Below are 68437 nucleotides of genomic sequence, written 5' to 3' on the forward strand. Positions count from 1 at the left end.
GGTTTGGCAAGTCTAAAGCATACCTCCCAACTTACTGAGAAAGAGGGACACCTATCAACAAAAGGTATGTAGGTAAAGGACACACATGGAGAATTAAAGTGGAAGTCCAGGCTAGATCTAAGGCTAAAACTGCTCCCATCCACCTTCTAATATGTATACTATCTACCCTGTATGGAAGCTGCCAATACTTGCCTATTCTCAGGGCTCTCTAGTCTGGTCTCGTGATCGGCTCCCAGTGACAGGCTTCAGGAGAGAGGAAGACAACCAATAATGAATGCTCCATAGTAAGCCTATGGGTGACATCTCTGCCCAGGCATTCCATCTATTGTTGGCACTCCCTTCTCTCCTCTGAAGATCATGTGACCAGACCAGAGTGCTCTGAGAATAGGTAGGTACAGTTGTGTTCAAAATAATATCAGTCAGACAACACTAACCTGATCAATCACTGTTTTTGGTAGAAATTATATTTCTACATGACAAATAATTTACTAGCAGGTGTAGTAGAGTAATAGAAATCCAACAGACCCGACAGTCATGACATGCATGCTGCTGATTCTGTGTAATTGAATCACTAATTGAAAGGGGCATGTTCAAAATAATAGCAGTGTGGAGTTCTATTAGTGAGGTCATTCATTCTTTGAAAAACAGGTGGCGATTATTGCCCTTATTTAAGGAAGGAAGGCAGCAAATGTTGTACATGCTGGTTACAGTGCACTTCTCTCTGAAATTCTGAGGAAAATGGGTCGTTCCAGACATTGTTCAGAAGAACAGCGTACCTTGATTAAAAAGTTGATTGGAGAGGGGAAAACATATAAAGAAGTGCAGAAAATGATAGGCTGCTCAGCTAAAATGATCGCAAATGCTTTAAAATGGCAATCAAAACCTGAAAGGCGTGGAAGAAAGCAAAAAACTACCATTCGAATGGATAGAAGAATAGCCAAAATGGCAAGGACTCAGCCAACAATCAGCTCCAGGAAGACCAAAGAAGGTCTAAAGTTACCTGTGAGTACTGTTACAATTAGAAGACGCCTATGTGAAGCCAAGCTATCTGCAAGAAGCCCCCGCAAAGTCCCACTGTTGAAAAAAAGACGTGCTGAAGAGGTTACAATTTGCCAAAGAGCACATTGACTGGCCTAAAGAGAAATGGCGCAACATTTTGTGGACTGATGAAAGTAAGATTGTTCTTTTTGGGTCTAGTGGCCGGAGACAGTTTGTCAGACGACCCCCAAACACTGAATTCAGGCCACAGTACACTGTGAAGACAGTGAAGCATGGTTACGCAAGCATCATGATATGGGGATGTTTCTCATACTACGGTGTTGGGCCTATTTATCGCATACCAGGAATCATGGATCAGTTTGAATACATCAGAATACTGGAAGAGGTCATGCTGCCTTATGCTGAAGAGGAAATGCCCTTGAAATGGGTGTTCCAACAAGACAACGACCCCAAACACCCCAGTAAACGTGCAACATCTTGGTTCCAGACCACCGAGATTGACGTTATGGAGTGGGCAGCCCAATCCCGGATCTTAATCCAATAGAAAACTTGTGGGGTGACATCAAAAATGCAGTTTCTGAGGCAAAACCAAGAAATAGAGAAGAACTGTGGAATGTAGTCCAATCATCCCGGGCTGGAATACCTGTTCACAGGTGCCAGAAGTTGGTTGACTCCATGCAACACAGATGTACAGCAGTTCTCAGAAACAGTGCTTATACAACTAAATATTAATTAAGTGATTCAAAGGAGAGCAAAATCTTCAAACATTTTTCAGTTTATATAGTGAATGTTTGAATTTGTAAAGAAGAATACAAACACTGCTATTTTTTTGAACCGTCTAATATTCACTTTTCTTAAATTTATTTAGAGGAACAACACAAATATGATATATTTTTCTTCATGTTTTGATTTGGAATAGAATGTGTAGTGTTCCCAATGCATTTGTGTGTATGGAAATAAAAGCTATTAGAAGGATTTTGAGCTTTATTCACTTTTTTCAACACACTGCTATTATTTTGAACACAACTGTATATGAATCTTCCTTCTACAGGGTAGTTAGTATAGGCGATAGAAGGGGGAAGGGAGACGTTATAAGCTCAGTTAGTTCTGGCCTGGACTTCCACTTTAATACCCAAAAATGATTTGCTAAAACTTTAAGTGCTTTTTATTATCACTATTATGCCTCTTGCACTCTGGACCTTTTTACAGCTGCTTCTAGGGGAGTCTGGCATTTTTATTCTGTCTCTAAACTCCCCTGCATGTTGGCCTATGTGTCCATGCACACATATGGTTTTAGAGGAGTTTAGAGGCAGGAATAAAACTGTGTCTAGGAGCAGCAAAGTTTTGGTAGAAAAAAAAAAGTTTGATGCTTCTAAATGTGTGTTAATGCTAGGCGCATTTAGTGCTCGAGTGTAAATTAATTTCATTGGCCAGAAAAAATAATTTATTCTGGTCATTGAAATAAGATAATGCTCAAATGCTTGACATATAAAAAAAAACACCTAAACATGCATTACATGCTTTCACAAGCATCAGGTGTTTTTTCTGCAAAAACGCTGCTGCCGGGACAAAAGGCTTCTAGGTGAGTTAGGAAAACATCCAGTGTGCATGAGACCTTATTCCTTTATACTGGCGTTTCAAATTTACAAATGCAGCCATTTAAAAACTGGATGAAAGGTTTAGCACCATCAATACTTTTTGATAGATATATAATTCATTTTCTTTTTAAATCAGATGAAAGTTTATTGCGCATGCCAGAGTAAAAGACACATTGACAAAAAAAAAAACATACCAGAGTGTCCATACAGAACTAATGTTCCCTCACATACAATCTCAGGTATTTCAGCATACACAATAAATACAGCAAATGATATCAGTGTTAACTCCCACTCTGTTTTCCAGTCAGTGATAATTATATCCTTTAATGTATTTGTTAGGTACCATTCAGCCCATAGTTTCCTGCCCAGGTCCTGAACACCACAATGCAGAAAACTATGGCTCAGAGTAACAATCTATCCATCACCAGATCAACCGATGCTAACCCTGATGTAGCGAGCCATCCAACCCACACTTTTTCATACTTGGCAGAGCATCCACAATCTTGATAAATCAGATGCTCAAACCTCAGAGTAGTTCCCATATGTTCAATCCAGGCCTGGGGGGTAGGGGGTGACATGGACTTTAAGTGAAGTAAAATTAATTTGTGGGCCTTAATGAGGGCTCTGGATACTGTGCCTCTAGTATATTCATCTGGGACCACCTCATCAAGTATGCCTAGGAGACATTGTTTAGGATCCAACACAATTACTGAGTGAAATGCCCCATTAATGGTAGTAACTGGGTGTCCCAATATCTATGCAGCTTGGAGCACCACGATAACATGTATATAAGGTCTCCATGGTTTCTACATTTACTGCAAATAGGATGTGGTCATAGACCAACATTATGAATTTTAGGTGGAGTATGGTTCACCCTTAGTAAAATATACAAGTGGGAGAGCCTGTACGGCACTTTCATGGAGCAAAGCTGAACCAACCCCAGTGCTGTTCCCCATTGATCTCCCATCAAGGTGCCCACATCTGCCTTCCACTTCTCCAGAGCCATACAAGGATAGTTTTCCAGATGTTCGACAAGCAGCATAGTGTAACATCTGGCGATAAAGAAATAGTACATTTTTATACAATTATATACCAATTTTTTTTAGAATGAGTACCGATACTTTTCATCAAGTACTTGCCAATACCATTTACCTATTTTTTTTGTGCAGTGCGGTGCAATTTGAGTCCATACAAAATGAATGGCTCAGATCGCACTTTAAAGAATGGCATGTGGTTTGAACAGGAATGCTGCGTGATTTCTGCCTGAATCACGTAAGGTTTCCCATACAACTCCTGTGTGAGCTCAGGCTGAAGTCGCTATGACAATCCTGGGTTCATATAGGAGCAGCGTGGGAAACTGCATGTGATTTGGATGGGAATCACACGACATTCCTGTTCAAATCACATGCGATTCTTTGCAGTGCAATTTGGGCCATTAATTTTGTATGGTTCAAATTGAGCTGCAAATCGCACCGCAACAACACGAAAATCGCATGTGATTCAGACAGGAATCGCATGGCATTCCTGTTCAAACATAAAGCAAGTCAGAGTCTTCCTTTGTATCATGGGTTACTATAGAAGGTTTATCCCACATTTTGCAACTCTAGCAGCCCCACGGACTGACCTTACAAAAGGGAAAGTCTCAGTAATGGTAAAATTGTCCCCAGAAGCAGAGGAGTCTTTCCAAGTCCTGGCCTTTTGTGCACAGCCAGTACAGTACTCCCCTGATTTTTCCAAGGATTTTGTGGTTCAGATGAATGCATCTGATGTTGGTGTTGAAGCAGTGTTGTCACAGGTACACAATGGGGAAGAACACCCTGTAGTGTTCCTGAGAAGAAAAATTAATGAAGATGAAAAGAAATATGCAATATTTAAAAAGGAATGTTTAGCCATAAAGTGGGCCTTGGATGCTCTGAGATATTATTTGTTAGGGTAGCAGTTTGGCCTGTTAACTGATCATGCTCCCCTGAAATGGATGGCTAAAAAGAAGGAAACAAATAGGTGAACCGGTAGTTTTTGGCTCTACAAGATTATTCCTTCACCGTAAAACACAGGACTGGGGCTAAGATGGGAAATGTAGATGCCCTACAAATCGCACTGCACCCATAGAGAAACCGCATGTGATTCGGACAGGAATTGCACAGCATTCCTGTTCATATCCCATGTGATTCTTTGCAGTGCAATTTGAGCCCATTTATTTTATATGGGCTCAAATCGCACAGCACAGCACAAAAAAGTATTGGTTTTAGGTATCGGAGCACTTGCATGAGTACAAGTGCTTAAAGTGGTAGTAAACTTGTTTTTTTTAACTGTTACCTACAGGTAAGCTTAGTACCTATAGGTAAATAAATATCTCCTAAACATGCACCGTTTAGGAGATATTCTCTCTTTTTTAGAGGTGGCGCATGTGCTCTGAAGGAACAGCATACCCGTTCTGTGCCATGGCCCGGGACATTCGTGTGCATTATGACATTACCTTGCAAAGGACCTTTTTTTTCCCTGCAGTGTACTGCCTCTTTCATATCGGCACCAATACCAGTATTGGCATATACTGTACATCAGACCAAAATGAAGAACAAATGAGGAGAAAAGAGGGACTTTGTTCCAAAAGGGGGACAGTCCCTCCAAATCAGGAAAAGTTAGGAGCATTGTACCAAGATTGTACAATCAGATTGCATAGTGTATGGCCAGCGTTAGGCTCTCACTTGTGCCACAGGTATTAAAGAATATTTTCCCCTTCCCGTTGTTATTGCAGTTTTGCCATACTCAAAATCCAGCGGAGCGTGCTGTACGCTCTGCCTAAATATTCTTCTCTGGGTGCCCAAAACTGAACCTGGCCGGGAAAAAAAATGACTTTAATCATAAAATATAGCAAATATATTCTCAGAAACATCAAATGTACACAGGCATATCATGGTTGACAATGGTCTGGACTAGTGTGTGAGTCCCACAAGCAAGAGGACGCTTGAAAAACAGACGCGTTTCGAGGGGCAATCCCCTTTTCCTCAAAGCCTATTCATAATGCTGCGCAATCACCCCTTATATAACATCATTTGACTTTGGTCCCAGTTCCTATGAATGGGCTCCTCCCATTAGCCAGTGGGTGGACCTGATATCTGGGAGGTGTGCTCTACAACACTAGATATAATACCCAACAACAGTTGAAGCATGAAAAGTGTGACAACACATATGTAAAAAGAAACCTTTTTGGAACTTTTAAACATATATAGTTCCAAATAGGGTTTCCTTGGGGCCAAAGTCAAATGATGTTATATAAGGGGTGATTGTGCAGCATTATGAATAGGCTCTGAGGAAGAGGGGATTGCCCCTCGAAACACATCAGCCATTTTTCAAGCGTCCTCTTGCTTGTGGGACTTGCGCACTAGTCCAGACCATAGACCATTGTCGGTCATGATATGCCTGTGTACATTTGATGTTTGTGAGTATATATCTGCTATATTTTATGATTAAAGTTTTTATTGAGGTAATGCGCAAGGCTTGTGCTCCCCTTTTCTTTCTTTTTTTATAGTGTCATACTGGGCTACCCCAGCCCATAGGGGGGTGCACAGCACCGCCTTATTATTATTATATTATTATTATTATTATACAGGATTTATAGCACCAACGGTTTGCTCAGCGCTTTACAATATAACAGGAGACAATACAGAACAATAAGGGTTAGGAGGGCCTGATCCTGGGAGCTTACACTCTAAGCCTTATTGGATTGAATGCTAAGGTTTATGAAGACCCTTCCACGTATGACATATCTGACCCTTTGAGCGCAAGAGGTTTTTCTCTTCTTTCAGGAAAAAACAATGATCCACAGCCCCAGATATCTATGACCAAGCAGGTGTGGGACATCTGTAGCTATTGCATTGCTGAAGAGTCATATTCTATCTAAGATCAGATCCTCATCAAGGCACAACATAGTCCATTTTTATAAAATAGCCATCAGAGTTAAAAAGGTCAAGTGTACCAATCACTCATCCACAATGTGGGACCCTTGTAAGCAGCTCTCACATGGGGCTAGAAATGCATCATCTGCTATATAGAGAAATGACAGGCCAGTGTGGAATGCCATCAATTGGCAGTTGTTTGCAGACAGCTGTTTTCCCCTCTCAGTCACACCCTGACATCCTGCCCTCCCTACTCACTTTGTGCTCAGACACACTGCCAGCCCCTCTCTCCAGACACACTGCTACCCACCATCCCCCTCCACTATGCACAGCGCAGCCCCTGATTGGCCAGCTCGAGGAAGCTGAAATATAAACAAACAGAGAAGACAGGCGGCTCCAGACATACAGACTAGTCCCTATCTACACAGCAGAGCCTGGAGCAGAAGCTGATCGGCTCCTCCAGCCCCAGGACTGGACGGCCAGTGACAGGCAGGCAGTAGAGCGCAGCCACACAGCGGGAGGTACATGCAGTTCAGCACCAGCGGCATAGTGGACAGCTCCCAGCACAGAGGACTACGTGCAACTGCTGGGGGAGAGCTGTGCCCAGCCTGTCACCTACACGGGCACCCTGCTACACAGGCATAGGACCTCTCCCAGGGTGTGGACATCTCTCAATACATGCAGACAGTGCTGGAACATGGTGGCAGGGTAGGCTAGTTCCATTGCACAGCTTAGCATAGCTGGCACCTGTGTACCCAGAGGACACGTTGTACAGGGTGGAGACAGGTGATGGGTGGTCGTCTGAGCAGACAGAGCAGTCTGGAAGATGAGCAGGAGGAGGTGGTGGACCTGAGAGCGGAGCCCACCAGCTCTCGAAGTGCTGATTTTGCGCTTTCATCGCTGATCCTGAACTCGGAGAGGATCCCTGGGGTGTTACGGAAGAACAAACCGCCTCCATATGTAAGAAGGGCGTCATGGATACGGGACATTCAGGCGGTGCTCCGGGACCACAAGCAGGAGCGGGCGCTGCATATCCTCAAAATGCTCCGCAAGGTAAGGGGCCCCAGGCACGCTGTCGTCTACCATATCCAAACTAGTCTTGGTTGGTCTTAGGGTCACCACACATGTTACAATCCTTCCTAACGATCTTCATACGATCAACTTTAGATTTACCAAAACTATGTAATTCGAGAACCTTACAAATTTATCCAATGAGGCTAAGTTCACACTGTAGCAGGTTCGCAAACACAGGTAAATCGCATACATTCCCCAACCCACAGGCAAAACAAGCTGATCTTTTGCAGACACACAGGAGCACCATTAATTCTTAATGGCACCCCCCCCCCCCATGAATTGGAAAATGCAGAACGTTTTCAGGCTTAGGTATGTGAAACCGCATGGTGCCACAACAAATGAATAGGCTGGTGTGGCCACTCAAAGCAGCAGCAGAACCTGCTACACTCTCAGTTACATCAGGTCTACGTCTCTAAGTCTAAAGCCTAGTACACACGATCAGAAAATTGTAAGAACAATACCGCTTTTGAAACGATCGTACGATAATCTGATCGTTAGTACACACCTTTCATCCAAAATTTTTTGAAGGGACAAGCACGAAAAGTTTTCTTGTATGATACCAGATCGTCTGATTTTCATTTAATCAGTACAGTTTTCATCCAAAAATACAATACAAATACATTACATCACTTCCGAATCTACTTTCTGTCGTACAAGAATTTACGTATCTTTAGTAACCTCTTCACTTTCGATATGAGACTAGCAGGCAAAAAATACGGACGATCATTCATCTGATATTCTCATCGTGTGTACGAGGCATAGATCTCTTAGTGTCTTAGTCTCTATTAGTCTCTAGGCTATGCCTATAGTCTCTATTACATCAGGCCAGCCCTTGCACTACATAGTTGTTGGTAGATCTAAAGGAGATTGTGCAATCAGATTTTAACGTGTGTGGAGAGCCTTACATTTATCCAAACTTTGTAATATGAAGATAAACTTAAAATCCATTGAGTTTGAATCCTATCAGGCAGGCCCGAATACTGCATAGTTGATGGTAGATCTAAACTAAATGAGAGTGTACAATCAGATTGTAAAGCGTATGGTCAGCCTTACACCTCCTGCCCCTCAGTACAACAAAATTTAAAGTCTCTAGACTCCTCCACACACAACTGATATAGGCGATGTACTCATTGGCTGCTTTAAATAAGATTTTTTTGTTATTATTTGTAAATCATTGTGAAGTACTGGTTTCTGATTGTATTGCCTATTCCAATTGCAGATGAGGCAGTCAAGAGACTTTCCTTTCAGCACTCTGCTTTCTCCTTGAATCATGACATCTACACTGCCTGAAGGTTTTGCTGTAGGACAAGACAGGCTCAGTCATTCTGGAGTTCTGGTTTCTGACTTCATGGCCTATTTTAGTTGTAGTGGAACAGCCCAGAGACTTTTCTTTTTACACACTGTGGGAAGTGGTACCCACATTTCTTTACTGTGGACCATACCTTTAAAAATGTACCCAATAATAAGCAGAAATATTGATCTTCCCTCTAAATTTAAGCTGGCCGTACAATGATTGAAATTCAGCCACTTCGGTAGGGACGAGTTGATCAGTGTGTGGCCATCCCTGATTGACAGAAGTCAATTGACGTCTGTCAAAGGAATTTTGATCAGTGTATTCTGACCGTGGTGGGTCTCACTATCAGAGTTCAGTGCCATAGCAGGGGGGATTCCACCATGCACCTCACTTACTTGTGTGGATGGAGGAATCTGTTAGTTTTTTCATTCAGTCTGAATGAAAGAAAAAAAATAACAGTGTATGACCAGCTTTAGTCTTCACAAGACTACAGCATACAAAATGAAGAACACAACATTCTTAATGATATACTGTTTCAAATTTCATTATAGGAACCATCTTTCCATAACATACACTCTAATGAAAAACCTCTAAAACCCCAAAAAAATGCAGCCCTAAAAAACAGCACTATCCACAAGACCACATACGTAATAGATCTCCTAAGGGCTAACAATATTCTTAGTATAAAAATCTCTCAGTATATATATATATGTGTGTGTTAAAAACACCATATAGCAGTACACCATTGGCCAGTGTGGTTACATGTACCAACCGCTGATTGAAGACCAGTGTCAATGATTGTTTGTCCAGATGAATTGAGTGAGTATCAGTTAAGGTAAAAAAAAATGTCCATTGGAGTTTTCAAAACAGTTTTTGTTTTTTTGTGGGTATTAATCTACTGTAGACTCTGGCTATATCTAGCAGACCTTAATTTAGTTTAGTTCCAAAATTCTTCTGATCAGCATTCTATCTTCACTACATGACCTTGGTTCTGAGTGTGATGACCTCCGCTTTTAATGTCTTTGTAGGACCTGGGCCTGGAGGGCACATTCCTCAATGACATCCTATATAGACATGTCACCTTCCTCAACCTGGTGGACCCCATCTCCCATGAACTGCTGCTTAGCCTGGCCAGGGAACTGCAATGCCCCAGGAAGGTAAGAATGCATTTTAGTGGGTCTGTACACAACAGACATCAGCTGTGTGTCTATTGGAAATCATGCATATATTCTGAACGACAACCTGTTCTATCAGGAGATTCATTTGATTGTTGCATAATTAGGTTTAAAATAGTTATGGTATATTCTCATAAATATTATACATATATTCAGTACAAAACTGTTATTTCTTATAGTGGTGAGAGATAAAAAAAAAGAATAGGTTTATATTTCTATTTCATTTAGCCCATTCAATGTGTTTATCAGCTTTTTCTGTGCTTAGAGGGAAAACCTTCCAGAAACACCAAGACTGGTACTGAATATCAATGATAAGAACATGGAAGAGTTGATGAGGGTGGAGACTGGTAGGGGAGTGACTGAGGAGGAAACGAGCACCGATAGGAGGGGTGATGGGAATCAAACACTGATAGGGACACAGTAAGAAGAAAAGACATACAAATGATGTGAACAACAGGGTTTTACGGACATGTTGAATGCAGCAAATAAATACATTGCTGCTTATAAGATAAAAATAACCAACATATTAAAGAATGCATTAATGCAAGCCATAGGAAGAGGATGCAGTCTACTGTAAGATCTTGTCTTTACAGACAACAAGCTTGCGAAGTAAAATAGCTGTTTTCTTTCTTCCCAATTAACCATCTGTGCTGTCCTTCAAGAACTCTAAACCTAGGGAAATATAGAGATATGTCTGTCTGTCTGTCTATCTATCTATCTATCTCATTAACAATCCCTAGCTCATGGTACAGTTTAATAAATACATTTAAGAACCAATTTTCTGACCCAAAACTGACTTTTGATTAAAAAAAAATTACAATTAGAATTGCTAAATATTAGGGAAATTCTATGCAAAGTTTAAAAAGGGAGACTAAATTGATTGTATCAGTTATTGCAGGTAACTATAGCTATGTGTTTATTACTTGGGGTTAAGCATTCTTCCAGATTTAGAAAGTGCTCTGAAGTCTTTTTTTATGGCAATGCCAAGATCAATGCCCTTTTTTTCAGACATCCAAAGTGATGTCTGTGCTCCTTTTCAGCTCTATTAGGAGGGGTGTTTTCACAAGCTAAAGGCACATTGCATAATACAGGGGATGTGGATTTTTTAAAAGTAAGTGTGTAAAGTATTAAGTAGTCAGAAACAGATTTAGAAAAAAATCAGTGGGTAGATGTTTTGTCACCCTAAACCACTTTCCACCCTTGTGTTCTACATGGCTTTCAGAAAACTTACCTACCCCATCGCAGGGCAGAGCATAGTTATAGGTCTTGTAGTTCCTCTCTTTCCAAACAAGTTTACACTATAATGTGTATTAAAAATAAGTCTCTGAAGTGAATGCCTATCATGGTACAGAGAGGCATGAGATGGTCTTAGGTCAAGACTGTTTTAGGTTACTCAAGAGTAATGTAGACCAAAGGGGATCTCTTTCACAGCAAAACTTTAATGATTTGGTTAGAAGATTGTAGCTGCAAATGTTCCTTTATACTTGTATAATAAGAGGAAAAATACAGTTCACGTTGGTTCAAAGCACATGCATACTTGTACAATACATGCTGTAAAGTATATCCATGATCTGTGGATAAATTAGATTTGGATATTCAGCAGTGGATGCAGTTCTGAGGAACCTACTTATTTTAATATCAGTATAACTCTGCATGCTTGAAAAAAAACAAAACAACTGTTCATGATTGGGCTTAAGCAATAATCTGAACATGTACCGTATTTATAAGCAAAACTTTCAAAATGTTTTTTTTTTTAAGTTTTGGACATACAAACACACACACACAGAGCAATGAACTGGACCTACATCACTTGAAGCCTTATGTAATACCACCAGCAAAACCCAGATGGTAACACTTGCAAATGTAGCCAAGAATGCCTTAGTGACATGCCAAACAAGTCTTACTACCAAAATTGAAGAAGTCACTCTTGCAAAATGATCTCAACCAGTATGTCAGAAACAGACACCTGGATCAACTAGATTGAAAACTTCCATTCCCCCATTAGCACCACCATGCTGCAACTACAAAAGTCTGTCTCAGCCTTTCAAGTGTGCTCAAAGGTCCAAGAGAACTTTCTTAGGCGATCCAATATCAGTAGTGGACCTCACTAACAGATATGAGAGCAGAGGCATTCCGTAAGTGTTTACTGGTGTCACTTTTTGGTCAGGCTTCCTTTTCAAAGTTCTTTGCGGTTGAAAGAGCCCACCGCATCTCACCCAAGTCCTCTTCACCTGGCACACCTCTGCACACCTTTATCAGGAAGCTTCAAAACTATCTTAACCAAGATGCAGTCCTCCAACTTGCAACACGACTAGGAGTATGTAGTATGAAAATATCAAAATTTTGTTCTATGCAGACGTCTCTCTTGGAGTGGGTGCCAAAGTAATGTAAACAATTTATCTCCATATAGCATAAACTCAAGGATTTCAATATCCCTTATATAATGGTCTACCCTGCTACACACTCTGAATTAACCCTATGTACACTGCTATTACACCTCACAGCAGTAAGCATAGACTTAAGTCAGAGTCTTTAGTGTTAGTATGTGTTCACAGTCTTGTAGCATCTCATGTGATCTATATATATAAGCATTTTCGATTTGAGTACAAGCATATGTCCATTTATATGGGCTACTCTGCTAAGCTTTGATAAAAGAAAAAGAGCAAAGTGCACTTTTTACTTACACTGGAGGTGGCATGCGTTGGATTAAAATTTTCACTAGACCTACATTTTTACAGGTGTCATAAGTGAGTCTGCTTTGTGTGCTAGTGTTGTACAGCTGCCCTGATCCTCCACATTAACACCTTGAGCCTTTGTTTTCTCAGGTATGTCTGACTAGGTTAACACCCCTCAAGCAAACTGTTCTATTACAATTAGGAGTTTATTGACTAATGCTAATGCTATCCTCTATCCAGCACCAACTGTAGCTTCAGGTGCTTACAGATCATAAATGGCCCCCCCCTCCATTTTTTTTTTGTTTTACCCCTTGCTACACCCCATCAGCTATACTCCAAGTGTACCCGCTAATTCAAATTCTTACTTTCAGGACACAACATGAAGTTTTTTTGTTTTTTTGGCGGTTTTTTATGAACCTGTTGCGCCAAATGGTTTTAAGACTTGAAACATTTGCTGCCTGTAAGTTTACCCTACTGTTGCTTCCATTCGGTTTAAATTACTGTTTCTTCAACACTGACTCCACCTTGTTCCACTAAGCTGTACCTACTCTACAAGCACAAAGTACTCTCCCCCTTTCTTTTCTTCATTACTCACCAAGAGCAGGGCCCTTGACCCCCTCGTGTTTTGTTTTGTTACTGTATTGTCTCATGTTCTGTCCCCCACTATAATGTACAGCGCTGAGCAAGCCTTTTGGCGCTTTATAAATACTGTATAATTTAAATATGTTTTGTACTGTAAGTCATTTATTGCCATTTTTTTCGCCTCTCACGACTACTTGTTTGTCTTACCCATACATATTAATGTTGTCCTCTGTCACATATTAAACAACCGAAGGTCTTGAACTGGAATGTGCATGGTCTAAACAATCATTTTACATTATATATAGTCCTGCATTACATCAGTAACAACACCCAGACATACTGATCCTTCAGACACAACTTTCTGGTACTAAAGTGCTTTCCCTGCACAAGGGATTGGTTAGCTGGACTTACCATGCCACTTATTATTATTATTATTATACAGTATTTATAAAGCGCTAATAGTTCGCTCAGCGCTGTACATTACAAAGGGGGACAGAACATGTGACAGAACAATACCATTACACTGCAAAACATGAGGGGATTGAGGGCCCTGCTCTTTCGAGCACTTACTCAAAGTACTCATTAGAAGTCTCAATCCTGATTAAAAAAAATGTACATTTTGCACTCCACAATTAGAAACTGGATCAAACCTGTATATAAGCATTCCTGTATGCCACAATCTATGAGGACTGACTATACTAGCATTCTGTATTCCCCTCCCAACTCAGCAGACATACCCCATAAGGCAGACAACTTATTGCTCGCCCATGCACATGCCTACACTGTTTGGATTAAAGATTTCAAAAATGTCATCAACCCCTATCTAGACAGAATAACATCTAGCCTAAATTAATTGCAAAATCCCAGCACTATCTTCTTCATGCAGGAGATAAGCCTGGTTGATGAGTAGCACCAATGCTCTTGCTCCTTTTTTTTCTTATTCTTTTTCATGTATAGATTTAGCATTTTCTTTTAGCAGCCTATTCCCACTGGTAGTATTAGCCACCTTCCTACCTAGGTAGTGTCAAGCCATTGCCAATTTGCTGTTATGCTGGATTATGTTCCCATTAGATATGGATCTATACCTTCAAAGGTCTCACTTAATGCATAATCAGTTAGTCCATATTTCTTAAAAAAAAGAATTACACACCAAAATTATACAAGCTCAAGCCAAGTTGGTTGATAACCCCTGCAATTCCACCAGTTGCTTCTTAGCCTCTGTTCACACTTGTGTGATGCACCTTGCTGAGAGTGTGAGAAATCATGCAACAAAATGCATGATAACAAGCCCTAAGTGTTTTTTTGCAGTATGATTTAAAAAAAAGTGTAATGGACTTCTTTGGTGTCATTTAGATGCGTTAGGCAGCCCATGCAATTGGATGGGCTGCCTTGCCGCAATGCACCGTAATGCATGTAAAAACGGGAAACAACGCATTTGCACTGGTGCACCGTACAGATGTGAACCCAGCTTAAATATACTGCAAATAAACCAGGAAGTAGCCTGTTCTGAATTAGCAACATTTTTCTACAGGGTAATATACTGTATCTTTGAACAAGGAGATGGGAGCAACCTTTATCTGTAATCTAAACCCCCCATACACTAATCTCTCTATACAGAAGGATTATGGTACTTTGGTTACTACTTCCCTAGCAATAAATCAGGCCAAAATGGTTACACTTGCCTACATACAAGATTCACTACTTCAACACAACTTTATGCTGAAATCTATTTAGCAGACTTGGCCATGCCAAAACTGAGTTAGAAACAAAGAGGTCTACTTGATGTCCCATTGTTAGTTGATATTATCGTCTACTGTGCTTTTCTTCCCTAAAAAAATGCCCTACCTCTACACAGAATCCCAATCAAATGTTATAAAAAATACATTGATTTTATGACACCTGACCTACTGCAGGTACAGTGCCTTGAAAAATTATTCATACTCCTTGAAATTTTCCACATTTTGTCATGTTACATCCAAAAACGTAAATGTATTTTATTGATTTTTATGTGATAGACCAACAAAAAGTGGCACATAATTGTGAAGTGGAAAGAAAAATGATAAATGGTTTTCAAAATTTTTTACAAATAAATATCTGAGAAGTGTGGAGTGCATTCGTATTCAGCCCCTTTTACTCTGATACCCCTAACTAAAATCTAGTAGAACCAATTCCCTTCAGAAGTCACCTAATTAGTAAATAGAGTCCACCTGTGTGTGCAATTTAATCTCAGTATAAATACAGCTGTTCTGTGAACCCCTTAGAGGTTTTTAAGAGAACATCAGTGAACAAACAGCATCATGAAGGCCAAGGAACACAACAGACAGGTCAGGGATAAAGTTGTGGAGACCAAGACATGGCTGTCCACCTAAACTGACAGTCCGGCAAGCAGAGCATTAATCAGAGAAACAGCCAAAAGGCCCATGGTAACTCTGGAGGAGCTGCAGAGATCCACAGCTCAGGTGGAAGAATCTGTCCACAAGACAATTATTAGCCGTGCACTCCGCAAATCTAGCCTTTATGGAAGAGTGGCAAGAAGAAAGCCGTTGTTGAAAAAAAGTCATAAGAAGTCCCGTTTTCAGTTTGCGAGAAGTCATGTGGGGAACACAGCAAACATGTGGAAGAAGGTGCTGTGGTAAGATGAGACCAAAATTTAACTTTTTGGCCTAAAAGCAAACCGCTATGTGTGGCGGAAAACTATCACTGCACATCACCCTGAACACACCATCCCCACTGTGAAACATGGTGGTGGCAGCATTATGTTGTGGACATGCTTTTCTTCAGCAGGGACAGGGAAGCTGGTCAGAGTTGATGGGAAGATGGATAAAGTCAAATACAGGGTAATCTTAGGAGAAAACCTGCAAAAGACTTGACACTGGGGTGGATGTTCACTTTCCAGCAGGACAACAACCCTAAAAATACAGTCAGAGCTACAATCGAATGGATTACAGCAAAGCATATTCATGTGTTAGAATGGTCCAGTCAAAATCCAGACCTAAATCCAATTGAGAATCTGTAGCAAGACTTGAAAACTGCTGTTCACAAACGCTCTCCATCCAATCTGACAGAGCTTGACCTATTTTGAAAAGAAGAATGGGCAAACATTTCACTCTCTAGATGTGCAAAGCTAGTAGAGACATACCCAAAAAGACTTGCAGCTGTAATTGCAGTGAAAGGTGGTTCTACAAAGTATTGACTCGGGGGGGCTGAATACAAATGCATGCCACATTTTTCAGATAGTTATTTGTAAAAAAATGTAAAAACCATTTATCATTTTCCTTCCATTTCACAGTTATATGCCACTTTGTGTTAGTCTATCACAAAAAATCCCAATAAAATATATTTACATTTTTGGTTGTAACATGACAAAATGTGGAAAATTTCAAGGGGTACGAATACATGAAGGCTTCCCCATTCTGTGCAACAGTCCTATTATTGTGACATCCACGCCAGGCAATGATGAGCAAAAATGTGACTTCTACAGACCAACCTCCCTCCTGACCACTGATGCCAAAATGACTTGTATGTATACAATCAAAACTTCTATCAAACATTTATTCCAAATGGAAATTATCACTGATGTCTGCATATTAATAAAAAAATTATTGTCACATGACAACAATGGTCAAGACATGATTGTCTCTTGTGACACAGCCAAGGCCTTTGATTCCGTGGTATGGTCTTTTCTTAGGGCTATGATTGGTAGAGCTGGCTTTGACCAGGTTTGTATGTATTGGGTGAGCTTGCTTTACTACAATCCTAGAGCCATAGTTTGCACAAATGGCTGAATTTCAATGTGGAACTTAGCAGGAATGCCTGGTAATTCCATTGCTGTGCACCATCACCACAGTACCAATAGCAATTAAAATACAGCAACATCCCCAAATAGCGGGCCTCAACGTTGCATAACTCAAAAAAGTAGGGCTGTGCAGGTAACTTCTTTACAGATAGCTATTGATGTTATTGCTGAATTGTGTCTTTACTCTAGATTATCTATTAACTGGACTTGTAATCTTCTCCATTTACCCACCACATTTCCCCAAGAATGCCCCCTATCTGTTCTTAACAGTTTAAAGTTTTAGGTTTCTAGCTATGAAAAATTGATAGTCACCACAAGTCTTTTATTCACACCAACATTGACTCACTTTTTTAGTTGATAAAAAACAAATTTCTGTCCTGGACATAACTAATACTTTCAGCAACTGTTTCAATCAACTTATTTAAAATGTTTCTGTTGTCCAAAATTGTTTATGTACTTCTACGATCCCCTGTGTACATACTACTATCAGTATTCTGAAATGTCACTCTCTGGCTTTAGAGTTTATTTGGAACTATAAAAGAGCAGGATGTCCACAAAGAATGCGTATATTCCCTACTTTATTGGGAGGCCTAGCACACCCCTGCCTACATAAATATTATAGCCCAACTCTTCCAGATGTTCAATTGGTTTGTTGAAGTTGATACCCATTAGGCACAAGTACTTGGACTTAATCTATATTCTTGGATCATGGCTCTATAACCTTTTAAAGGCCAAAGCGGTACCCATTCTCATCAGCTGTATGTAACAAGGCTACAAATTAGTGAGAATTGGCAAAACAATTCTATAAAACAGACTAGGATTGCTAAACTCTGTTACAGTAAAGCACAGTTCTCCTCGAGTCATTGAAACTTACTGATATGACTGTATGGCAATCTGCTGGACTGTGATTTCTTGGTCAACTCCTAGAAAATGAGGATTCTCAAATCATCACTTACCATAGCTGACATTCAAACTTTGTAAAGGACAGATTTAGGAAACAGCTAACAAGTGACCTCTATAATTGGTTGATTATTTCCAAGGCAAAATTTAAATGTAATATATTAACCCCAATACTTTGCAAACAAAATAAACATATGCAAATTGCCCTGGTATCATCTGCTCACCTCCAATAAATGTGCCTTAAAGTGTTACTAAACCTAGGACCCTGCATTCACTATACCCGATCTCCCACAGTACACACAACATGGAAATGCAATTAGTTTAGTAAATATAAACTGCTAAATACCTTTTCTCATCAGCAGTTAGATCAGTCCTATGACTTCTGTTAGTGTCCAGCTGAGCACTGGTTAAGGCTTGTAGGAGGAGTTTTCATTCTCCTCTGATGGGAGCAATGGAAGAAGGGGAGGATCAGAGAATCAAGGATCAAACAGCCTTTTTACACATTGCAGAGGATTAACTCCTTAGGTTCCACAGTGAGTAAAACAAGCATGCTTTACTGCATATACAGACTGATTTTACTGTTGTGGGTTTTGTACCAAATAATATACACAGTATGTATATATATATAGTGTATTGCATAGATATGAAATTCTACTGTAGAGTGATTTGACTATAAAAAGATACAATGAAAACAGTGAACTAAATACAAAATAAAACAGTCTACCTAGTCATTTAAATGCTAATTTTAGCCACATTATAGCCAAGGAAGGAACAGATTTAAATATGAAACCTGAGTGTGGAGGTCAAATAATTTTGATGGGTGTCATTTCTTAAAGTGGAGTTTCGTATCATGTTGTAGTGTGGTGCACTTTGGGAAATGTTTATTTTTTAAGAAAAATCTGGATTGCCTTGATTGAATGCACCAGATTGTGGAATATAGACACTGGATCTGGACTGTTTTGATCTGTATTTTAGTTGAGCGCCAACTAGTATTTGATAAAGTTTAAATGTACAGCCATCATTTAAGGCCCGGTGGGAGGAGTTCTCTGACCTCAACAATGAGAATTGAGAGGGACATCTGGCAGCCCTCACAAAGTTTCTCTATATACCAGAGAAAGACAAATATAAAAGTTTATATACACCGTGCCTCCCTTGCCTCATACAGAATTACAAATTTGTCAAGAACATTGAACTCCTGCTGCCCCAATGACTCTAGCCCACAGGTTACTTTACACATCTGTTATGGTTTTGCCCAGTCAATAGCCAGCTGGTGTCACTCACTTTGTCCCTGATCCAGTGGCAGGTCTTCTCTCTAGTACATAGCTATTAGCTTCCTCCAGCACCACAGCCAGTCAAATTGACGTGCTGCCTTAATGGGATGGATGACATGTTACTTGGCGTTCAAGAAACATGTCACTATACCTGAAACCAAGCACCCCTGTGCCTGCAGTATCTACCTGTTCCCCTATTTACAGTAATTGTGACCCCTGTGCCTCAAGTGACCCCTGCACTATTGTGCCTCCAGTGCCCCCTGCACTACTGTGCCTCCAGTATCCCCAGCACATCTGTGCCTTCAGTGCTACTACATCCCTTGTGCACTCCCGTGACCTCCCCCTGTATCTCCAGGAACTCTTGTGCCTCCAGCAGCCTCTGAATCTCTGGCAACTTCTATGTCTCAAGTGACCCAACATCTACAGTGACCCCTGTGTTCCTGTGTCTCCAGTGACTCCTGTTTCATGGGTGACCCCAACACCTACAGTGAATTCAGTGCTTCTGTGTGACCTTGTAATGCCTTAGATTCCTGTGTCAACCCATGACCCTAGAGCATCCGGTCTCACACAAGTGACCCCAGAGCATCCAATGTAATCATGTGACTCTATTGTATCATGAGCACCTGTGTGACACTGCACCCAGCCTCAGGTATGCTTCTGTATTTCCTGATCTCTCCCCCCCTGTAGATCTGGGCCCTGGTCTATGACAGCTATGGGAAATGACTCCTACATTTATACATAGCACGATGGGCTGCCCCATCCCACTCCCCCCACAAGTTTGTATTCTAGCTCTCATTCACTCTCCGATGCTCTCATCTCTACTCAATGAATTGCTACCCATGGCTGGAAAAACAGTTGATGTTTGGAAATTTTCTTGCTGTGCTACAGTGGATCAGCCTTGAAAATGCTACTCTACCTTTCAGAAAGTTAGTATATGCACATAGATGATATCCAGTTAAATTTGAGAAAATCTGGAATGCTTGGCTAGAACACAATCCCTTACCTTCTTTACAGTAGGACCCTTCTTGCATTCTTCCAAATTCTGTGGTTACAATCACCTCCTCATCCTCCCATAAACATTCGATCTCTGCATTTTCCTGGATTCTACCATATGACCCCTGAATACTCCACAATCTCAGAATAATAAGCAGCAGACACTTTTTCGGTATGTTAGCACTGTTTTATTGTTTTCTTTTTTGTCTTGGCAGAATAATACATTATATTGGCATAATATCCTTCTAACTGCATTGCTTATGGTGATATCCAGTAAAATTTGTTTTGACGTAAAAAAACTTCATACGTATGGTAATCAAAGGCTTTATATGATTCTTGCATAAGCCCAATTGTGACTAATACTCTAAAGATGTTGCAACTTGGGAAAAAAAGCAGGAGTAGCACATTGTCACCAATAACTTATCCAACCTCTGCATTCATATTTACATGATCAAGGTTGAAATGAAGTACTCTTGGCAATTTCACCTTCTGAATCAAATCAAAATATTTCTGAAAATGTGAAATTGGGTTTTTGCCCTTTTCACCCACTATGGCTGCAAATCATATATAGCAAAATCAAAGAACACTAGTTTTGCATCGCAGTACTGTGCAGACACTGACATCGCTTAAGCCTGGCATTAGGGCAGCTTTGCAAATCCAGGTCTCTAATTCAATTTTCCTCTGCAGTTAATAAAGCTGGCCATAGATGGATTGAAATTCAAAATTCAGCCAGTTCAGAAGGGACCGACGGAATTTCAATCAGTCTATGGCCGTGAGGAATATTGGAAATCCTTTGTCTATCAGCAGGGTGGAGTCATTCACATTTTTTGATAGTTTTCTCCATGCGTATCTAAATAAAAATAAATAATAATATGGGCAGTGAGCTATAATTTGCTACTGTAGTCGCATGTCAGCATTACCTTTGCACAAAAGCTGACCAGATTCATACAGAATAGTCTGGAACATTTATTGAAAGGAATAGATGTGCACTTACACACAAATTTCTAAACATTTGGCTGTGAAATCTGCATTATGTACTGTATAATGTTTAGGTTATATCCCCAATTTTCACAGCGAGAAAAAAAAGTGTCAGAGTGTCAAAAACAATATTTAACTAAAATACCTGGAAATGTAAGCAAGTCATTCGACTGTAACTGCAAACCTACATCAATGAGTGACTTCTGATGCTGAATGAATAGTTGTACATTACACTGCAAAATGACTGTGTAAGAGGTCGCATGAGTGACCGACAGATATGGTCCAGTGGATGCGGTTTCAGTCACTGACATAGTGAGAAATCAAACTGCATCACTTCCTTCTCGAGGGTTAGTTGTATGTTAATTTATACTGTATAAATGTTTGTCAAAATAACATCTGATACAACAGAAATGAGCCCATCATAAAAATTGTATATCCATATTTTAAAGGTCTAAAGCCAAAATGTTTTTGGGGGTTTTTTGGAGAGTAAACAAGGATTTTATTTTCTTGCTGTCTTTATTCCTGCTTTTGTTCCCCTTGGGGAGGTTCACAATCTCTATTTGTCTGTCACTGGAACAGGAAATAGGTATCTGCAGAACAGAAAGTGAAGGGAAATCTTCACAATGGAACACAGACAACAAAATAAAAAAGCCATGCAAATATTTCAAACCTTTTCAACCCTACCAAAAGCTTAAAGCGATTCTAAAGGTTTATTTTAAAAAAAAATGTTTAAATAAGCTACTGTGTGCAGTAGTTTTGCACAGAGCAGCCTGGATCCTTCTCTTCCCAGGTCCCCTACAGGCTCTCCTGGCTCCTCCTGTCTGTTGGGTGCCCCCACAGCATGCAGCTTGCGATGGGGCATCCGCTGCTCAGTGTGCCCATTCACACACAGAGCCATGACTTGGCCCTGCCCCCTCTCTCTCCTCATTGGCTGACTGGCTGTGATTGACAGGAGCAGGAGCCAATGGCTCCTGCTTGCTGTCTCAGCCAATGAGAAGGCAGAGACCTGAAACAACTGAGGCTGTCATTCACATTACTGGATTGTGCTGAGGCTCAGGTAAGTATTGAGGGGGCTGGGGGGGGCTGATGCACACAGAAAATTTTGAAGGTAAAAAACCTCCAGCCTCTACAACCACTTTGAAGTGTTACTAACCCCAGGACCCTGCATTCAGTATATCTGGTCTCCCACAGTACACACAACATAGAAATGCAATTATTTTAGTAAATATAAACTGCTAAATACCTTTTCTCATCAGCCGTTAGAGCAGTCTTGTGACTTTTATCAGTGTCCAGCTGAGCACTGGTTAAAGCTTGTAGGAGGAGTTTTCATTCTCCTCTCACTGTCCTGTGAGACTGCCTTATCCATGACCCTCTGTCTGGACAGTGTTGATTGGCCCTGTGCTGATCACATGCACTCTCCCAAGAAAAAAAAACTCTCTAGCGATATACACCAAACCAGGGGCGGACTGACCATTTGGAAACTGCCCGAGGGCCCAGGGTCAGTAGGGGGCCCCATGAGATGCCCCTGGTACCTTTTTCATAGGCGTTTTTGAGTTTGGGCAAGGACACAGGGGCCCCATGATCCCCTATTGCCCAGGGGCCCCATGAGTTGTCAGTCCACTCCTGCACCAAACTGAGCATGTGCAGCTTGCCCCCAAGGCTCTGTTCTATCAGGAGATGAGTTGGGAAGAGTGGACGAAGGGGAGGATCAGAGAAGACAGGATTAGGCATCCTTTTTACACAATGCAGAGGATTAAGTTCCACAGTAGGTATAACAAGCATGCTTTACTGCATATAGAGATTGATTTTACTGCTGTGGGTTTAGTAACACTTTAGGCATCATTCACACAGCCAACTACTTGCATGCTCCGTGCAGGGCCATGTTTTGCAGAGGTGTTGAGTTCATCCCCATGGCAGACGTCCTATAGATGTCTATTGAGACACGGGGCCACATGGACAAAGCTGATGTGTCTCAATATGAAGGCATCCTCTTCCTGCCCTTAAGGACGTCACACACTAATGATGAAACGCATAGGGCGGGACTTCGTGCACGTCACTTCCACTTTTGTTGGAACGCACGCTGGGGAGCCAGCGCCCCTTCTGATTGTAATACAGTGAATACCAAACTGTATATTTGATGGTGTAAGTGCAATTTTAGCAGTTTTTGAAGTAAATAAAACTTTTTTACATTATGGGAGGCTTCTCCTTTTCCTTTTAATAATCCTGAAATGAGTGCCCGGTGGCTCTGAGAAGACCAAAGAGAGGCAAAATAGGACCAGTTGGGGCGATATTGGAAACTGTTTTCCCTGGTTACCCTTTTGTCAGTGCAGTGCAGTGTTTTGTCACTGCAGTGTTTCTGGCTTTCATCTCTGCTCTAGTGGTGTATGATTACGTCATCAAGTGCATTTTGACTTCATAAGAGGTCAAATTATTCTTATTTTTATGAAATTTAAATAAGTGCCAACGCTGTTTGTGGTATATTCAATGTGACATTAGTGTGGGTGTGTGGCTCTGAATGCACTCAGGGTAAGTGCTGAGACCCGCACAGAATGCTATACTGATACACAGCGACTGTGTACACACAGCCGCATGTCCCAATAGACATCTATAGGACTGCTGTCACAGGGATGCACACAACACCTGTGCATCTCTGTGTCTGTACAATATGGCCCTGCATGGGGAACACATGTAATCAGCCATGTGAACGAGGCCTAAAGATAGGCATATAGTTGAGGAAATAAAAGCAGGAGGATATCTCCAAACAAGAAGTATATATTATATCCAACGTTTTGCTGGAGCTCAGTCTAGGTCAAAACTTTGCATATAATAAACACTTGTTTGAAGATAGTCTCCTGTTTAAAGTGTTACTAAACCCTGGACCCTGCATTCACTATATCTGGTCTCCCAGAGTACACAGAACATGGAAATGCAATTATTTTAGTAAATATAAACTGCTAAATACATTTTCTCATCAGCAGTTAGAGCAGTCTTGTGGCTTCTATCAGTGTCCAGCAGGGCATTGGTTAAATCTTGTAGGAGGAGTTTTCTTTCTGCTCTAGGAGGATGCAAAGCCTCTGACCTCTGTCTGGAGAGTGCTGATTGGCCATGTGTTGATCACATGCACTCTCCCAAGAGAAAAAAAAACCTCGCTAGTAATACACACCAAACTGAGCATGTGCAAATGCCTACAGTTCAGTCTGTCTTATCAGGAGATAACAGGTGGTTGGGAGGATCAGAAAAGAAAGGATCAAAGGGTCATTTTAGACAATGCAGAGGATTAACCCCTTAGGTTCCACAGTGAGTATAACAAGCATGCTTTACTGAATATACAGACTGATTTTACTGTTGTGGGTTTAGTAACACTTTAAGACCTCTGAATGCCTCCACAACTATACAGTATGTTTTTCTACAGAGCACCCAGGCAGATTTTAACCAAACAGTGTGCAGTGACTATAATCTGGTAATGTGCAAAACGTAACAAAAAATACTTTAGCTACTATATTTTTGGAGCATAAAAGCTCAATTTGCAGTGTTCATATGTTTAACCACTTCCCGACCGGCCGTTGTATATAAACAGCCGGACGGTGGCACTGCAGGGTCGGGTGGCCGTTTATAAACAGCCTTCCCGCACCCTGTTTGTGCGCGCTCCAGTGCCTCCGGACACAGTGACCTTCGGACGGGACCTCTGTACGAGGTCCCAATCATGTGATCACTGACTGGCCAATCAGTGATCACATGCAAAGTAGTAAGCAAGATGTCACTTGTGACATCATTGCTTACTACGTGTGAAATCTGTGAATGATCACAGAGGTCACATGGTACAAGGCTATTCACAACAGCCTTGTACCATGTGACAAACTGTGACCAATCACAGCTCATTCAGTAGTTCTCAATGGCTGCAAGAATGCAGACAGGGAGAAAGAGAAATGATTGCTTTTACATCCTATATGGGTGTAAAAGCAATCAGAGTAAAAAAAAAAAAAAATCTTCATCACCCCCCAAAAGTAGTACAGTGTCACCATGGTGACACTGTACTGCTAGGGTGACAGTATGTAAAAAATAAATAAATAATAATATAAAAAAAAAAAAAAATGTAAAAAAAAATGTTTCAAAATTATAATTTTTGGTTATAAACTAATTTGGCTTATTTTCTTTTTTACTAAAAAGATAACAGAATTTTGAAGAATTTAGAAGAAATTTTGGCCAAGATTTATGATGAAATATTATTTATTTGCAAAATTTTATAAGAAAAACACCTTTTTTCTAAATTTTTGGACATTTTCATTTACATAGCAAAAAAAAATTAAAATCCCAGTGGTGGATAAATACCACCAAAATAAATTTTTAGCTGTCTCAAAAAAATGGTACAAAATTCATATGGGTAGAGTGTTGCATGACCGCGCAATTGTCATTCAAAGTGTGATAGCTCTGAAAGCTGAAAATTGCCCTGGTCAGGAAGCGGGTAAAAGTGTCCGGACTGGAAGTGGTTAATACACTGTTAATTCTGCATAGTAATGATGTTCCAATGTATGTTTGTGTTTTTATAAATGCTTATACACCTAATTTGAATTTACATTCTTGCAGGAACAAGAGTCACTGAAGTCTGCAGACCGAGTTTGCCGGCAACTTCTTTACCACCTGACCCCACATTCCAAATGGCATAGACACAGTCTACCTCGGAGAAAAAGCATGGCATGGTGAGCTGAGAGCGAAAAAGAGGCAACATGGCTCTGTATTGTTAAAAATAGATGCAACTAAAGTAGTTGTAAATCCTTACATATACCCAGTGAGGTGACTATCCCCAGGTGATAAAAAAGATGAAACAAATCCTCCTACATAAGTTGTGCCTGTTTATCTACAGTCTTCTCTACATCCATGCAAAGTCCAGAATTTATACAGCTTGTTTCAGCTTTCAGAAAGCAGGGGATGGGAGCTACAGTTAAAATTTGCAGAGCTCATTGAGAGCTAATTAGAGAGAAGGGACACACCTCCCTTCACACAGCCACAGGTACAGATCTGGGGGTATCAATCACAGGTTGTGTGCTGGAGCTCCCTCCCCTGTCACCTTTTTACCTCTTGGTGTCAGGAAAAGCTGTCAGAAGTGACTCATGCAGATAGTAGAGGAAAGAGACACAGACAGAAATGACACTGAATGCTCTAGATTGAAACAAATACACACTATAGAGGGATATTCTTTGTCAAATTTAATTTCAGAAGCTTACAATCAGTTTAACTGATTGTTGTAGAAGCCATTTTGTGATGCTATTGGAAATTTTATTTCCATTTGGATTTGCAGTCATTTATGACTTTCTATAACTGCCAAACATTTCAGAGTTTTCCCCCCTTTTAACCATGGCAACAATTTAAAGTCAGAATTTCTTAGAATTATTATCCCTCCCTATCTGTTTATTTTTACCCTACCACAAATGTGCACAGAGCTTGAAAACAAATTAAAGGCAGCCCATTACAAGTTTCTTCTTTAGTGAGATATGTGGCCCATTTTATGAAAGACGGAATCTTTTACTGAATGTTCAATTTAAAAGAGTTAAACAAGAACATTGGAATGGTTTATCTCAACAGGTGAGGATGCACAATAAAAGTTTTTTTTTCCAAAACAACTAGAACTTTGTGGATTTACAAGGCTGTTAAAGCGATACTAAAGGTTAATTTTTTTATTTTTTTTTGCAAAATAACAAACATGTCTATACTTGCCTGCTGTGTGCAGTGGTTTTGCACAGATCAGCCTGGATCCTCCTCTTCTTGGGTCCCCCGCAGGCTCTCCTGGCTTCTCCTGTCTGTCGGGTGCCTCCATAGCAAGCAGCTTGCTATGTGGGCACCCACTGCTCCATGTGTCCATTCACACATGGAGCTGTGGCTTGGCCCTGCCCCCTCTCTCTCCTCATTGGCTGATTGGCTGTGATTGACAGCAGCGGGAGCCAATGGCTCTCGCTTGTTGTCTCAGCCAATGGGGAGGCAGAGACCCAGGACAGCCGAGGCTGTCATGCACATCACTGGATCTCAATGGGGCTCAGGTAAGTATTGAGGGGGCTGGGAGGACTGCTGCACACAGAAGGATTTTTACCTTCATGCATAGAATGTATGAAGGTAAAAAACCTTGAGCCTTTACAACCGCCTTAACTATTGCTCTGAAAGATTTTTCCCCCTTCATGACCAGGCCATTTTTTGCTGTTTGGCACTGTGCTACTTTAACTGGCAATTGCGCAGTCATGCAATGCTGTACGCAAACAAAATTTATATAATTTTTGCAAACAAACAGACCTGAAATTTTGAAAAAAAAATGTTTTCTACTTTCTGCTATAAAACATAAAAAACATAAAAACATAAAAAAAAATTGAAAAAATTTTTTATTTCTTCATACATTTTGGCCAAAATGTATTCTTCTACATGTCTTTGGTAAAAAAAAAACTCCAATAAAGTGTATATTGATTGGTTTGCATGAAAGTTATAGTGCCTACAAACTATGGTATAGATACTGGATTTTTTTTATCATATATATTAATGACAGCAGTCAGTGATAGTGTGGCATGCAATCTGACACTAACTGATGCTGAGGGGAACTGACTAACTGTCACTGACATCCCCAGTGACACTAATACAGTCTTCAGTGCTAAAATATACGCTGTCACTGTACTAATGACACTGGCTGGGAAAGGGTTAACATCTAGGGTGATCAGGGGATTAGCTATGTGCCTAACAGTGTTTAGTATGTTTACTGTGTGGTGTTTTACTAAGCAATGTGCTGGTTTTTAATTCCTGTTTGCAAGCAGAAAAAAAAAAAGCACATCGCTGTTCTATGAAGAGAGCTCTGTATTGTTTTTTACGAACACAGAACTCTCCTCTGTCATTCGCTGAGCCGATCAACAGGTCCCAGCCATAAATCATTGGCTGGGACCTGCTGATCAGCTTGTGCTGCAGCCAATGACAGCACAGTCTTACAGGTCCACTCGCGCATGTGTGAGTGGACCTGGGAGAAGGCTGCAAAATATAGGTATGTGATTGTGCCAGTACAAGCCAACCTGTTGCAGTAAATGTACTGTGGTGGGTCAGCAAGTGGTTAAGGTGTACCTGAATGTATTATATCAGTACTGTCCATCAGCATGACATGCAGGATTTATGTAGAAAAGGGAAATATTTAGTATGCTATTCTATTTAACAAAATTCTATAAATAAGAGCATTGTATTTTTTTTTATTTTTGAAAAATAGAATAAAAGCAAAAATTTAAGGACAATGAGAATATGTTTTCATCAGTTCTCACGTAAAGGGTATCACACATTTGACATCTGATCTAACAGATTGGCTATAGGATTAGAATTGGTAATTGTTAAGATACTCTACAAGCAGCTAGCAACCTTGAATGAAAATTGCAGCACAATCTAGGTCTATTTCATACTAAATTGCAAATGTCTATTTCTATCTAGAATCAGCTATGGCCTAAAGCTGCTGAAAATCTTACAGTGGACCCTGTACTAAAAGGAAAGATCTGCTCAATACTGTACATCAGGCCTCCTATCAAACTACTGATGGCAGTGAAAAAATATCTAGTTTCCTTACACAGCGCCTAGGCAAGGGTGGCATCAAGATCCTTCCTATAAGATCTTGGGAAGGACTAAGATCTCAAATCTTGTGTGATGTTGCTACTTCACTGAGCTGCAGGAGCATCTTGTGAGATTTGGGATACACAGTGTTCCCAGGATCTTATAACCTCCCCTAGGCAGGGAAGCTGGAGTAAGGTAAGTATATTTACTAACTTTTTTTCAAAGGCTTTTTTTTACTGACATCATACAGCAATTATATATGAGGCTTGATGTACTGCCTTTTAGTGCAAGGTCCACTTTCAATGCCACTTCCTTGTAAGCATGCCAACCATGATAGCACTGAGGTCATTTCCTGCCTGCGGAATTGGTTCACTGCTTTTCTCTGTGTTTCATATTACAGTACTGGTCATATGACCATGGCAGATGGACTGTCCCAGTTAGCTTTAAAGAAATTATTGTAATCCATACACAACAATAAGAGGAAAGACTACAATGAAGTTTGCAATACTCCCTGGGTGGCCCTCTTATTCCCTTCCCAACTGAATATTCAACTGAAACCAAGCGGAAAATTGTCAGCCAAACATTGGATGTATCCTATCAGATGGAGCTGGTGTCAAGATACAATAGTGCAGGAAGGGAATTTGTCCATTCTCTCTATTTAGCATGGATGAAGAAACCTATTAGATTTTTTTGTTCAGCCTGCAGACTAAATGAAAAAAATTTATCAGTGTTTGGTCAGCCTTAAGCCCACGCGCTGAATGAAAAAAAAGAACAGATTCCTTCATCCACAAAAGCGAGGTAGATGGAGAAATCATCTCTGCCAGGACATTGTATTCTGACAGCAGCTCCTGCCAAAACATTTTCAGCATGTCCATTCGACAGAAGTTGATCCAGCGATCAACTTCTGTCAAACAGGGAGGAATGCAGAAACTTGTCGAATTTTGATGCATCTATAAATAGCTTAAGCGTTCAAATATATGCGAATTGGATGCTTGAAACGCATCCAATCTGCATGACATGTGAAATAACATTGCTTCCTATGGTGCCTGTTCACATACACTATATTGCCAAAAGTACTGGGATGCCTGCCTTTACACGCACATGAACTTTAATGGCATCCCAGTCTTAGTCCATAGGGTTCAATATTGAGTTGGCCCACCCTTTGCAGCTGTAACACCTTCAACTCTTCTGGGAAGGCTGTCCACAAGGTTTAGGAGTGTGTCTATGGGAATGTTTGACCATTCTTCCAGAAGAGCATTTGTGTGCAGGCCAGTCAAGTTTCTCCACCCCAAACTTACTCATTCATATCTTTATGGACCTTGCTTGTGCACTGGTGCATAGTCATGTTGGAACGGGAAGGGGCCATCCCCAAACTGTTCCCACAAAGTTGGGAGCATGAAATTATCCAAAATGTCTTTTTATGCTGACGCCTTAAGAGTTCCCTTCACTGGAACTAAGGGGCCAAGCCCAACCCTGAAAAACAACTCCACACCATAATCCCCCCTCCAGCAAACTTTACACTTGGCACAATGCAGTTAGGCAAGTACCGTTCTCATGGCAACCACCAAACCCAGACACGTCCATTGGATTGCCAAAAGTGTGATTTGTCACTTCAGAGAAAACATCTCCACTGCTCTAGAGTCCAGTGGTGGCGTGCTTTACGCCACTGCATCCGACGCTTTGCATTGCACTTGGTGATGTAAGGCTTGGATGCAGCTGCTCGGCCATGGAAACCCATTCTATGAAGCTCTCTACACACTGTTGTGCTAATCTGAAGGCCACACAAAGTTTGGACTTCTTTAGCTATTGACTTTGCAGACAGTTGGCGACTTCTGCGCATTATACGCTTCAGCATGCACTGACCCCGCTCTGTCATTTTAAGTGGCCTACCACTTTGAGGCTGAATTGCTGTTGTCCCCAGTTGCTTCCACTTTGTTATATTACCACTAACAGTTGACCGTGGAATATTTAGTAGCAAGGAAATTTAAATATTGACTTATTAGACAGGTGGCAACTTATCACAATTCTGCGCTTGAATTAAGGTGTCCGTTTATGAACCAGCAGTAATAGATCGTTGCTCAGTTCTCCGGCATTCTCAGAGAACACAGTTCTGAGAATGCAGTTTATGAAGCAGTTCTCCGAACAAAGGGAGAACGGTCTCCAAACGCTGGAGAACGGTCTACAAACTCTGGAAAACGGCTGATTTTACTATAATCTCGTGAGATTACAGTAAAAGATCAGTTTACTAAGCAGAGGTAAATTATCTCTGCTTAGTTTGCGGTCCCTCTGATTCTCCAGCTCTGGGCTGGAGAATCTGGAGGGAGAACACAGATCTCCAGTGAAGGGCTGACATGATCTCCTGCGTGTCATAAACTGTGAATGACCAGAGAATAGCTGAGATCCGTTGAATCGCAGCTATTCTCTGTGTCATAACGGACACCTAAGTGAGCTCCTGAGAATGACCCATTCTTTCACAAATGTTTGTAGAAGCAGTCTGCATGTCTAGGTGCTTGATTTTATACACCTGTGGCCACGGAGGTGATTGGAACACCTGAATCCAATGATTTGGAGGGGTGTCCTAATACTTTTGGCAATATAGTGTATGTCCCATGCACTAGCAGTTCGGATTCAGTGCGGATTGAAAAAGAGCCATGTCTGATTTCTGAGCCGTGCAGTCTGGTTCAGGTGCAGATTACAGGTAATAGTTTTTAAACCGCACTTGTGAACAGGATAAAATCCTGACCTGAACCGCTGAACAACTACTGTGTCAATTAGCTGTGAAACCTGAGCTTCAATCCGTACCACACATGTGTGAATTAGCTCTTACTCTTTAAAATTCCCAACTATATGACCGCATTTAGGATAAAAGCATACTACCACAGCCAGACTCTGGGTAAAATAAATTAGGCTTAGTGTACGCAATGCTAGTAAAGAAGTAGAATTTTTGTATGCTTGGTAAATTCTAAACAGAGCTCCACTCCACTTTAAACACAGTTGCTGTCACCATCTATGGTTACAAATATGCACACGTAGCACACAAGAGACTAGAGTAGTTACAGTGTTAAAGATTCATTGTTCTATTTACTGCCAACCAAAAATTGAGTTTATGCAGTTAATGCAATTAATCCTGCTTATGTTTGATAGGTTCTATTAACATACATAAACTGTTTTTCTGTTTTATTTGACAGTCTAAAAAACAGCTTGCAGCAAAAGTCAAAAATAGAGTCACTGGATCTCTCTGGAATCACATTGTCGCCTAGAGATATGCAGCGTGTAATACTGTATTTGCAGGGCCACGGAAACAGCCTAACAAGTGTGGACCTAAGCTTTACCGACCTCACAGACATCACCTTGGCCCAGGCCATGCCTGCTCTTGCAGTCCTCCCCAATCTTACGCACCTTGCACTCAATGGAAACCGGCTTACTTGTGCCACCCTGAAGGAGCTCAGCGAAGCCATGAAAGACAGTACCAACTTTCTTTCATTGGCCTGGGTGGACCTGGGTAACAATGTGGACATCTGCTCTATGCCTCAGCCTTTGCTTTTAGGACTGAGGCGCCGCCTGTGCCAACAGAATCTGCTTCCCACCATCCCTGAGGCACAGGACAGTGACTTGTCAGAAGGAGGAGTTTCCATGTCTTTCCCACTGCCTTGGGACAGGTGAGGTCCCTCAGTGTAGTCAGCACAGAGACAGGGACTGACCACCCCTCCTCACACCAGTGTTGATTCCATCTAACATAACCAGATATTGGATGTTACACTCACTGTGCCATAGGTAGTATGTTTTCAGCCAAGGAGGGGGGGCACCAGATAAAGGTACCCCGTAGCCCCATTCATCTTCACCCACCGGGTGAGGAGCCCGGAGGCAAGGCAGCCCATCACAGCTCAGCACCTGCCTCATCACTGCGTGTTCTGTGGATTAATCTCCAAACAAAAGAAGCCTGTGATCGCAGCCGGGCAGGGACAGAACTGCAGTGTCAGGAAAACCGAAAAGGGGGGTGGGTGATTGCCCAAGACCCAAAGGGGGGGGCATCTGCTGGAGAGGCACGATTCCGAGGGAGGAAACAGACATACTTAAATATGGACAAACTGTAAAATGTAACTCATGCAGCAGTGAACAGAATTAAATGCTGCACAGCAGAGAGAAGAACGCATGAATCTGACAAAGACAGTGCAAAAAGTGTAAAGGTTTCACGGACGGTAAGAAATGTGCTTCAGCCTGACACAAGAATGCATGCTCAGCACCGCTTGATTAGACTGTTCAAAACAGAGAATTTGTACATTAGGTTGAGAAGTTTTTTGAAGAAAATACACCGAAAGTTAATGAAGGATCCAAATGTATTATACTGCTAATTCCATTGCTGACACTGACACTTCCATTAGAAAAGCAAGAACTCCTTTATATCTTATTTGGAGAAAATTTTAATTGAGGCAGATGAGTATACTGCTAGACATTAATATGATGAAACCATACACCACCACAGAGCTGAGTATTTCTTTTTATCACTAGCAGGAAAGTACCTTCTACTGAAACATTTTGGATTATCTGTTAATGAGCAATTCCTTGAGCAATGAGCAGTTTCTTCCTCTCAGATAAGTTCTCCCTGACACCAGTCTTTTTAACTATCTGTAAGAGGGAAATTCATCCTAATGGCCAGAAGTATAAGGAGTATTCGTCCCACTGACCATTGCACAAATGTATGTAGTTGTAGATATAGTCATTTGTAGCAGGGTTCCCTTAGGCCAGAAAGGTATTTCAAGGGTTCCTCTGTGTTGAGAAGGTTGAGAAACGCTGTAATACATTCTGTGAATATTAACTTCAATTATCCAATCATGTGAAAATAAAATTGGTATTTTTTCACTGACTGTATTGCTGAAAGGGTAATGCCAATTATTAGGAGATTCCTACAATTTATAATGCCCAAGGTCCACTTTATAGGAAATTTAGCACTAATAAGAGTATGAACATTGATATTCTGAACTTCTTCTGAAAATGCAAATTGCCTAGTCATCTCTGGTTTTAATACTTTGAGTGAAGGGCCTGTAAGAAGCATGCAGATTAGGAAGGTTAGAATACAGTGCCTTGAAAAAGTATTCATACAAATGTATTTTCCACATTTTGTCATGTTACAACCAAAAACGGAAATGTATTTTATTGGGATTTTATATGAAAGACCAACACAAAGTGGCACATAATTGTGAAGTGGAAGGAAAATGATAAATGATTTTCAGAAATTTGTTACATATAAATATCTGAAGAGTATGGTGTGCATTTGTATTCAGCCCACCTGAGTTAATACTTTGTAGAACCACCTTTCACTGCAATTACAGCTGTAAGTCTTTTTGGGGATGTCTCTACCAGCTTTGCACGTCTAGAGAGTGAATTTTTTTCCCATTCTTCTTTGCAAAATAGGTCAAGCTCTGTCAGATTGGATGGAGAGCGTCTGTGAGCGTCAATTTTCATGTCTTGCCACAGATTCTCAATTGGATTTAGATCTGGACTTTGACTGGGCCATTCTAACACATGAATATGCTTTGATCTAAACCATTCCATTGTAGCTCTGGCTGTATGTTTAGGGTCGTTGTCCTGCTAGAAGGTGAACCTCCACCTCAGTCTTTTGCAGACTAACAGGTTTTCTTCTATGGTTGCCCTGAATTTGGCTCCATCCATCTTCCCATCAACTCTGACCAGCTTCCTTGCCCCTGCTAAAGAAATCATCCCCACAACATGATGCTGCCACCACCATGTTTCATGGTGGGGATGGTGTGTTCAGGGTGATGTGCAGTGTTAGTTTTCCGCCACACATAGCGTTTTTAGATTTTAGGCCAAAAAGTTCAATTTTGGTCTCATTTGACCAAAGCACATTCTTCTACATGTTTGCTATGTCCCCCACATGACTTCTCGTAAACTGCAAATGGGACTTCTTATGGCTTTATTTCAACAATGGCTTTCTTCTTGCCACTCTTCCATAAAGGCCAGATTTGCAGAGTGCACGATTAATAGTTGTCATGTGGACAGATTCTCCCACCTGAGCTGTGGATCTCTGCAGCTCCTCCAGAGTTACCATGGGCCTCTTGGCTGCTTCTCTGATTAATGCTCTCTTTGCCCGGCCTGTCAGTTTAGGTGGACGGCCATGTCTTGGTAGGTTTGCAGTTGTGCCATACTCTTTCCATTTTTAGATGATGGATTGAACAATGCTCTGTGAGATGTTCAAAGCTTTGGATATTTTTTTATAACCTAACCCTGCTTTAAACTTCTCCACAACTTTATCCCTGATCTGTCTGGTGTGTTCCTTGGCCTTCAGGATGCTGTTTGTTCACTAACAAACCTCTGAGGGCTTCCAAGAACAGCTGTATTTATACTGAGATTAAATTACACACAGGTGGACTCTATTTACTAATTGGATGACTTCTGAAGGCAATTGGTTCCACTAGATTTTAGTTAGGGGTGTCAGAGTCAAGGGAGCTGAATACAAATGCACGGCACACTTTTCAGATATTTTTTTTTTAATTTTGACAACCATTTATTGTTTTACTTCCACTTCACAATTATGTGCCACTTTGTGTTGGTCTATCACATAAAATCCCAATAAAATACATTTAAGTTTTTGGTTGTAACATGACAAAATTTGGAAAATTTCAAGGGGTATGAATACTTTTTCAAGGCACTGTACAGTTAGATCATTATCATGGTGCAGGAAACTAGCATTCGTGGCATGTACCACATTAACTAAGCAGACAGACCGGTTTCACGTATCTGTGTGAAATGTGTTTCACATGTGAAACAGATACTGGTGCAGAGCCTGTTGTTCCAAATTAACAAAGGAATTCAGTATAGAAAACTGCCACAGATCCCCACCAGGTTGAACCTGGCATATGGGATGTGAGCTGACAGCTCACATTCCTTTCCACTCATATGAGCAGAGCATGCACAGACCTCGTCCTCTCTCCTGCACTCAGCTGAGCAGGGAGCTGGGGATAGGCATAGGAATACTGAGCAAACAGCTCCAGCTGTACATTTCTGTGCCATGTCTGTCATAAACCCAGCATAGAAATGAGTGCTCCTGATTAACAAAGGGACTTGTGCCCCCTTTTGTTAATTAGCAGCAGCATCTGCTCTGTTTCTTAGGATTAGAAGAGTGGGACAAGCATTATGCTTGTGCCACTCTTTGGTAATTTCCTTCTGCATACTACTGTAGTTCTGAGTAATGACTTACTCATTGAAAGTACTACAGCTATGTTAGCCAGGTAACCAGTATTTTTAGTTGTAGAAGTCAGCATTGGCAGCCTCCATACTCTTTCAGTGTAGGTTTCCTTTCAGTGTTTGTGAGAATATCATGTTATCCTTTGTTGGACAAACATGGTGGTAGATTGATGAGTGTTACAGAAAAGAAAATGAAGCAGGCAGTATTTTAGCCCAGCTACCCTCATATTGTTGAGGAATGCTGTGTGCCAGCAATGAATGTGAGGTTTTGTGGTCCTCTTACACAAAACAGGAAAATTTAAATATAGCCATGTGATAGGACAACAGAGATAAGCTAGTCAAATGCTAAAAACATTTAACACTGTTTTACTTGTAAACCTAACAAAGCCCTTAGAGATCAACCAGGCTTAGCTTACTTTATAGGCTCACTCAGACTATAGCTGAGCTCCTTTCATTTAGGACAGGGGTCTCCAAACTTTCTAAGCAAAGGGCCAGTTTACTGTCCTTCAGACTTTAGGGGGGCCAGACTGTAGCCAGTGGGAGTAGAAAATGCCCCATGTAGAAAATGGTTTTAAAGGGAGGAATAGTGCCCCATTGTTGATATCAGTGAGAAGTATAATGCCCCATTGATGGTGTCAGTAGGGGGAATGGTGCCCCATTGTTGACATCAGTGAGGAGTATAATACCCCGTTGATGGTTTCAGTAGGGGGAATGGTGCCCCATTGTTGACATCAGTGAGAAGTATAATGCCCCATTGATGGTGTCAGTAGGGGGAATGGTGCCCCATCATTAGTGACGGTAGAATAGTGCCCCAAGGGCCAGATAAACTCATGCAAAGGACCACATTTGGTCCCCGGGCTGCAGTTTGGAGACCACTGATTTAAGATGTAAAATTTAAAAAAAAACCAGATTATTGCAATAAGTTATCTGTGCCAGTAAAACTGTTTTCATGTTTTCTTTCAAATCTATGATCATTTGAAGATACTCTGTTTCCTATGCACTAAAAATAAACTGTAAGCTCCAATGGGCAGAACATGTGTTTAATAAATTCAGTGTATAGCACCTAATAAACATAAGGTTGTTATGTATGGATATTTGTCAGAATTCTTGTTATTCTCTTATGGGCTTAAGTTACTGCATTAAAAAGACCTGTCAACAAAACACTCATTTCAACAACAATATTCTAAAAGATTATATATGCACATTTTAAGTATGTATGTAAGCATACCTTGTGTAGACAACCAAAGGCCCCAAGACTGCTGCCGGGTGCTGCCATTTTGGATGTGAATTAACCACAATACATACTGCACAACATCTGATCTGTTTAAATGCAGCCGTTCACTCTCAAGAATTCAATCAAAATTCACTACAAACAGCGCTCGAATGATGACCCTAAATGGGATATAAGCAATATTCAAACCATATAAATATAAATTATGTCATAAAAAATATATCCTCACTCCACACGTGATTAAAAACATGATAATCTTCTTTATTAACACAATCCGTGCTGGTCACCACGTGATCCTCCACCAATCAAAACGGCACTCTTATAGGTAAGTCAGTTCAGCATGGGATGCATATCCCTAACCCCGAAAGCTTGCTGTCTCACTAACAGATCATAGTCATCACAAAGGTACCCAAAATTCAAAAAGGTCTCATATTGTCTTTATTATTAAAATAATGTTACGGCGCTGATTTACTTTAACTGACAATTGCGAGGTCATGCAAGGCTGCACCCAAATCAAATTTACATCCTTTTTTTTCCACCAATTGAGCTTTCTTTCAGTGGCATTTGATCGACTGTGCTTTTTTTTTTTTTTTGCGCTATAAGCAAAAAAAGACCGACAATTTTGAGAAAAAAACAGTATCTTGGACTTCTTGCTATTAAACATGTCCAGTAAAAAAATCTAATTTCTTCATAAATTTAGGTCAAAATGTATTCTGATACATGTCTTTCCTAAAAAAAAATCCCAATACGTGTAAATTAATTGGTTTATGTGAAAGTTATAGCATTTACAAATGGCGGTATAGATAATGGGATTTTTTTTTTCTACTAGTAATGGCGGCGATCAGCGACTTTTAGTGGGACTCCGACGGACATTCTGACACTGGGGGGGAACTAACTTGGTGTCACTGACACCCCAGTGACACCAATACAGTGATCAGTGCTAAAAAAAAAGCACTGACACTGTACTAATGGCACTGGGCAGGAAGGGGTTAATGTGAGGGGTGATCAAAGGGTTAATTGTGTGCTGTGAGTGTTTTACTAGGGGCCGGAGGGTGTGTTCATCACTGTAAGCACACTGATCGGGATGGCTGTACTGTGCACAGCCATCCTGAGCAGTGTGTTCGAGCTGACAGGGAGGAAGATGGTTTGTAAACAAAACCATCTTCCTCCCCATCAGAGATGCTCGGTAATCACCGGGGGCTGGTGGGTAATTACCGGCCGGGACCCGGTGGTTGACAACCGCAGCCACACATGGTTCGTGTGCACCCCTTACCCAGAAATGCAAAATCACATATATTTACCTGATCCCACGCACAGGTGTCGCCCTGTAGCAGTATATCTGCTATAGGGCAGTCCTTAAGCGGTTAAATCAACCAATTATTCAATCACATTGTTAAGATAAATACCATAATAAATAACCTTATAAAGAATGTGGGCACATCCATGAGCATTGCAATATGGCCAGTCACTGAACAATGTACAGCCCGAAACCACAGGGGTATTCTTTCCTCACCACTACAGCACCAGCATTAGGCCACAGCATGCCTTGTGTAGCATACGTGATGACGTCACTGACACTATATGCATTTCAATGTTACATCAGCAGCCCTAGTACAGTCAGATTTGTCTCAAGTATTTCCCTCCACTCCTTTCCCAGTTGCTACATGTTATGCAGGGAAGTGAGAGGAGGGTCAGAGGAGCCTGGCCAGCAAACTTAGCAACAGGAAACTGCCAGAAGAGGAAAGGACTGTGATGTGGCAACAAACTTAGCAACAGGAAACTGCCAGAAGAGGAAAGGACTGTGATGTGGCAACAAACTTAGCAACAGGAAACTACCAGAAGAGGAAAGGACTGTGATGTGGCCAGCAAACTTAGCAACAGGAAACTGCCAGAAGAGGAAAGGACTGTGATGTGGCCAGCAAACTTAGCAACAGGAAACTGCCAGAAGAGGAAAGGACTGTGATGTGGCCAACAAACTTAGCAACAGGAAAGTACCAGAAGAGGAAAGGACTGTGATGTGGCCAACAAACTTAGCAACAGGAATGTACCAGAAGAGGAAAGGACTGTGATGTGGCCAACAAACTTAGCAACAGGAAAGTACCAGAAGAGGAAAGGACTGTGATGTGGCCAACAAACTTAGCAACAGGAAAGTACCAGAAGAGGAAAGGACTGTGATGTGGCCAACAAACCTAGCAACAGGAATGTACCAGAAGAGGAAAGGACTGTGATGTGGCCAACAAACCTAGCAACAGGAATGTACCAGAAGAGGAAAGGACTGTGATGTGGCCAACAAACTTAGCAACAGGAAAGTACCAGAAGAGGAAAGGACTGTGATGTGGCCAGCAAACTTAGCAACAGGAAACTACCAGAAGGGGAAAAGACTGTGATGTGCAAGTAGGAAATGTGCTGTGCTAGGGAATTGACCCATCTGAAATAGTCACATTTACTAGCAAGTTCAGAGGCACATTGCAAGTCAAAACAAAATTGTTTATTGAAAGCAGTGTAGAACTACTCCCTTAGGAATTGCTAAGTTTTTGGGTCACTCTATAGTCCTGCACAGCCAGGCAACACACATTTTCTTCCACACTGGAGAAAATAAACTGTCCGTGAACTTGTTTTTGTAGTTTTATTAAGGAGTTTTGAACTTGAGAGGGGTTGAGTGGTGTATGGGATTCCCAAGGAACTGTAGAAACTTGAGGACAATCTCCTTAGCAACTATGTACAGATGTGGACAAAAGGAAGGAAAGTCTCTGTTTTGAAGAACTCTCCAGTCCTTCTGGTGTACCACCTTAGAGCTCAGATGAATCCTCCTCTTCACCCAGATGCCTGAGGGAATCTCTGGGCAAGGGGACCAATAAACTGCCACTTTAGCAAAGCAGCCCCAGATGAGTAGCTAATTGGGTTTGCCAGCTGACTGACCTCTCCCGTTATCTGGCCCGGGGTATAGGATTTCTCACTCAGTCCTCTCCTGTGAGCTTGATGGGTTGGTGGCTACCTTCAGGCCTTACAATGGGCTGGCTCCTTCCCTGCTTCACTGGTGGTCCTCTCTCAGGACGGTGAGGCTGAGAGATCCTCCTGTCCAGCTCCTGCCTGCAGGTAGGCCCCTCTCCTGAGCCCCCTCCCAGGCTCCACACTCAAGCCTTCTCGCTCCACCTTCCACCCAACACTGACCACTTCTAAGTGAATGGGTTTTCACTCCACAATGCATACACCATGTGTTGGTACATCACAATGCAATCAGGGCTTTTGCACAATAAGGCATTATAATGCACTTTACAGCAACACAAGCTAAGGCACTTTATATGTGCATCGTGGTTTTGCAATTCCATAGTACGTGTGCCTTATCACACATATACATCAACTTACTGCACTTCACAACACACAGATGCAAGTGTGTATTGTGGAGCACTGCAAGAAATAATGCAGTACCTTTTTGTGTTATGGTGCCTTGGTAGTCCAATCCAAATAAATGGGCTGTCTATTGCAACATACAAAAGAATAGGTGTGATATCTCTTTAAAAGATAATCTCATTTCCCCTAAAGACGTTATCTGCAATGAAATGCGTTGGTAGGAGCCTCTTTTGTGACACGCGCAATCAAATAAGCAAGTGTGGCTGCTGCTAGAGCTGGTGGATGCTGGAAAGCACTGATTATTAATCATACATGGCCAGATGACCTCCTGGCCCATCACTTCTGGTAAGACGCCTGTGTTCACTGAGGAGTGGAAGCACATGCAGTTATACTGGATCACAAGATTATACCATCACTATTGACTCTTTGGGATGAATTAATCATAGCATGAACTTTATGAGCTTAGTTATTCATTAGCACTGTTCACTTGTTTATTATTGGTGACACTTACTTGTTGCCCCACCTTGGGTATGTGTGGCATCAGCTATTCCTCTTGCTCCTTCCCCCTCAGTATTCTTCACAACAGATACATGACATGCAAAAATAGAACAGGACCACAATAGTGCTCTCTGAATAGTGACAATTTATTAAAAGCTCCCAAAATCAACACGTACATTTAAAAAGCACCCACAGTGCTATGTATATAGAGGAGGAAGGAACAAGAGGAATAGCTGATGCCACATATGCCCAAGGTGGAGCAACAATTGTATTATGACCTTGATCTGTATTGCGGTTCATTGCACAAGGTGAGTGCATATTATCAATGGGTGTTTGCATGTTCACAGAGCTTGAGAAAAGAGGAAGGAAGAAATAAATCACATCACAGTGGTTGAGGAAATACAGCGTTATTGGATATTGAATTGAAGGACTATTAAATTTTTTTAATTAAAGACCGTCACATTATTTGATAGGATTGCGCTGTATTGTGGAGGATAGTACGGTATATATAGTGCAGGTGAAGGCTCAAGGCCCATGCATATGCAAAGGTGCACATCTATGGATGCCCCCCTTGCTGTGTGCACCCGCCTCTAACATTAGCGTCAATGGGACTTTTTAAACTGCAGAAGCTGTACTGGCCGTTGCTGTCTGATCTACAGCTATTACCTGTGTTCCTGCATCTGTTTTTGTGTTTGACACCTGTGATTGACCCGGCTTGCCCTGACCACGCCTAAATGCTACCTTCCCTGACCTTGGCTTGCTTCTGGACTCTGCTCTACCTTCTGCTCATCTGCCTGCTCCAAGTGTTGCTGACCTCTGTCTGTATCGTTACCATTCCCTACCTGCCGTCTATGCCTGTATCTGATCGTCTGTTGTTGATCTGGCTCATCTGACCATGCATCCAGTTATCTGTCTGTCCTGCTCTGCATGTTACCTGGTTCCTGCTGGTCCTTCACTCACTGTGTGCTGCCAGATCTCCTGCATCTGCAACACGCCAGCTGTCTGCCAACTAACTGCCACCTGCCATTCGCCCAGTCCAGGGTCCACTGCTTCTTCTGCCATCTGCTGTCCTGGCCATCTGATCCACCACTGGTGACTCACCTGCTACCCCTCACTACAGTCGGTGGGACATCTTTCAGGCACTCATACCTCGCCGTACTCTCATGGCCACTGTTGCAACATCAGTGGTCCTTGAGCCAGAGCTGTAAGTGAGGCCTTCTTTTACAAGTCAGGCACTACTACAAGGTATGTGGCAAGCAGGAAGACAGAGCTATGAGGTGGGTCATTCTGTGATATACTCAACAGAGAGAGAGAGATACCTGCCTGCAGGCAAACTAGGCAGCAGCCTAGGTGGCACTGGCACCTAGGGGTGCCTGGGCACAGCACAGGCCAGCACTCTGTGTGGCCTATGGACCTCTTGTATGAATTCTGCATTTCTTTGCTGAGTCCCCCTCTCCTCATACACAGGGAATGATGAGGGAATGATGGTATCTTTACTCCCAATTAGTACATATACAGTATATATGACAGTATTCCATGTAACAGTGAAGTGTCAGCTCCCCCTAGGACAGGAAGTGATGTCAGCAGTCTCTGATCAGAGGATCGGTCAGTACATCTCCAGTACACACACTGGCAAACATGATCCTCCAGCTGTAACAAAGAGCCAGCTAGTGACTGAATGGGGCGTGTCCAGTGTTGGCTCCACCTTCTACACAGCTGGAGCCAATCAATAGGCGAGGGTGTGCGCTGATTGCAGGGTTAACCCTTTGATAGGTTAATACAGTTTATATATGGTTAATATTTTTTTTTTTTTCGTTCATATTGGTGCTGGTGGCATCTTATGGCACTTATTTTTGAAAATGAAAAGAAATGTAGCAGTTACATTTTTTTGCTGATTTAATATTTTCTACTGTTTTTAAAAATGTTTATTTATTTGGGGGGGGGGGGGTGGCACGTAGCTGGTCTTGCTTAGGGAGCAAAATAGTCTATCACCAACCCTGCCTACCCGTTTTACTGTGGAACACAGGGACACATCTACATTGAGAGAGATCCACTAGATTCTGCCATGGATGTGGACTCCATTGAGAAAGAAAGGATAGGCTTGAGGAGGGAACCCCCAAGGATTAGTGTGACTTCTTGCCTGGCTCACAGGGATCCACCTGCTGACCTGAGGATATCTACACAGAATGAGTGGTGAGAAACCATTTAGTCACCATTTTTCATGTGCTCGACTTGTTGGTTTGCCTTGGAACTTTTTTGCCACCAGGAGAATCTGCCTAGAATGCTTTGAGGTGTCCCCTTTGCAATACAAATACTCTAGCACTGAAAGTGAGCACTCCCACAAGTGTTAATGACCCCACCACTAGAAGGCTGTATATTCCATTCTCAATGACCAGTGCTTTAGTTAGACCTTGAAAGCAGTAGATAGACCATACTGACTGTTGCCTCCCTCAGAGTTCCCTTTTAATGCTACTTGTTTGTTAAATTGTTACCTACCCTGTTTTTTTCTGCTACTGTTTAATATCAGGTTATCACTGTTATTGTTGCAACAAATCTTCTCTTTCAGCGCTTGTTTGGGCCCTATTAAATTCCTTTGCATTGTTACTGGTGTGTCAGTAAGGGGTCGGCACTAGGAGTGGTAGGAGGACCCAACATCTCAATAGCTCCCTAGGGAGTCAGTGCTACACACCTACACTGCTTAGGTGGCACATGGGTATTGCAAGAATGTATTTACTTATTTTTTTAAATCTAGCTCCATTCTCAAATTGATAGTGAGTACACAATTAGGGATTGTGTCCTACTCAAGCTGCTTACATTTTCTACTGTGAATGTAAAATATTTGTCTATTTTTTCAGAAATAATGCACACTAATGTTTATTTCATGATAAACCCTGCCATTTCTCTCCCTCCTAAATTGCAGCCTACTAAAGCTGCTTACATAGTGTGCATTGAGTGTGTTTAATATTTTTGGCTATTGTTTTAAAAAAAATACACTCTAATTTTAATTTTATATTAACCACTTGCCCTCCAGAAGATTTACCCCCTTCATGAGCAGGCCATTTTTTGCTGTATAGTGCTGCACAATTGCATGGTCATGCAATGCTGTACACAAATTAAATTTATTTTTTTTTTCACACAAATAGAGCTTTCTTTTGAAATATAAAATGGAAAAAAGATTTAATTTTTTTTTACAATATCCAATTAAAAATTAAAAAAAAAATTTCTTCATAAATTTAGGCCAAAATGTATTCTATGTCTTTGGTAAAAAAAAAATAAATCCAATAAGTGTATATCAATTGGTTTGCATGAAAATAATAGTGTCTACAAACAATGGTATGGTACTAATAATGGCAGCGATTGGTGACTTATAATGGGACTGTGATAATACGGTGGGCATTCTGACACTAACTGACACTGGGTGAGAACTAACTGCCACTGACATCTTCACATATGTATATTACTGATCCCATAGTCACGTTGCCTAATTTTCTTTCCCTTTTGAATCAATTTTCACAAATTTCCAGGCTCTCTCTGAACCCTCAAAAAACAACTGCACTTAATGTCTTCCAGACTCCAGCACAAATGCATTGGTAGATCGTTTAGACTTAAAGTGGTTCTAAAGCCTTAGGGTTTTATTACCTTAATACATTGTAATGCAAGAACTCCAGCAGGGGACCCCAGAAGAGGAAGATCAGAGCTGCTCTGTGCAAAACTATTGCACAGAGCAGGAAAGTATACCATGTTTGTCATTTTATAAAAAAAAAACTGAAGGTTTCATGCAGGGCTTTTTTTCCTCAGAGAATAGGTGCAGGAACTCCCCCTTCTGAGTCACACCTTGTCTCTGCCCCTTACCCACTTCCCAGCACTGCCCCTTTCAGAGAATACTGGACCAAGTATCATTTTATGGTGCTAAGTAATTTGTATAGAATTTGTTAATGATAACATGAAAAGCAGTAAAATAGATCCTCTGCAGCCAGTAACAATAGACCCCCTCAGCATTAATAGATTCACCCTAGCAACAATAAACCCCTGGCAGCAACAACAGATCTCCCAGCAGTCAGCATCAATAGACCCTCCAGCAGACAGCAATAATAGACCCCTCCCTCAACAGTGGATCCCCCCCAGCAACAAATGACTCCCCAGAAACATAAGACCCCTAACAACAATAGATTCCTTCCAGCAACAATAGATCCCCTAGCAGCCAGTATCAATAGACCCTCCAGCACCCCCTGCCATTACATACATTCAGTGCTGGAGGTGCAGGAGGTGCCGGAACCGCGTTCCCCCACATTCCTGCTGAAAAAAGCCCCAGTTTAATGTTACTTTAATTAACAGCATTTAATGCCAGCTGAAGTTGATAAAGCAAGCAACATATAGTACTTTCTTGTATTAAAAGTGTTAAGGACACCTGAGAGAGACACATAATAATGCTTCTGTACAAACCATTAGTACAGTTGTGCTCAAAGGCTTGCATACCCTGGCAGAAATAGTGAAATGTTGGCATTGATATTGAAAATATGACTGATCATGCCAAGTCTCTTATTTAAGGATAGTGATCATATGAAGCCATTTATTATCACATAGTTGTTTGGCTCAATTTTAAATCATAATGATAACAGAATTTGCCCAAATGGTCTGATCAAGAGTTTACATACCCTGGAATGTTTGGCCGTGGTACAGACACACAAGGTGACACACTGGTTAAAATGGCAATTAAAGGTTAATTTCCCACAATTTGTGAATTTTAAATTGCAGTTAGTTTCTGTGTATAAATGAGGAGCAGAAAATAACTGTCAAAAGACCTGCATAACAAGGTAATGGAACTTTATAATGATGGAAAAGTGAAAAAAAAATCGAAAGTCTTGAATATGCCAGTCATTACTCTTCAATCACTTATTAAGAAATGGAAAATTTGGGGATCTCTTAATTCCAAGCCAAAGTCAGGTAGACCAAGAAGGATTTCAGCCACAACTACCTGCAGAATTGCTTTGGATACAAAGGAAAACCAACAGGTAACCAATTCAGGCACAGACTGCTCTTGAAAAAGACAGTGTGGTTGTTTCATGGAACACAATATGATGATACTTGAACAAAATTAGCTGCACGGTAGAGTTGCCCAAAAAAAGCCTTTACTGCTCCAATGCCATGAAAAAGCCCAGTTACAATATGTCCAACATTATCTTGACACACCTCACAGCTTCTGGCACACTGTAATCTGGAGTGATGAAGCTGAAATAGAGTTCTATGGTCCCAACCATAAGTATTATGTTTGAAGAGGGGTCAACAGAGAGAAGTATAACATCAATAATGAGAAGCATGATAGTGGCTCACTTATGTTTTGGGAGTGTGTGATTTCTAAAGGCACAAGGAATCTTGTGAAAGATGATTGCAAGATGAATGCAGTATGTTATCAGAAAATACTGGCAGACAATTTGCATGAAAGCTGCACTTGGCACGCTCTTAGACTTTCCAGCATGAAAATGCCTCTAACCATAAGGCCAAGTTGACCCTCCAGTGGTTACAGCAGAAAAAGGTGAATGTTCTGGAGTGGCCACCACAGTCTCCTGACCTTAATATCATCGAGCCAATCTGGGGAGATCTAAAATGTGCGGTTCATACAAGACAACCTGAGACTTTACTTGACCTGGATGCATTTTGCCAAGATGAATGGGCAGTTATACCACCTGCAAGAATATGGGGCCTTATAGACAACTATTACAAAAGACTGCATGGTGTCATTGATGCTAGAGGGCAATACAGAGTATTAAGAACTAAGGGTAGGCAGATTTTTGAACAGGGATCATTTCATTTTTTACTTGTTGCCATGTTTTGTTATATGATTGTGCTATTCTGTTATTACCTACAGTTGAATATGAATCCCATAAGAAATAAAAGAAATGTGTTTTGCCTGCTCACTTGTGTTTTCTTACAAAATGGCACATACTGTATATTACCAATTCTCCAAGGGTGTGCAAATTTGTGAACACAACTGTAAGACTTAATCTGGAATATGCATCTAGTTTTGAGTACTCTGAAGCAGCCGGTCTGAACTGGCGAAAACCAGTCACTCTGTTCTTTGTTGATTGCTTGCATTGAGCAACCCACATCTCACATCACTCAGATGGATTGATAAGTATATTGAATCTACTGCTGCATTCTCTCTGGTTGCCAGTGTTCTATGCTTTGACAGGCATGTGCGGGACTTTTTATATATGATTATATCACAATGCTCATGTCAGCATGATTTAGCACAAAATCTGGGTAATAGGACATGCATGTAATAGATCGTCGTGCATTTCATTGAACTGTATACTTTGCCCCATGCTGATGGGAATACATCAAAGTTGTGCCTCTTGGATCTAAACCCAATGTGTATTACAGTTGTGAATAGATTGCTTTCTCTTGGAACATCTACTGTTGAACTGTTTGGATTATCTGCTACAGTTGCAAGAAAAAGTATGTGAACCCCTTGGGATTACGTGGAGTTTTGAATGAATTGGGCATAAAATGTGCTCTGAACGTCATCTAAGTCACGACAGTCTGCTGAACATAATTCTACACAAACATTAGATGTTGCCATGGTTTAATAACATGTAAACATTTACAGTGCAGGGAGGAAAAAGTATGTGAACCTTTGGACTTAATAACTGGTTGACCCTCCTTTGGCAGCAATAACCTCAACCAAACGTTTCCTGTAGTTGCAGATCAGACCTGCACAACGATCTGGAGTAATTTTGGACCACTCCTCTTCACAAAACTGTTTCAGTGTAGCAATATTCTTGGGATGTCTGGTGTGAATCGCTCTCTTAAGGTGATGCCACAGCATTTCAATTGGGTTGAGGTCAGGACTCTGACTGGGCCACTCCAGAAGGCGTATTCTGTGCTGTTGCAGCCATTGTTTTGTTGAATTACTTGTATACTTTGGGTCACTGTCCTGTTGCATCACCCATCCTCTGCGGAGCTTCAGTTGGCGGACAGATGGTCGTACGTTTTCCTGCAAAATGTCTTGATAAACTCTGGAATTCATTTTCCCATCAATAACAACAATCCGTCCAGGCCCTGAGGCAGCAAAGCAGCCCCAAACCATGATGCTCCCTCCGCCATGTTTTACAGTGGGGATGAGGTTTTGATGTTGGTGTGCTGTGCCTTTTTTTCTCCACACATAGTGTTGTGTGTTCTTCCCAAACAACTCAATCTTGGTTTCATCTGTCCACAGTATATTTTGCCAGTAGTGCTGTGGAACAATTAGGTGCTCTTTTGCAAACTTCAAACGTGCTGCAATATTCTTTTTGTACAGCAATGGCTTCCTCCGTGGTGTCCTCCCATGTACTCCATTCTTGTTTAATGTTTTCCTTATTGTAGATGTGTCAACAAAAATGTTAGCATGTGCCAGAGATTTCTGTAGGTCTTTAGCTGACACTCTGGGATTCTTCTTTACCTCATGCAGCATTCTGCACTGTGCTCTTGCAGTCATTTTTACAGGATGACCACGCCTAGGGAGAGTAGCAACAGTGCTAAACTTTCTCCATTTGTAGACAGTCTGTCTTACCGTGGACACATGAACATCAAGGCTTTTGGAGATACTTTTGTAACCCTTTCCAGCTTCATGCAAGTCAACAATTCTTGATCGTAGGTCTTCTGAGAGCTCTTTTCTGTGAGGCATGGTTCATATCAGACAGTGCTTCTTGAAATCAGTAAACCCAAACCAGATGTGTGTTTTTTAAGGGCAGGACAGCTGTCAGCAACACATCCAATATCATCACACTGATTGGAGTCAAGGTTGGCTCACTCCTGGCTCCAATTAGCTCTGGGAGAAGTCATTAAGCTAGGGCCTCACATACTTTTTCTTCCCTGCACTGTGAATGTTTACATGTTATGTGCAATTAAACCATGGCAACATCTAATGTTTGTGTAGTATTATGTTCAGCAGACTGTGTTCTTCTATTGTTGTGACTTAGATGATGTTCAGAGCACATTTTATGTCCAATTCATGCAAAACTCCACATAATCCCAAGGGGTTCACATACTTTTTCTTGCAACTGTATATACCAGTGCGGAGCCAGTCTCCATATCTCATGGTGTTCTGGCCAGCGCACTTGAAGAACTGTAAAACAATTGAGTTCTAAACCCATCTTTGATGCATACCTTAGATTACATAGAGACACTGCTCACTTTGGCTGATATATAGGCAAAGTATACAGCATTTAGTTTCAAACATCTTTACTGGAGAAGAACTGCTATTATCATATCTATAACAAAGTAGTGATACGGAATATGTTATGGGACTTGTGGTCACTTGCCCACCTGGACACTGAAATAATAAGCGTTTATGGGTATACAGTTTCAGTGCTAGCTATTTTTGTGAAATGTGCTTACTTGGCCAAAATTTTCATCTTAATTTCTTTTTAACTAATTGTATGAAAAAAGTAAATGATTTTTAAACTAAAATTAGTGTGTTTGCTCTTCTCTGGTGCATTATAAAATATATATTATAGTTTATTTACATATTGGAGTAGTAGTCCAAATCAATAGCTTTTTTTTGTTTTTTTGTTTTTGTTTGAGCACCAGTTCATGAAAAGGATATCAGGAAACTGGTGGGAGTTCAGAGAGGGGCAACCAAGTTGATAAGATACCTGAACTACCTCAGCTTTGGAGAAAGACTAGCTGAACTGAAGCTATTCTCCCTTGAGAAGAGGCATTTAAGGAGGGAAATGATCAATGGTCCATATGGTGAGCAAAAGGTTATTCACTTTAAGGTCATTGCAAAAGAAAAGGGGCACTCTCTGCAACTTAAGAATAAGAGGTTTAGCTTCCTCATAAGGTAAGACATCTTCACAGGAAGAGCTGTGAAAATGTAGAATAGACTCCCCCAGGAACTATCTATCCATTCAGTTGTATCCAACCCTTGGCGATTGCATGGGCTGTCACTTGTAAGCAACTTTTTCCATGAATTCTCTTAGCAATTATTTTACAGGGTAGGTTGCCAGGTCTTTCCCCAACCCCTACCATGCAGGAGATCCCACATGGCCAGGGATGAAACTAGGACAATTTAGACAGGAGCCAATTAACCTACCAGCATGTCTTTGGAGGGTGGGAGGAAATCCGAGTACCCAGAGGAAACCCACACAAGCACAGGGAGAACATAAAAAATTCCATGCAGGAGGTGCCATGGTTGGGAATTGAATCCATTAACCCATTTACTGCACAGCAGACATGCTAACCACTAAGCCACTGTGCCGCCCCCAGGCATTATAACCCCTGTCAAAAAGAGTGGAATCACTACTCTTGGAAAATGTTCATTCAGTTGCTTAATTGTGTAAAAAAAGAACTAACCACAGACATGCCTCAAAACTATTTTTATTTAGCATTTCAACCTTTTGGCTTTAAGAAACATTTAAAAAAATAAAAAAGAAAGAAAACTGTAGTCAGGTGCAATTGTTTTTGCAGATCAAGCAGAGAAAAAAAATATGGAATCACTCAATTCTGAGGAAAATATTATGGAATCACCATGCACTTTGCAGTTCTAAAATAAACATCTGCATCAGATTACATCTGCTAATTAGTCTGCAGTTAAAAAAGAGTGCTTGCACACCTTGGTGAGCTGTTGCACCAAGCTGATTGACATGAATCTTGGCTCTAACACCAGGGATGTCAGTTGAAACAAAGAGGATTAAAAAACTTCTTCAACACGGTAAATCATACGTAATGTTGCAAAATATATTGTCTGTTCCCAGTCAACTGTATCTAAAATCTGGATCAAGTACAAATCAAATGGGAAGGTTGTAAAAGGGAAGCGTACTGGTAGACCAAGGAAGACATCAAAGCGTCAAGATAGAAAACTTAAAATAATATGCTCTGAAAACAGAAAATGCACGACAAAACAAATGAGAAACAAATGGGCAGAAAGTGGAGTCAATGTCTGTGACTGAACTGTAAGACATTGCCTAAAGGAAATGGGATTAACATACAGAAAAGCAAAACAAAAAACATCATTAACACCTAAACAGAAAAAAACAAGCTTACAAAAAATAAAACTGAAAGAAAATTGTAGTTAGTTGCAATTGGTTTGGCAGATCAAGCAGATGAAAAAAATATGGAATCACTCAATTCTGAGAATAAAATATGGAATCACTCAATTCTGAGTAAAAAATTATGAAATCATGACAAAACACTACAGTATTTTTTTAGTATTTTGTTGCACCACCTCTGGCTTTCATAACAGCTTGAATTCTCTGAGGCATGGATTTACCTATCGACAAACAGTATTCTTCATCACTCTGGCTCCAACTTTCTCTTATTGCAGTTGCCAGATCAGCTTTGCAGGTTGGAGCCTTGTCCTGAACCATTTTCTTTAATTTACACCATAGATTTTCAGTTGGATTGAAGGCCTGACTATTTTCAGGCCATGCCATTGACATCGAGGGGTTTATTTACTAAACCTGGTTGACTCAGAATCTTGGGCACCTGTGCATGGTAGCCAATCAGCTTCTAACCTCAGCATGTTCAGTTAAGCTTCAGCAATAAAACCTGGAAGCTGATTGGATTTTATGCAGACGTGGACAAGATTCTGAGTCAACCAGGTTTAGTAAATAAACCCCCATATGTCTTTCTTGAAGGAAAGTTTTCACTTTTGCCCTATGGTAAGATGCATTATCATCCTGGAAAAAAAGGTGTCATCATCTCCAAACATCCTTTCAATTGATGGAATAAGAAAAGTGTTCAAAATCTCAATATAAACTTGTGCATTTATTGAAGATTTAATGACTGTCATCTTCCCTGTACCTGTACCTGACATGCAACCCCATATCATCAGTGATTGTGGAAATTTGCATGTTTTCTTCAGGCAACCGTCTTTATACATTTTATTGGACCGGTACCAAGCAAAAGTTCCAGCATCATCACCCTGCCCAATGCAGATTTGTGATTCATCACTGAATATCACTTTCATCCAGTCATCCACAGTCCATGATTGATTTTCTTTGGCCCACTGTAACCATGTTTTTCCTGTTTAGGTGTTAATGATGGTTTTTGTTGGCTTTTCTGTATGCAAATCCCATTTTCTTATCGGTCACAGACATTGACTCCAGTTTCTGCCCATTTGTTCCTCATTTGTTTTGTTGTGCATTTTCTGTTTTCGAGGCATATTGCTTTAAATTTTCTATCTTGACGCTTTGATGTCTTCATTGGTCTACCAGTACATGCTTCCCTTTTACAAGCTTCCCATTTGATTTGTACTTGATCCAGATTTTAGACGTAGCTGACTGGGAACAACCAACATCTTTTGCAACATTCCGTGATGATTTACCTTCTCAAAAAAGTTTTATAATCCTCTTCTTTGTTTCAACTGACATCTCTGGTGTTGGAGCCATGATTCATGTCAATCAGCTTGGTGCAACAACTCACCAAGGTGTGCAAGCACTCTTTTTTAATTGCAGACTAATATCATATGTAATCTGATGCAGAACTGCAAAGTACATGGTGATTCCATAATACTTTTCTCACATTTGAATTTGAATTTAATGCGTTGGGCAATCGGGAGCCAGTGAAGGGATTGGCAGAGGGGGGTGGCAGATGTGGAGCGGTTGGTGAGGTGGATGAGTCTAGCCGCTGAGTTCAGGATAGACTGGAGTGGGGATAGCATTTGTTTGGGTAGGCCAGTGAGAAGGGAGTTGCAGTAGTCCAGGCGTGAGATAATGAGAGAGTAAACGAGTTGTTTAGTAGTGTCTGGGGTGAGGAACGTGCGTATCTTGGAGATGTTGCGGAGGTGGAGCCTGCATGACTTTGATAGTAATTGGACATGAGGTTGGAAGGAAAGGTTTGAGTCCAGGGTGACACCCAGGACTTTGGTGTGTGGGGTGGGATTGATGGTGGCGTTCCTAGTCGTGATGGAGAGGATGGGGGGGGCGTGGGCTGGGGGGAAAACTAGGAGCTCGGTTTTGGACAAGTTTAACTTGAGGAAATGGAGCGACATCCAGTCTGGTATGTTGTTCAGGAGGTGGGCGATGCGGGCGGAGAGTGATGGGGTGAGGTGAGGGGTGGAGAGGTAAATTTGTGTGTCATCGGCATAGAGGTGATAGTTGAAGCCGTGGGAGTGTATCAGTTTGCCAAGGGAGGAGGTGTAGATGGAGAAAAGGAGGGGTCCGAGGACAGAGCCTTGGGGGACTCCAACAGAGAGGGGGAGAGAGGGGGAGGTGGCAGCGTTGTAGGTGATGCTGAAGGAGCGTTGGGATAGGTAGGAGGAGAACCAGGAGAGAGCATCGTCCCTGACGCCAAAGGAGTGCAGTTTAGTAAGGAAGAGGGAGTGGTCGACTGTGTCGAAGGCCGCGGAGAGGTCGAGGAGCAGGAGGACTGAGTAGTGGCCATTAGCAGGTCGTTAGTGATTTTAAGTAAGGCGGTTTCGGTGGAGTGTAGGGGACGGAAGCCAGATTGTAGTGGGTCAAGGAGGTTGTTGTCAGTGAGGTGGGCGCTTAGGCGGTTGTAGACTAAGGGCTCAAGGAGCTTGGAAGTAAATGGCAGCAGGAAGATGGGTCTAAGGTTGTTTAGGTCAGTGGGGTCAAGGGAGGGTTTTTTGAGTATGGGGGTGATGTGTGCGTGCTTTAGGGGTGAGGGGAATGCGCCAGTAGAGAGGGAGAGATTGAAGATGTGGGTGAGGGAGCGAATAATGGAGGAGGGGGGTGACTGGAGGAGTTGTGAGGGGATAGGGTCCAGGGGGCAAGTGGAGAGATGGGCTTCAATGAAGACCTTAGTGACCTCCTCAGTGGTAGCAGGGCTGAAGGAGCAGAGTGTTGGGGAGATTGTAGTGTGCGGGACGTTAGGTGTGGTGGGGGGCAGTGCGGTTGCGAGGTCAGAGGAGGGGAGGGTTGAGGGGGTGATGGAGGGAGGGAGGCTAGGTGGAGAGGTAGATTGTGAATTGACAATGTCCTTACGGATTGCATCAATCTTGTTTTGGAAATTATTGGCAATCTCATGGGCGGTGAGTGAGGTGCTGAGTGGAGGTGGGGGAGGGGAGAGAGCAGGGATTTGAAAGTGGAGAAGAGCCGGCGAGGACAGGTGGAGAGGGTGTTGATGAGGGTTCCGAAATAGGCTTGTTTGGCGGCGTGGAGGGAGGTGGTGTAGGTGAGGAAGGTGGATTTGTAGAGGGAGAACGCTCGAGGGGATCTGGTTTTGCGCTATGATTGCTCCAGCGCTCGACTGCGTCATTTGAGACATTTTGTATGGTCGTTCTGCCAGGGTTGAAGCGGACGGGTCTGATGTTACGCGTGGTTAGGGGTGCCAGGGAGTCTAGGGTAGCTGACAGTGAGTCGTTGTACGCAGTAGTGGCCAGGTCAGGGCATGACAGTGGAAGGATACTGTCGTACAGATGGTCAGCTGCCGGGTGGAGATGGGCCGGGTTCAGGTTGCGGAGGTTACGACTGGTGATGGTTTGACGCTTTATCTACAGAAGACTTCAGGCACAGTAAGGTGATGAGACACTCAGCAGCAGTAAGACATTTAAATGGTGTAAACATTTCATCGATGCGTAACCTGTCATGAAATTGCACAAGAAACAAATCTTTCTGTGGGAACGGTGAACACAATGATGACAAAGTGAAGTATGCTGTCCTACGGTGATTTAGGCATACTGACAAATCTTTCTATGCTGAAGCATTCCAGATTCCAGGTTCTAGAAGTTCTGGAAATCCTTGAAGACCCAGCAAGGATCTTATGAGTGCTGGAGGTTCTAGGAGTTCTGTAAAGCCTGGAGGATCTGTCAGAGATCCTGTGAGGACTGGAGGTCCAAGGGGTTCTGGAATTCTTGGAAGACCCAGCAAGAATCTTGTGAGTACTAGAGGGACTGGATGTCCTGGAAATTCTGGAAGACCTGGCAGAGATCCAATGGAACAGTGAGCACCTCATGGGGGGGAAATCAAGGTCTTTTATTTAAAGTGGGAAACATATATACAGTATTTATCATTGATCTAATCAATAAATATTGAACGTCTTAACAAAGAAACTCAAAATTTATGTAAACATTATGCCAAGTACAAGGGGCGTTCAAGTCAACCCGGGACTTTTAATTTTACAGGTATAAAAAGGGATGCTAGCGTGGCGGTAATACAATCAGTAGTAAGTGGCAAGGGTGTCCTATTACTGATTGGTGGCGCACATGTCGCGGGCCAGTCCAGAAACCATTAATCAAGATAGAAGACAAAAGTGTTAGTGCGTGCATGGAACAGCGTGTGGTGATAAGGATTCTTGTGAATGTAGGCATAAAACCAATGGATATCTACAGAAGACATCAAGCATAGTACGGTGATGAGACGCTCAGCTGCAGTAAAACATTTGAATGATGTAAACTTTTGAAAGATTGCCATATGTCCATCAATGACCATCCCGACAGTGGTGGTTCCCAGCCCACAGTAGTCATTCCTGTGAACATTTAGCTCATGGAATGCCTGATCCTGGATAATCGATGCATAACCTGTCGTGAAATTGCACAAGAAACAAATCTTTCTGTGGGAACGGTGAACACAATCATTCAGGCTGTCCTAGGATGGTTCAGGTGTACTAACAAATCTTTCTATGCTGAAGCTTTCTAGGCATTAGTTAAACACTGGGATATGTATATAAATGTGTCAGGGGAGTATGTCGAATAATAAATGCAGTTTCCACTCCTTGAAAATTGCTCTTTTATTATATAAACTTGAAAGTCCCGTTTTGACTTAAATGCCCCTCATAGCTTCAAACTTAGTCACTGGAGAAGAACTGCGATTATTACATCTGTTACAAAGTAGTGATATGGAATATATTATGAGATATGTGGTCACTTGCGCACCTGCACACTGAAATAATAAGAGTTTACGGGTATATAGTTTCAGCGCTAGCATGTTTGTTATGTGCTTACTTGGCCAAGTTTTTCATCTTAATTTCCTTTTACCTAATTGTAAGAATAAAGTAAGTGATTTAATTTAAAATGAGTATGATTGCTCTTCTCCGGTGCATTATATAATATACAGTATTTTAGAGCTTATTTGCATATAGGTGTAGTAGTTCAAATCAGGAGCTTTTATTTGGAGTGTAGTGTTGAGCAACACTTCATAAAAAGGGTATTGAAAAATTGGTGAGAGTTCAGAGAGGGGCAACCAAGTTGATAAGAGACCTGAATTATTTCAGCTTTGGAGAAAGATTAGCTGAACTGAATATATTCTGCCTTGAGAAGAGGCATTGAAGGGGGGAAATGATCACCGTGTATAAATACATAAATGGTCCATATGGTGAACTTGGCACAAAGTTATTCATTTTAAGGTCATTGCAAAAGAAAAGGGGCACTCTCTGCAACTTTAAAATAAGAGGTTTAGCTTCCTCATAAGGAAAGTCATCTTCACAGTAAGAGCTGTGAAAATGTGCAATAGACTCCCTCAGAAACTAGTTCTAGCCAGGTTGGTTGATTATTAAAAAAAATGGCGAATGTATTTCTGAATGCACAGAAAATAACTGGCTGGTAACATTTAGAGGTAATAACACCTGAGTTTTTTGATCCAGGGAATAATAAAATAGGCACAGAAGAGTGTTTGCTGCTGTTACATCCTTAACGTTTGCTAGCAGCTTGCTTTAAAACTATTGACCTTGCCATGGCTTTGGCATGCTCACATTGTTTCTCCCGGGCTTCCATCTCTGCTGTCTTGTGTGCAGCTTCTGCTTCCATCTCTGCTTTCTTTAGGGCAAAGACTGCCTGGATTTAGTAAGACAGTAAAAGCAATGTTCACCCCATTGCAATTCACTGCAGCCTGCTGAAAAAAGCACTGCAGGCTGCATTATTATGCAACACAACACACATAAATGCACATAAAAGCAATGCAGTGTGACTTTGAGAAAAAAAAAACATTACAATTTTGGACCCTCTCAAGAAGCAAGTGATGTGTTAGCAAGAAATGTTAGCAGATTCTTTTAAATAAAGAACTTGTAGTGATTAAAAATTGTACAAAATGCATTGCAATGCATAAAATTGTTTTAGAAATACACTGCACAATGTAAAATTTTGTCCTAAATCTTCTAAACAGGGCCAGATCTAGTCTGTGTGATTTGGGGGTGCAGTAAAAAGTCGGGGGGGGGGGGGGGCGGAGGGTGCAATGCTGGCAAGACAGTGTATAAGAATCAGTAGAGCAGTGTACAGGGGGTGAGCAGGGCAGAGGATAGGGTTGGCAGTTTGTAGGGCAGAGTAAAGAGTCCATTAGTTTGTAGGGCAGTGTACAGAGGCCATTAGTTTGTAGGGCAGTGTACAGAGGCCATTAGTTTGTAGGGCAGTGTACAGAGGCCATTAGTTTGTAGGGCAGTGTACAGAGGCCATTAGTTTGTAGGGCAGTGTACAGAGGCCATTAGTTTGTAGGGCAGTGTACAGAGGCCATTAGTTTGTAGGGCAGTGTACAGAGGCCATTAGTTTGTAGGGCAGTGTACAGAGGCCATTAGTTTGTAGGGCAGTGTACAGTGGGTTATCAAGGCAATGTACAGGGGTTAACATGGCAGAGGACATGGGTCAGCAGGATGGAGGATAGGGGTCAGCAGAGTTGAGGACAGTGTCACTACTGGGACTCAAGAGATCTCCTCCACACAGCAGCATAACTGAGACTGGTATTCTTCCACACAGTGTGTAACTGGGTACTGCAGCTGCCAATCTGATCAGGAAATTTCACAGGTCAGAACTGCAACATAGCAGCCAGCTACACATGGTGCAGATTGAGGCTGTGTCTGCAAGGAAATCTGACCTCAGCTATGTGTTATATGGGAAGATCTGTTGAGTGCCTTGTGTACTGCACACAAGGCAAGGCAGTTATCCGCTGGCAGTTATCTAGCATCCAAGATGAAGATTACAAACTGCGCCCCCTACCCCCTTCCTGATGTCTAAGCATCATGTCTCAGCAATCCCCCCCCCCCCCCAAAAAAAAGCACTCCTCAAAAAAAACACAGCACTAATCAACAAGTTCACCCCTAAGCATAAATTGTTTCTGCGAGACAACATTCTCTCCAAACAAAAATGCAAAAAAAAACCATTATTGCAGTCCAAATCCCCCCTTCTCAGCACATATCCTTGCCCCCCAATCCCCCCTTCCAGCTTAGACCTCCCCCAATTACCCACAAATCTCCCCCACCCAAAAAAAAGCACCCTTAATAGCTCACATCCTCTTTCCTTCCAAATCCCCCCTACTAGCATATGTTCTCCACCCAAATCCCCCATCATAGTTAAAATCCTCTTCTCCAAATCCTCCCACCTAGCACAAATCGTCCCCCAAATCCCCACTCCTTCCACAGATCCTCTCCCCAGCTCCCCACTCCTAGCACAAATCCTCTTCCCCAAATCCCCCTCCTGGTGTAAATCCTCCCCCCAAATCCCCCCTCCTAGTGTAAATCCTCCCCCAAATCCCCTCTTCTAGCGTAAATCCTCCACCCGAAATCCCCTCTCCAAGTGCAAATCCTTTCCCTTAAAACCCTACTCCAAGTGTAAATATTTCACCAACTCTCCCCTCCTAGTACAAATCCCCCCCCCCAATCCCTCCTCTTGGCACAAATCCTTTTCCTCAAATTCCCCCTCCTAGTACAAATCCTCCCCCCCACCAAATCCCCCTCCTAGTGTGAATCCTCTTCCCCAAAACCCCTTCCTAGCAAACATCCTCCTCCCCAAATCCCTCCTCCTAGCAAAAATCCTCCTCCCTAAATCCCCTCTCCTAGTAGATATCGTCTCCCCCAAATCCCTCCGCCTAGCACAAATGCTCCTCCCCAAATCTCCCCTTCTAATACAAATCCTCTCCTCCAAATCCCCCCTCTTAGCACAAATTCACTTCCCCACAAATCCATCCTCCTAGCACAAATCCCCCCCCAAATCCCTCCTCTTAGAACAACCCCTTCTAAATGACCCTTCCTCACAAATCCCCACCCTCCAAATTTCTCCTTCTGGCACAAATTGTCCCACATCCTGTCTCCTTATACATACCCCCCCCCCCCCATTCCTCCTTCAAGCACAAATCCCCCTCCCCCATTACTCTTCCCTTTCCAGCACAAACAGCCCCCGCCTCCACAAACCTCTCTCCAATCTTACAGGGGGGAACTACAGGAGTAGTGAGGAGGTGCGGGCTCTCTGCGCTCTCCCCCCTCCTGTCATAACGTTGCTTCTCCATACAGCAGATTACACAGGGTCACATTTAGATCAGGCGGTACATGGCTTGATTACCCGTCCCTATCTCCTCTAAGGACTGCTCATCTCCCAGAAATATGGGTTGGGGGCAGTTAATCAAGCTGTGTACAGTTCGTTCTAAGAGCGATCCTGCATAAGCTGCTGTATGGAGGTGTGCTGTTATGACAGGAGGGGGGAGAGCACAGAAAGCCTGCACCTCCTTCCTGCTCTCTCCTCTCTGCCGCTAACACTTCTCCTGTCTGGACTTTACATTAGTTCACTCTGCCAAGCTGAACCCGCCCTTTGCCCCAGACCTAAGTGTGGGGATTGGGGGAGAAGCTCAGCGGGCATGGGTACAATGTCCATGGGGGGCCGGCCTGGAGGGACACAAATGAAACCTGAGGGCTGCAGTCCACCCCAGCACCCCCTAAATCCGGCAATGCTTCTAAATATACTTTAAGAAAAAGAAAAAAAATGTAATCCTAGCCTAGATAAATGATAATTTACAGATGTTCCTGTCATCATTGTAATGAGTTTTTAACCCTTTTAAATCCACAACGTGTGATCATATCAAATGTGAAAATGAACATATAATCTCTGTATATTTGAGGAATAATCTACTGAACATGATAAAACAATAAAACAGCCATCGTTTTGATGAACAAACCTTTTGTGACAAATCTTCTGGAAGAGAAGGCTCTTTTCTCTTCCTTAAAGTGTTACTAAACCCACAACAGTAAAATCAGTCTGTATATGCAGTAAAGCATGCTTGTTATACTCACTGTGGAACCTTAGGGGTTAATACTCCGCATTATGTAAAAATGCTGTTTGATCCTGACTTCTCAGATCCTTCCCTTCTTCCAGTGCCCCCCTCTTATCTCCTAATAAGACATGTCATGTGGTGACACTATGCACATGCTCAGTTTAGTGTGTATTGCTAGAGAGGTGTTTTTTTTTGTCTTGGGCACAGGGCCAATCAGCACTGTCCAGACAGAGGTCAGGGTTTCTGCATTCTCCTAGAGCAGAAAGAAAACTCCTCCTACAAGCTTTAACCAGGGCTCTGCTGGACAGTGATAGAAGTCATAGGACTGCTCTAACTGCTGTTGGGGAAAGCTATTTAGCAGTTTATATTTACTAAAACAATGGCATTTCCATGTTTTCTGTACTGTGGGAGACCAGATATAGTGAATGCAGGGTCCAGGGTTTAGTAACACTTTAACTTCAGAATCCTTATTTTTTATCTGGGAGCATCTAGAAGCATCATATTATTTTCTTGCACCTTCTTGTAACAGCCCCAATAAGAGTTTCTTTGTATCTCCTCCTCAAAGTGACGCGTTTTGGGTGGTGGGAAGAGATCCCTTGGTTTTACCTTTGCATCAGGAAGGGGTGAAACAAACCTCTTGATGCCACCCTAAATTTCTTCCTTCTCACCTCAAGCATCACCAACCACCAGAACCCCAACTCCTCTCCTTCACCTCACCACCAGCACTTCAATACTCCTGCTGACCAGAGGTACGTGGAGGTTTATGGTCATAGATCATATCATAGCCAGCCAGCTGGGAATCGGGGATATCAGGTGAATAAGAGGAGGAAAATGCAGCATTTGTAGTCCAAATAAATGTGTGTCATGAAGGAGGAGGATGAGGGTGAGGAGGAGGTGTACAAACCTAGGACTTTCTTTGTTGAAGCGCAACTACACTACATCTGAGCACCACAAAGCAAAAATACTATTTAATTCTTTCTTTTTTTTTAAACAATTTTATTGAATTTTATACACTTGGTCCAAAAATATCTTAACATACAAATCTGTAAACCATGTTTTCCATAAGAGTGGTGAGTACAGAAGTCAGTACAACTTCTGTAATGAAAACAAAAGGCAGTGTCCGAATTGACATCAATGACATAACAAATCAGTATACCATAAGCAGAATTCCAAAAGTTAAGCAATTCCCTAGGAACGGAAGCTTGGTTAAGAAGGCCTGAACAAGAACATCGCTATCAAAAAGACAATTGAGAAAGAGTGTTGTGTGAGCTAAGAATCATAAGGAGGAGCACAGGCTCCATTAGGTGACTGGATAATAGAAAGCTGTGGAGTGGGACTACAAGAGAAGTTGGACAATCGTAGTTTCCCAGCGTATTGGTAAGTTGAGCTTTGAGATACCAAGCCAAATATCGAAAAGGTTCCATGTGAGTGGCTAGTTCCACAGGAGTAAAGGAGTATTCCATGAAGCGGCACCATCTAGAGATAAAGCGATACTGTATGTAGACTTAAAATTCTGAGTAATGGTGTCCAGCTTCTCCAGATTAAATAGGGCAGTTAATGCCTTTATTACCATCTTCAGCTGTGAGGGGTTTGGCTGTATCCAAGCTTGCATGAGTGCTCTGCGAACTACCAATAAACAAATATGGATCCTCTGAGGAAGAGCATCAGTACTTGCTGACATCGCGGGATCTTGATAATTGAAGAGACAGAGCATAGGGTCTTTGGTGAGAGAGGTGTTGTATAGTTGTTTAACCACTTGCCTACCGGGCACTTATACCCCCTTATTTACCAGGCCAATTTTCAGCTTTCAGCGCTGCCGCACTTTGATTGACAATTGCGCGGTCATGCAACATTGTACCCATGTGAAATTTTGATCATTTTTTTCTCACAAATAGAGCTTTCTTTTGGTGGTATTTAATCGCCACTGGGTGCTTTACTTTTTGCGCTATAAATAAAAAAAGTGCAAAAAATTTGAAGAAAAAAAAAAAGTTTCTTTGTTTCTATTATAAAATTTTTCAAACAGGTATTTTTTCTCCTTCACTGATGTGCGTTGATGAGGCAGCACTGATGGGCACGGATAGGCGGCACTGATAGGCAGCACTAAAGGGCACTGATAGGCAGTACTAATGAGGTGGCACGGATAGGTGGCACTGATAGACAGCACTAATGAGGTGTCACGGATAGGCGGCACTAATATGCAGCACTGATAGGCGGCACTGATAGGTGACACTGATGATGGGTACTGATAGACGGCACTGACTGGCATCACTGCTGGGCACTGACTGGTGGCACTGACTGGCACAACCCCTGGGCACTGAAAGGTGGCACTGACTGGCAGCACTGCTGCGCTGCACTGGTGGGTGGCACTGGTGGGTGGGCACAGGTGGGTGGCACTGGTGGGCACAGGTGGGTGGCACTTCTGGGCACAGGTGTGTGACACTGCAGAGTGGCACAGGTGGGTGCACTGCTGGGCACAGGTGGGTGATCTGCTGGGCACAGGTGGGCGGAGCTAGTGGGCACACTGCTGGACACAGGTGGGCGGAACTTGCGGGTGGCACTGCTGGGCACCGATCATCAGGGCACTGATCATCAGTGCCCTGATGATCGGTGCCGATCCCCGCTCTGACAACTGCCGGTTCTCGGCAGTACTTTCCTCACGATCTGACAGCGTGAGGAAAGTGCAGCCGAGAACCGGCACTTGCATTTCCCTCTGATCAGCGTGTCATTGGACACCGCTGATCACGTGGTAAAAGGCCGCTGTGATTGGCCTTTTACCACATCATGTGATCAGCTGTGTCCGTAGGACACAGCGATCATGGAGATCGCCGGGTCCGCGCCCCCTGGGGTGCGCAGGAGAGCGCGTTCTGAGAGGACGTCATATGACGTCCACTCAGAACTGGCCGGCCGCAGTGCAGCCGTCATTCGGCTATCTGCGGTTGGCAGGTAGTTAATGTAACAAAGAACTCAAGGGATGTTGTTTTGGAGAATAGCACATCTGGAGGAAGATCACCCGTTGATGGTAGTAAAAGATGCCCGGTAAGGAGTATTTTGCAGCTAGTACTGAAAAAGGTTGGAAGGTACGTTTGGTATCATCAAAGATGGATATGACTTTTGTAAGTCCGCTATGAGACCAGTGTGTAAATTCTGCATGCTCACTCACTGGAGGGAACATAGGGTTTCCAAGAATAGGCAGGTGGGAGGATATCCTTAGTGGTAGGCCAAGTAGTTTCTGCATTTCTCTCCAGGCCAATACTGTGTCTCTGAACAGTAGATTCAATCGGAGAGACCGAGGTAGGGTCTTGAGGTTAGAATGCAGAATGGCTGGAAGGTGTAGCGGAGACACCAGCGTCTCCTCTAGGGAGTAGTTTGGTTAACGTGATTTCCCAGTAATCCAATCAAGACTGATGAAGAAGACAAGACAGGTTGTAAAATCTAATATTCGTTTAATTCATTTTTAACCACTTGCCTACCGGGCACTTATACCCCCTTCTTTACCAGGACAATTTTCAGCTTTCAGCGCTGTCGCACTTTGAATGACAATTGCGCAGTCATGCAACATTGTAACCATATGAACTTTTTATAATTTTTTTCTCACAAATTATTATTATTATTATTATATTATTATTATACAGTACAAATAGAGCTTTCTTTTGGTGGTATTTACTTGCCACTAGGTGTTTTACTTTTTGCGCTATTAACAAAAAAAGAGCAAAAAGTTTGAAAAAAAAAGTTTCTCTGTTTCTATTATAAAATTTTGCAAACAGGTAATTTTTCTCCTTCACTGATGTGCGTTGATAGGCAGCACTGATGGGCACTGATAGGCAGCACTGAAGGGCACTGATAGGCAGCACTGATAAGCAGCACTAATGAGGTGGCATTGATAGGCGGCACTGATAGTCGTCACTGATAGGCGGCACTGACAGGCGGCACTGCTGGGCACTGACTGGCTGCACTTCTGGGCATTGACTGGGGCAACTGCTGGGCACAGACTGGCGGCACTTCTAGGCTGCACTGATGGGCACTGGTGGGCACAGATGGGTGGCACTGCTGGGCACAGATGGGCGGCACTGCTAGGCACAGGTGGTTGGCACAGGTGAGCACAGGTGGGTGGCACTGCTGGGCACAGGTGGGTGGAACTGGTGGGTGGCACTGCTGGGCACTGATCATCAGTGCCCTGATGATCGGTGCTGATCCCTGCTCTGACAACTGCTCTGACAGCGTGAGGAAAGTGCAGCCGAGAATCGGCAATTGCATTTCCCTGTGATCAGTGTGTCCAATGATCACATGGTTGATCACATGGCTGATCACATGGCTGATCACATGGTAAAAGGCCACTGTGATTGGGCTTTTACCACATCACGTGATCAGCTGTGTCCGTAGAACACAGCGATCATGGAGATCGCCGGGGCACGCAGGAGAGCGTGTTCTGGGAGGACATTATATGACGCCCTCCCAGAACTGGCCAGCCACAGTGCAGCTGTCATTCGGCTATCTGTGGTCGGCAACTAGTTAATATTCAAAGCAAACTCAACCACCCATCCATGTCTCCCTGCTTTATTTTGCTTAGAAATCTCTTGGAGCAAACATGGGTAGGAACAGTAATGCTTACTGGCCTTACAATAATTACAACAATGTTAATTTTAACATACTGATAAAAAGTAAAACCTATTACCACTGCATGCAGAACTTATGCCTCTGACTTTAGGCCTGGCTGTCCTTTTTTAAATTATTTAAATATCAGTTTTGGCAATGGGGGAGATAAATACGTGGTACTTTGGTGCACACAACTTTACTAAGCAAGTATGCATTGACCAGCTGTAAACATAAGGCAGCATTGTGTCAGCAAATGTCATTGTAAAAAAATGTAACTCCACAAAATAGAAACTATAGGCTATGGCCAAAGCTTTTCCCAATGCAGTTATGCCTCCAGTGCTCAGGATTTAGCCACCATTGGAAAATGCAGCAAATAGTTTACTTGTAACTTCTCCTCAAAATGATGCATTTTGGGGCTCCCCCTGAGCAGGAGATCCACTAATTTTAACTTTGTATCAGGGAGGGGTGAAACCTCCTGAAGCCACCCCACATTTTTTCCTCCCCACCTCCAGTACTGTCAGCCCTCCTCCCTGCCAGAACCCCAAATCTTCTACTCCTCCGCCTGACTGCGAGATGAGGAAATGGGTGCACTTGCAGTACTTAAAAGAGTGGCTGCCCTTGAGGAGAAGGAAAAGGAGGAAAAGACTGCATTAGAAGTTCAAAACATTTGGCAATCGCATTTGAATCAAAACAAATTAGAATTTGAATGGCAATTTAAATTTTTCTGAATTCAGTCAAATTGAATTCAATTAAGGAAATTCAAAAAGGAATAAATGAAACAAATTCAGAAAACAAATTCTATGAATTTAGGTAAATGAGATGTGTTAATTAACAAGTCAAAAGAAAACCATTTTTTCATTATGCACATGTCTGCTGCTAATATATGATCATGGCACTCCTATCCTCACCCAGAATCAGGGGCGGACTGACCATTTGGAAACTCGGGCACTGCCTGAGAGCCCAGGGTCAGTAGGGGGCCCCATGAGATGCCCCTGGTACCTTTTTCATAGGGTTTTTTGAGTTTGGGCAAGGATACAGGGGCCCCATGATCCCCTATTGCCTGGGGGGCCCCATGAGTTGTCAGTCCGCCCCTGCCCAGAACAGAGATTGAGACTAAGAGTGATTGACACTGTCATTTACCTCCACAGTTAACCCTTTGCACAGACAACAACTGCCACCTCATGTTTTATCTGAAACACCTTTCACAATATCTGCTGTAACAATTTGGACCATAGTGCTTGCGCTTGCATGAGTTTTTCAATGATCCTGCAGTCTTCTGGGATATGAGAGGTTGCATGCGGGGGACAGCAGGAGCAAAGCAGAAGTGGGAGCAGGTACCTGTCAGAAATAGGTACCAGCTCATTGGAAAAAAAAAGTTCCCTTTAATGACTTTAATGAGGGAGGATAAGCGGAAATTTACATTTTAGATGGAGTTTCGCTTTAAGTTCTGGTGTAGAGAATTTAGAGATAAAGCCTATTGGTTTTTAGATGTCATTTAATGACAAGACAAGAAAATATTCCCTCAACATTGGTGGTCAGTGGAGGTTTACAGGTGTAGGCTCCTGTAATGCTGTTTCCCAAAATCCTCTGGGACATGCCTAAGGGGTACACATTGATCTCGTCAATTGCTCTCTGGTGTTTAGAAGGACCATTCCTGATGAGACAGTATTGACTTAGTATATGAGCTGTTACTTGGTGACTGCTTGATATTTTTTCTAGTGTGAGGGCCACCTAGTTTTAAAACAAGAACATGCAATTTCCTTCCAAGGCACAGTCATTACATAAAGCACTGTGCAAGCTGTGTCCTGGTTGCTGAACTTAAATTGTGGTGGTTCTGTGCATGCAGCCATTATCCTATGTATCTGGAGCAGAGACTCTTCCTGCCATTACCTGAGTAGGTCCAAGTATTCCTTCACTTGCACACCTGGACTTTTATCTCCCTGTGAGGGAGGTATTGCCCTATAGCAGCAGTTCTCAACCTGTGGGTCACGACCCCTTTGGGGGTCGAACAACTCTTTCACAGGGTGTCTCCTAAGACCATCGAAAAACACATATTTCCGATGGTCTTTGGAACCGAGACATCTCTCCTCTATCAGTCTCCAGGCAGGTCCGCCCACATGCAGATACGTCCACATTTCCCTGGACGCGATGTGTGCGCGGGATGACATGCCGCCCCTGTCATCTGGCCACATCCCCGGGATCACTCAACAGCTCCCCCTCCTCGCCAGTGATTGGCGGCCATGATTGAACTGTAGCTCAGGAGAGGCACACAGGCGGCCAATCACTGGCGAGGAGGAGGAGCCGAGCAGCAGCGCGAAGATCAAAGAAGATTGAGCAAGGAAGACAGCTGACAGGTAAGTGTCTGTAGCGTGCAGATGGTGCTGCTGCACCCAGGTATGCTGGCTGTAGATGGGAGAGGGAGGGAGCAAGCCCAGGTTGGAGCAGGAGTTACCAAGGTAAGTATCATTGGTGTCAGTAGGAGGAATAGTGCCCCATCATTGGTGTCACTAATACCAATGATGGGGCACTATTCCTCCCAATGACACCAATGATGGGGCACTATTTCCTCCCCCCCCCCCCACTGACACCAACGATGGGGAACTATTCCTCCCCCCACTGACACCAACGATGGGGCACTATTCCTCCCCCCACTGACACCAACGATAGGGCACTATTCCTCCCCCCACTGACACCAACGATAGGGCACTACCCCCCCCCCCACTGACACCAATGATGGGGCACAATTCCCCCCCACACTAGTATCAATGATGGGGCACTATCCCCCCCCCCCCCCCACTGACACCAATGATGGGGCACTATTCCTCCCACACTGACACCAATGATGGGGCACTATTCCTCCCACTGACACCAACAATGTGGCACTATACCTCCCACTGATACCAATGATGGGACACTATTCCTCCCACTGATACCAACGATGGGACACTATTCCTCCCACTGACATCAGTGATGTGGCACTACTCCTCCCACTGACACCAATGATGGGGCACTATTCCTCCCACTGATACCAATGATGGGACACTATTCCTCCCACTGATACCAACGATGGGACACTATTCCTCCCACTGACATCAGTGATGTGGCACTACTCCTCCCACTGCAAAATTACAGTTATGAAGTAGCAACGAAAATAATTTTATGGTTGGGGCTCACCACAACATGAGGAACTGTATTAAAGAGTCGCGGCATTAGGAAGGTTGAGAACCACTGCCCTATACGATCACAGGTAGCCATTAGTGTTGACATATCTGTCTCTACGTATTGGGGTTGTTTTACTAAAATTGTCGAGTGCAAAATCTGGTGTAGCTCTGCATAGAAACCAATCAGCTTCCAGTTTTTTTTGTTAAGCCTTATTGAACAAGCAGAAGTTAAAAGCTGATTGGCTACCATCAAGGCCGGTGCTAGACTATTTTGTGCCTTAGGCAAGACCATCTACTTGTGCCCCCCCCCCCCCCAAAAAAAAAAAATTAATAAAACATTTTAAAAACAGTAGAAAATATTAAATTAACAAACCACGAAACTGCTGAATTTCTTTTCATTTCCAAAAATAAGTGCCATAAGATGCCATCAGCACCAATATTAAAGACAAAATATATATTAATCAAATATAAATTAACTGTATTAACCAAAAAAAGGAATAAAAAGAGACTGAGTTACAAAACTCCACAGTGATCAGCAGTCACCAGCCGGCTTGCAGTAAGGGACTGAGTCTGAGAGGAACACTGGAAGGAGTGGCAGCTCAACTGCTACACTGGCCCCAGACACCAAATGGTCATGTGTGTGGACAGGCTGTGAGACAATTGTGCAGAGTAAAGATACCATTATTCCCTCATCATTCCGTGTA

At 42.3% G+C, this 68437-nt stretch overlaps 1 protein-coding gene across 1 annotated transcript; it reads left to right on the forward strand.

Moving 5' to 3' along the window:
* Nucleotides 1-6769: 6769 nt before the first annotated feature.
* LRRC75B (leucine rich repeat containing 75B) lies at nucleotides 6770-37081 on the forward strand. Its single transcript, XM_089653224.1, has 4 exons — nucleotides 6770-7546; nucleotides 9890-10018; nucleotides 25816-25928; nucleotides 31977-37081. The coding sequence occupies exons 1-4, from the start codon at nucleotides 7283-7285 to the stop codon at nucleotides 32449-32451; spliced, it is 981 nt and encodes a 326-aa protein (XP_089509350.1). The 5' UTR covers nucleotides 6770-7282; the 3' UTR covers nucleotides 32452-37081.
* The last annotated feature ends 31356 nt before the right edge of the window (nucleotides 37082-68437 follow it).

The sequence above is a fragment of the Staurois parvus genome, unplaced genomic scaffold (assembly GCF_062004578.1).
Source record: "Staurois parvus isolate SC_StPar_1 unplaced genomic scaffold, SC_StPar_1.0 ptg000704l, whole genome shotgun sequence".
Taxonomy (NCBI): Eukaryota; Metazoa; Chordata; class Amphibia; order Anura; family Ranidae; genus Staurois; species Staurois parvus.

Excerpts from the sequence above, each read along its gene's own strand:
- LRRC75B (XM_089653224.1), top strand. The coding sequence starts at position 7,283 with ATGGGTGGTCGTCTGAGCAGACAGAGCAGTCTGGAAGATGAGCAGGAG. Across the intron at positions 7,547-9,889 it reads TCCTCAAAATGCTCCGCAAG|GACCTGGGCCTGGAGGGCAC; the intron begins GTAAGGGGCCCC and ends ATGTCTTTGTAG. Across the intron at positions 10,019-25,815 it reads AACTGCAATGCCCCAGGAAG|GAACAAGAGTCACTGAAGTC; the intron begins GTAAGAATGCAT and ends ACATTCTTGCAG.